Here is a 60,948-nt window from a genome sequence, read left to right on the forward strand (position 1 = left end):
TAATTCCTTCAAAGTGACCTTTCCCCCCACCTATTTTTGAAAATGCAAGTGTATTTATTGCTGTATTGCAGGTGGTAAGAGTATCTGAAGAGAAGAACAACAGACCATATTCTAAATATCCAGAAATAAATAAGCTGGATCAATATACTGTAACAGATTGTTTTGCTCATTAGAAGGTAAAAATAAAAAGGAAACTTGTCAATCTACCAAAAATCTAGCCTTTCAATAAGGATATAATTGGAACAAGCTGTCAAAAACAACTTTGAAATTAAATTCACAGCAGCTGGTACTCAATACATTTCATGACAGGTCATAAAAGATAAAAATTTACCTCTACATGTTGCTTCTTTCATCTCTGTCAGATATTTCAAAATGTCCAGGATTTTTAAAGCAATATTAACTATTTCATGTTAGAATAACACACAAATTGTGCCTTTACCTTAATTGGAGGCTTTTCCTTTACAGGAAAACTTCACTGTAACCTTTGTTACTGTTAGTATTAATAATTTTCTAACCTATCCCTTACAGCCTTGACTAGTCCTTAGTTTTGTTGTAGCTTTATCTCTGTAGCAATAGATGATTTACTCCCTCCTCTGTAAATATTACCCAATATTTTCTCTCAATCAACAGACTGTGGATACCATCTTACGTGTGAATATTTCTTAGGCACCCAAACATGCAAATCCAGAGGTATTTAGAAAGACAGAGGATAGTCTTAACAGTTAAATCTGATCAAGATCGCTGCACTTCTGCTCTGCAGCTCACTATTAAAACAACCCAACTCACCTTTTTCATAATACCCTCATTGTAAAGGAACAATGAATGATTGTTTCTTTTCTACATTGAAAAGTGTCTGTTAGTTCCTATGCTTTCAGAAGCCCTCCCCTCCCTTCCAATTAGGATAAACTCCCTGGGTAACTAGTTTTCTGATTCAAGATAATCCATACATTCAGACAAAATCCTGTCCCAAGTGTGATATGTCTGCACTGCAAGGAACTATCAGTGATGATTGTAAAGCAGAGTGTCACCTCTGGCAGTGATTGCACATTCCTAGGCCATTGCTTGAACTTGGGAAGCTGGAGCTATAGAACAAAGAAGCCTTGCTCTCCGTGGGTAGTTGCCATGCACCTGTTAGAAGGTTCCTAGGAATCCAGATGATTAGTTGGTTTTCACACATTCCATTCTTCTGTCATCAAGACTGGTGAAAGATTAAAGCTTGCTGGTTACCTATTTTTGTATTCATTGTGTTTTGTATCCATCTCCACCTTGCCCTGCATCACCTTTACTGATACTTTTTGTCATTTGCAAAAAACTATAGTGGTGGGGATGATGTTTACAAAAGTAAAGGGATGAGAGCAAGCATCTGGGGACTGAGCTAGACCTCAAGAGATCCCTTTTAGCAAAACTTTTCCTACAATTTTAGGGAAATGTGCAAAACTATTTCAAGGACCAAACTCAGGTCCAGGGCTCCAGACTGAACTTGCTGCAAGCTGGCACTCACAATAGTTAGAGCTGTGTACTTTTAGGGCTGGCATGCTGCTGCCTTTTGTGTTTTCTTTAACTCCAGAATATGTTGACTCGTTGCTCCTCTCACTGCTTCCCTCATGTGTGAAAGAGAGAGAAGGAATGGGTAGGGTTGAAAAAATTCATTGCACCTGCACCCCTGCACTGCACTCTATTCTGTAGCCATGCCTAGGCATTCAGGTTCATAAGGGAAGGTGTAATCTCCAAGAATTGCTGTAGACCTGTAAGCCTTCAGTAAAATAGAATTCTTTCCAAGGGAACTGGGGTCCCACCATTCAAGATGGTTTTAAGAGCAAAATAGCAGAACCACAGTGCTGTTGGAAGTTTGAGGTCAATACAGCAAATATAATCTTGTGAAGTCACCATCGAGCTCTCTTAGCAGGATTAGTTTCACTAATAAAGGATCCTGAATTGATTAAATTAGCATTTTTTTTTCAAAATACAGAATACTCAAGAATTAAACAAATCTTTAGTCTTTATATTATGTTACAAGAATAAGACTGCATTTTATGGAATCAGAATTATTTAGGTTGGAAAGGACCTCTAACATCATGAAGTCCATGATTATCATAATTATCACACGATTCATCTAGCAGCTGGGTAACATTTTATGGGAAGGTCTGTTGCCTCAGTATTGAAAGTGAAATATGTTTTTCAGAGAACAAGTGCAATATTTAATTTTGGCCAGTTTCAGTTTATTAAATCTCTGTGCAACAGAATAAGATTTCCTCTTAGTTTTCCCCATAAGTCTCTTTAGAGCATTTTGCAGACTGACTTAGATATACGAAATTAAATACAAAGCTGTGTTCTTTTGACCTGAAATCTTTGACCTGTGAGATAAAGTGACATTGTTTCTGCTTGAGGACCAGTTCAGCTAATTGCTGAGTGATGGCTGTGACACAGCTGCTCCACGATTTTGTTCCCAAGGTAACTCTGCCATACAAAGTGATTCAGAATCAATCATTTGTTTTATAGGGAGACAGCAGGTGTTACGTGCTGCATATGGGGAAAATAGGCATCTTTACTGAGAGGGTCATCCTTTTATTAAAATATCCTTTCATCTCCCTTTGTGATGTAGAAGACACATTTTCAGTGTTACAGCTGAAAGAAACATAATGTTTTCAATAGGAAGCATACTCAGGAATTTCTCCTTTGCTTAACATGAGTTCCTTGGGACTAACATCAACATAAAAAGCTGTAATAATACAGCAAAGAAATACTTTTACATCTTCTCTCTTCAGCAAAACTACAGAGCCTTTCCCTGTGCCCCTCACCTAAAAGCATTGGTTCACAGCAGCAGTCAATAAGCTCCTTTATATTCACAACACACAGCAGAGACCATCTCATTAAATAGCAACGTTTGGCAGTAAGGACTGAGTTCATCCCCCAGCAAAGTCTGATGGATTTCTGTGTTTACAGTCAGAGATGCTGGACTGCATTTGCAGTGCTGGAATTGTTGCTGGGGAAAGCAAAAACTTCTACACAAGCAGTTACATATGTTTTCTTGTTCTTGAGACAACATCAGAAAAATAAAATGTAGAATTTGTTCCACTCCCTCTGAGTGAAAGAGGCCTAATTTTTCATGTGTTCAAAAAAGAAACAGCTTTAACAGAAACCCTAGTCCAGATCAGAATTTATTAGAATAAAATAAAGAAATACTACTGTCTGCAATGCATTGAAGTATCTGTAAAACTGAAACAAGGACATGGGTTTTGAATTGCTGATCACTTTTTGTAGTTGCACAAAACAATCTTTGATTTCCATCAGGTTCTACCTGGAGGCAAAGCCCCAGAATCTGCCCTGTTATTTCTAAGGAAAAACATAAAATTTTGAAGATGACACAAAAGAAGCTTTTCTGAGTTCGGTGAAAAGTGCATTTTTAAGAGCAGCACAAAGAGGTAATATTTTCTCATTTTCTAAATATTTTTTGGGTTTTGTTTCTTTGTTTAAGAATATAACAAAAGGTTTCTTCAATTGTATTAAACCAAGTTTTCTTAGCTAAGAGCTGTGAAGAAAATCTGTGATTGAATTCCAATAAATTGACTTTTCTATTAATGCTGGTTTCTTTTTAATCCAACCACAGACCAGCATTAGCATAAATTCTTGTGAAACAAGAGAAGATCCTGTCAGATTAATTTAAAGCTATGGGAAATCCCTTTTCAAGTTTATTATAATTTTACAAGTTTAAAACTCAGTGATTTTTTTTTTACTGTTGTATTGCTTGGAAATATTTTAATTTCAATAGCTTCCTTAACATTATTTTTTTCTTGAAGGGGTGTGGTGGATTACCCTTGGCCAACAGCCAAACTCCTTTTTTGCAAAAAACCTGCCTTAAACCAAAAGACTAAAGCATATACCTCTCCTCTATTCTGGACAGAGTTGTATGTTCAATTACTTTAGTCAATTTTTGTCTTGTTTTACTCACTTAGAGGCTTGCGTAAGAATTAAATAGTTGTTTTCTAGTCTCTTTTTTTTGTTTGTTTGGGTTTTCTTTGTTTTGTTGAGTTTTCTTGTTTGTTTGTTTTTTGGGTTTTGTGGGGTTTGTTTTTTTTTGTTTTGTTTTGGGTTTTTTTGTTTTGTTTTGTTTTTTTTAGTGTTGTCTGTATGATCCTGACTATATTTTGGTTATGGTGCAGAGGTCTGAAGATGCATTGCATCTGTCTTTTGAACTATTAGAACATGAAGCATAGGCAAATCAAAGATGTGGGTTAAGTGAAATTCAGTAAAGAACTGCATTTCTATGATAAATCAACAGCCTGGATGGAAAAATGAAACAATTTTTTGATTGGAAAAATAAGTGGTGGCTGACTTTTGCCCTCTTGCCATTATAGGGCTCATCACATAGAGATTAAACCTCTTATTCTGCAAAGCCATTGTATGATTTAAGTATATCAGTTATCAAATCAGGAGTTCAAAGTGCATTCTTTAAAAACATGCCCCTCAGTACAGACTGAAACCTATTGAGCTGCACACATTAGGGATGGCTTAAATAAATCTGTAGAGGTGTTGCTACATAAATGGAACTCTGATTGACTGAGGTTTGTGACGGGGGTAGACAAAGCCTGTTACCATTACACTTCTCCCCACAAAGCAGGCTAAATTTTAAAAATAAGGAAGATGCACTTTTCAGCGCATTTTTATAGCTCCTTATTTCCTATTTCTTGAAAAGGACAACATTTTAATGTAATTTACAAGTTCTAGAATGTATTGATTCCTGAAAATTCAATTTCTTAAAGAAAAAAAACCCACAACAATGCTAGTGGTATAGAAGCATTGATACTGCCATTATAATCTCTTCAGAATCCCTGGTATAAGGAACACATTTTCTAAATGTGCCACTCACAAGAGACATCAATTCTTTGAATCTCCTGATGGTTTAAAATGCCTGACTATAATATTGTGCTGCCTTTTTTATCTCCAAATTACTTGTGTAGGTCCTACTGATAATTTCCATGGCTTTTCTGCATTTAATTTTCCCCTCTCATATGTATTTGCTTTTTTATTTCTAGTAAATCTCACCTGTCCTGATTCTGCATGGCAAGAGCCAGTGGTTCTAGAGATTTCTTAATGACTTCCCTCTGCCTATGCCCTTCTTTACTGATGTTGACAGGATGCTTGTAGGTATTTTAAAAATAAGTTGTTTCTTTTTAAAAATGATTTTTAAATTTTTTTCAGGTAAAATATTTTGTTCTCAAATATTTGTTCTTACAATAAGATCTATTTTCATTCTTTCCTAGAAAAGAATCACAAAGTCAAGCCGTTCTATTAGACATAGTGATAAATTAATGGTAACCTTACATGTTTCAGACATCATAGGTGCACATAATAGTAACTGTAGTAGTAATATTCTCCTAAATAAGATAACAGCCTTGAGAAATTGCTGCTCATGAGCAAGCAATTTGAGCCTTATGTTTTTTTGTGTTTTGCTTTTTTTTCCCCCTTTCATTTATGGAACATATTTCTTTTTACAAAGCTGATGAAAACTGAAATGTGGGCAATTTTCTGTGATGTGCTGAATCTTTTTAAAGATTGATGACCAGATGTGCAAATGGTCATGGATGGCTATAAAAAGCAGGAATAAAACAACAAATGTGTCTGTCTGATCAGCTATGTGGAAATTAAAATGCCATCACCCTATGCAATGTCAATTGCATTATTTTGATCAAGCCATCACTACACCACCAGATTGAAAAAGAAATTACAGTATCTTCAATTAAATTGAATTTCCATATATGCCTGCTGCAAAGACTGCTCCTCTTTTCTTTTCTTTTGCTGCTTCTGGCTTCCTTGCTCCAAAACAAATATCTGATTTCGTGCTTGGCCCTCTCATTTTACCCTTATCTCTTTCTCTGCTCTCTCCTTGTCTTTGTTTAACAAAAAAAGCCAAGCAAATCAATGCATTGATTTTCTGCAAAAGGCTGTGTTTCTACCTGATGCTTCAGATGCTTTTGAAATGAGAACTGTAGTACTTTACTTTTTATGTAAATAAATTTTAGCAGTCTCTGATGGCCTTAACTGTAAGGCAAAGCAAGCAGCATATCCTTTTCTCACTGGGGGATAAGGTTATGTAAGGTCATAGGGATATCCCTTGAGCCAGCAACCTCAGCACCTGTGGGTGCATCCCATCAGGTCACACAGACCCAGTCCAGTTTCTTTAAACAATCCCTAATTTAATAACTCAAATGATGGTGAAGTCTTTCTTGCCCTAGCCTGTTCCACTGCTCCAGGGGCCTGGAGCCCTCCTGGAGGCTGGTCTTGCTGGTAAAATCTGAGCCAAGATGCACTGAGCACTATGCTCTTTCCTGACTTGCCCCATGCAGCACTGGGCCTTGTTTTCCTACCTCTCCTGTTTGTTGGTGGTGCATCAGTAGAAGCTCTTCTTGTTTTCCTACATGTCCCTCACCAGATTTAACATGAGATGGGTTTTGGCTTCCCCAGCCCCACCCTTGTGGGCTCAGACTGTGTCTCCTCTGGTTGATATCTCCCTGCTTACACTTCTTGTACACTTTTTTAGTTGTGCCTTCAGTCAGGAACTCCTTGATCCTGTTTTAGTCAGAAGCTACTGAAAGTTGCTGGCTACTTTTTCTTGAATTTCTACATGTCAGGATGAATTATTCTTGAGCTTGAAGCCAAGAGTTGGTATTCAGCAATTTGTCTTGTTCCTTCTCACAACCCTGAACTCCACCATCTCACAGTCATGGCAGCTAAGGCTGTCCCTGGTCTCCAAATCCACAAGACTGTGAAGCTTTCAAAAGCCTGAAAGGCTCTGACTGCTCCTCCTGTGGAAGAGAAAGGTGTAAATGCTGGTACAAATGGGCCATACACAAGCAAGGGCCTAATGCGTTTTCCAATTACTGTAAATCATGTTTTTACTCTTTATCAGTCTTGAGATGCTATCACTTTTGGGACATGCTAAGTAGATCTAATCTTCAAGAAAATGACAAGTTGTCTTTATTGCAGACAAGTGTTCTGGCTGCCTAATTAGAACCAAAAATCAATTTCATTTATGTACTTGCTATAAGATGTGCTAATATTTTGTTTTTCATTGTGCTGATAAGATGTGCTTGGGTGTGTTAGTGAGAGCTACATTTTGTTCGTCCTCATTTGTGTTTATTTGACCGAGTTCAGAGTTCAGCTTTAAAGCTTATTGCTATTGCATTAAGAATGTTTTGCCCCAAAAGATACAATGACAAAATCATTGTGCCAAATCCAATTAGCAAAGATTTTTTGATGAATTAACCTTGTCACAGCATAATATATACACTGCACCTGCTGTTCTGCTTTAGAGCCAGACTTCAGCCCTCCTACAGTTAAGTCCTTGGTTGTTTTGCTGATCCCTTTCAGCTCACTTTTTTCCTCCTTGTGTTCAGACGTCACTACCTCCAGATGTCCAAGATTTTCTGCCTCATTTATATGTATGATTTCCCTCTTCAGTTTGTTCTTTCATCATTCTCAGTACTCTCTTGTTGCAAAAGTCTGCAGCAGATGTTTGATTTTTTTGCTTGTACCTTGCCTTATCTCCAAGGAGGCTTGCAGACAGGAAGGCAAGGCTGATCACTGGAGTCCATGAATAGCCAAATGAGAAGGTTATTAAACAATCTACCTGGGGAAATAGCATTAACAATTTCTAATTTATGTGCTTAAGGGAATCTGACCCCACGGTAGCATGAACCTCCATTTTGGCAGATGGAAAAGGGGCATTCTGGTTTGATGGGAAGTCATGTTCCCCCCACTTCTGGCAGTTCCCTGTGAAGAGAAAGTGCAGGAGAGGGAAGAAGTTTGCCTTTGCTATGTTTCCCTCCCTGTTTGGAGGGACCCAGTGTGACAGTATGAGGAGTACAGACTGTGAGCCAGTGTCAGGGTTAATTTTAGAGCTCCACAAGGGGCTCCAGGCAGACTGGGGACCTGAATGGCTGATCCAGTGTAACCAGTCATGGCTGACCCCACTCTGCTAATCACAGAATATTTGGCTGTGACATTGTACCCTGCCTCTGGGAACTGAGACCCTACAAAACCTCCTACCTTCCTCAGCTTCCATGATCTTTAGCTAGAATCCTGGCCTGCAGCATCACAGGCTGCCTCTTTGGGGCCATTCCTGGATGGTCTATTTTTCCTGCTGGATTAGACACAGACCTCCTGCTTCATCACCACCACCCGCAGCATCTGCCTTGAGAACAGAGGCAGGTATGAGGAGTATCCTTCTCCCTCTGACTGGTAAGGGAAGGAAAATGAAAAAACTTGGACTTTTGCTGGAATCAGATGTTTCATGGTACTGGGCAGCAAACACAGAGATCTGCACTGTGGGCCATCTGTCACCTCTTCAGCTGACAGCCTGACTTGAAAACAAACCAAAGGATCAGCCACTGGAGAGCAGGCTTGCATGGCCAGCATCCCTGTCAGATGGACTGCTGTCTTTCAAGTACAAGGAAGATGGATGCAGCTAGCACAGCTGGGCACACACACTTCCTGACAAGGATCAGCTCTGGAGCAATATTCCTGTGGTGTTCAGAAAGCCCAACTCCTCCTCTTGCTCCCAATGTCTCTCCTCCAGGCACCGACACTGGCTGGCCAGAATTACCTGAGCAGAGCCCAGTGGGCCTGACACACCAATGAGATGAAAGGACAGGGGTAGTACCTCCTCTACCTGCCTGGGAAAGGAAAAAGGAATCATGGCCTTAAATGGCAGGAGGAGAAATCTTTCTACAATAACTAGGGGGGAAAAAATATCACTTTCCAGCATTTTGGGCTTCTCTTGGGGCCCAGCATAATGCCCAGACTCTCCATTGGGATGAGATGAAGAACTCTGATGTTGGAGTCCTAGGGAGGGCAGCCAGTGGCCACCACTGCACCCCTTGCTGGTCCTCTCCTGGGTGTGCCCAGACACCAGCACTGAAGCACTGAATAAACATGCCCACAGCAAATGGGTACCACCTTCCCCCATGTGCATGACACCCTCTATTCTGGCATCCGTGCTGTAAACACTCCTGCTCCCAAGATGTCTCCCTGACTGCAGAGCCCTGCACAGCATGCACCAGGTTTGCTGTGAGGTGGTGGGGGCAGTGCAGCCTGCACAGTGTGCTCAGTGACCAGGAGCATCCCTGACCAGCAGTGGGCAGGCAGGGCTGCTAGAGAGCTGATGAGGGCACTGAATGGTGAAGTGGAAGGTGCTCCATTCCTTGAGGTGGCAAGGGAGGAGGCAGAGGAACCTGCAGTGCAGTCGTGGCTAACAAGGTGTGGGCAGAGAGCTGTTGCCATGACCACTGCTTCACCTCACTGGTATTGTGCAAATCCAGCAGCATTTGTTGCTTTCTAGAGAACCTTTCTGAGGTCAGCAAGTATGATACTCCATCCTCTTCCAGGGCAGGGAAGCAGAATCCTTTGGGTGCTGTGCCTGCAAAGCTTGATCTGTTTGGGAGATGCATGTACCTGACCAAATTGTTCTGTAATAGTAGTGTGCATGCATGAGGAGGGGCTGTGGGACCCTTGGTATGACATAGCTGGTTGCTATGCAGCTGCCTGCCTCTGCAGCTCCTGCTTTTACTGCTGCAGTTGCTATAGGAGACTATCTGATGAAGTGATGAAAGATTTCTCCCCTCACTCTCGATGGCATATTGCCCAGCTTTGTGTACACTGCATACCAAGCACCCGATCCCTGCAAAAATCTATCCCTGTTTTCTTCCTTCTCCCCTGGCTGGAAACCATGGAAACCAAGTTGACTTGATTCTGCCGTGGATAAAGAATAGAGAGGTAACCCAGAGATGAGGGCCTTGTCAGCACCACTGAGCTATCCCCACTCTTTGCCCATAGGAAAGAATTAAGGTTTTATTTAATCAGAGGTGAAACTCAATGACACTAGTGTTTAATTTAAGATACTGCTTTCAAATATTCTTTGACATGTTACTAGTTTCTGTATACTCCCTTCCCTCATATCAGGCATCCCTAGCCATAAGGGAAAAGTACATAGACTAGGAACACTCTGGTTCATTGCATTCCTTGATGTTTTCAAGGTGTTGTTTGTTAAATAGCCAGATGTCAGGCAGAGCCACCCATACATCTCCTGGTTGATCCATCATTTGGCAGGGGGTTGCAACACTGGTGCTTTCTGACTCACAAAATGATTTGTTGAGCTGAAACATTTTCAGGGTTGCAGATGGGCACACACAATTAGTTTTCCTGGCTGAAGGGAGGACCCTACATCCGCCTGGTCAAGAATGAAATAGGGCTCTGTGTGCAATCACTTGCACTCAGGGGAATAGTGCAAGCCCCTCTCATGCACACCCTCTGCAGTGTATACCTTCTGAGGGGTAACAGCCCTTAATGGCATCCTCTGCCTCTTGTTTCCCCTTCCAGCACACTAGGCCAAGAGGCTTAGCTGAAAAATGGGTCCCCAAAAGCAAACCACTGCATTCCAGCCTGAGTTGCCAGTGACCAAAAGCTCTGTCTTATCAAAGAGGTGGGATTCATGCTGAGCTACACCAGAACATGGGCTGCAGTCTTGATCCTTTGTATGCCCTGCCTTAAACATTTATATTTTTTCATGGCTGCTCATCTATGTGTGGCTTATCTGTCCCAGCTGCTGTGTTAACTCTCTTCAAGTGGCAAGAAACACAGCAGCTGTTATCCAAATCTTCTCCAAACCCTCGATCCTATGAGAGATCTTAACACAGAGAGGCAATGGTTGCCATCTCCTCAGTGTACACAGCTATCTGTTGTCCTTTGACTGCAATGAGAACTAAAAACTTCTTCTCCCTTGAGCTGATATTCTAGGAAGGAGGAAAAATAGGTATTTCCCTTGTAGTAGAGAAAGGGCTAGGGCTGTGTTTCATGTGGCCCTAAAGGACAGCCCCAACAGAAGCTGGGGATGAACAGATCAGAGCAGCCCTGCTGAGAAGGACTTGGGGCTGCTGGTGGATGAGAAACTGACATGACCCAGCCATGGGCACTCACAGCTCAGAAAGTCAAACATGGGCTGCATCCAAAGCAGCGTGGCCAGCAGGGGAGGGAGGGGATTCTGCCCCTCTGCTCTGCCATGGTGAGACCCCACCTGCAGGGCTGCATCAGCTCTGGGGCCACAGCCTAGGGAGGGACAGGGAACTGTTGGAGTGAGTCCAGAGGAGGGACATCAAGATGATCAAAGGGATGGAGCACCTCTCCTACTAGCAAAGCCTGAGGGAATTTGGATTGTTCAAAATTCTTCAATTTGAAGAAGAGATGGTTTAGGGATGACCTAATTTCAGCCTTCCAGTACCTGGAGTTGAAGGGAGCCTACAAAAAGGCTTGGAAAGGGACTTTTACAAGGGCATGCAGTGATGGGACAAAGGGGAAAGGATTCAAATTGAAAGAAACTAGGTTTAGATTAGATATGAAAATTATTTAATTTGAGTGTGGTGAGGCTCTGGAACAGGTTTTCCAGAGAAGCTGTGGATGCTCCATTCCTGAAGGTGCTCCAGACTATGTTGGATGGAGCTCTGAGCAACTTGGTCTAATGAAGGGTCTGCCTTTCAGGGGGATTGGAACTTCAAGGTCCCCTCCCTTCTCACCGAAGTCATTCTGTGATTCTCTGATTCTATGAAGTATAAACATGGAAGAGGGGTTACTGTGTCAAGGTCAGCTGGGATAGGGCTCCAAGACTGCCAGAGTGAGCATGGCAGAGGGCATGATATTGTCCATACTGCCTGCTGGGATTGTTGCCTCTTCCAGACCATGCCCAGGCACAGCTGACGAGTGTGCCAGTTGGAGAGGCTGAACACTTGCCACTGGGGCTTATTAAATGTTAATCAGCCTGGAGAATCCTGTATCACTATTAGATTATGTGCTTGGCACAGTTTGACTCGTGTTGTGTCAATAGACATAACCCCAGACTCCATGGACTATGTTAACATGGGCCAGGAGATTACAGAACAGACAGAAGAGGGGATCTGCTAAGCTAACAGATTGTCATGCAGAGACAGAATGAAAATGCTGTGCAATTATCCTACATAACACAAATTGACTGACTTCATAAATGGTATAAAATCACTTGCCTTGTTGAAGCAAAACCACACAGCAGCAGGGTCCTATTCCTGGTCTCAGTAATCCTAATAGCAAGAAACAATTATTCTTTTGAAAAGGAGTCAGATTTGGCACATCAAAGAGCAGCAATGGGTTGCTTCTCCCTAAAGGACGGAGAGACAAGAATCAAGAGCAATAACTCAGATGACAGGGCAGGGGTCTCAGCCAGAGCCCAGTCCCACAGCCCCTCTGCAAGGTGAGTAGGGCAGCACCAGGGACAGTGATTGGCTTCAGCCAAGGGTCCAGACCCCCAGACATGTTCATGCTATTGTGGCAGGTCCCAGGCCAAGCCAGAAATTTAGTCTGCAGGACAGGGACTGGGTCAGTGGGGACTACAGCTGAACTGGAGAGCAATACTCCAGTGACTGGGCTCGGGGAGAAACAGAACATTCAGAGCTGAGCTTAAACAGAGCGCATGTCCTGGGGACAGGGTGTTAGGTGGAGGTCCTAGGTGGGTAAGGGCTGTTGAGGATTATTTCTGCCCTCAGAACTTAGGGCAGATGGTGCCTGCACAAAAAATACACAGCCAGAGAGCAGGCAGAGCCAGGCAGTCTGCACAAAGGCAGATCATCCATGGTCAAAAGGACTTCACCAAAAAATCACAGAAGGAACAGCAGCAAGAGTTCTCTGTAGAAATTATTAGAAAGACAGCATGGGAAAGTAATATTACACCGAACCCTAACAAGTGTTTCTACCAGCAAACTGAATATGCCTGGTAGCAAACATACCCTGGCACTGAGGCCAGCTGGCATGAAGAGGCCTGTGCCTGTGCTTGTAAGCTGCCTTGGCTTTTTGAGTATTAAACTACATCCAGCTCAGGAAATTCCCCATGGAGCATACAGAAGGCAGGGCAATACTCTGGGCATTTTTGGAGCTTTGGCTCTCTGGCAAGAGGAGAGCTATTCTTCCAGTCCCCAAGGTGTCAAGTGTGAAGAAGGGAGCTGGTTGATAGGACATGAGACAGTAAATGCGTGTGACAAAATGATGCTCAGATCTGCCCAGGCAAGTGCCTGCTCACCAGAGCGAGTTCCCTTCTGCATTCCAGCAGTGGGGCATGTTAGGAGTTATGGGAGCATCCAGAGCTTGCTCCTGCTCTGCCTCAGCTCTGGCAAAAGCCTGGGCAGCACATGTGCTGATAAACTCTGATAATTTCTGCTGATAAGCTCTGGGCCATCCCAGGCTGATGGCAGAGGTCGTTCAGGGACACCCTCAGCCTCCACTTTGTTACTATTCAAACTGAGTCTTTGGGCTGTGGAGGGCTGCCAGCCAGGCTGTGATTGCTTTAGGGCTGAGGAGAGACCTCCAAAATGAGAACAAACACAAAAGACATAATGATATTTCACTCATTTGAGACCACTTGGGATTTTCCATTTTCTGATTTTCTGGTTTTATGGTCACTGTTGTTTATCCCTCCGTACCTTTAAGCTGTGACTCATCCTTTAAAGACTGTGCAGCCAAACCGGCAAACAGGAATCTGGAATAGACTGTGGAAGTGCACAGTAAAATATTATTTTGGTTCTCTAATTCCTAATTTACCTTTTTTTTCCTTCCTTGGGTACTAGTGTTCACCAGGAATGACTGTCAACAGCTCCAAGATTCCTGTCAGGGGCACTAATGGCTCATTGCTGTACCTGGGCAGCCAGGGCTGTTTCCTGCTGCCCTTCCCACAGCTCTGTCATTAGCAGCACTGAATTCCCTCTGCCATTTGATCTGATGGCCTTTTAAAGTTCTAAGACGTTTTTCAAATCTTTGAGATCAGTTTCAGTTTTGTCAACTTTTAATAATTTTGATTTCTCATTATTCAATGGCATTTCTAGGTAATTTGTGAATATATTGAGCCTACGTCTTAGGGTATATTCCTGTTAGTGTAAGAGAACTGTGGTCAGATCTGGCTATTTAGCCTCATCCTTTATTTCTTTCCTTTAATGAGTGGTTTTTCTTTTCTTTTATTCTTTCTATTTTTCCTTTTATTTTTTTGAGGAGACAACTGGATTTTTTTTCTTTTTTAAATACAAATATACTTATCCATTTCCTTGTTCACTGCCTAAAAGAACAATTCATCAATTTGGAGGGATAACTTCTCTCTACAAAATCCGTGTTGACTTTTGCTTGCTTAATCATTGATCACAGATCTATTAATTTTCTCTTACATTCCACTTTCACACAATTTTCCTTACACCAAAGACAGACTTCCTGACTTGTACACCTAGGGGCAGTTTTCAAAATTTTCCATGACATTTACTTTCTATTTTATTGGTAGCAAAATAGATTTAAGCAATAGATTACACACTTGGCTGGTTGGAAATCTGTTTTACAATCTGGCCAAATAAAAACCACTGATTTTGAAATAGTTTTACTATTTTTCACTTCTTATTTGTGTTTTCCAAGATGTTTTTCTTCCTTCACCTTTTCAAGTAATACTGTACTTGAGTTCCCAGTTTCTAAAGCCCTTTGTGCTTGTTGAAAGTGATAAAGAAGGGTTATTAAGAACGACCTTGAAAATTCATAGTTCATAAAAATCTGTGTGAAGAGCATTCCAGAGGGAGTTTGAACCACCTCTTCCATTTAATTTTGTTTTGATCCACATATGTATAACCTTTCTACCAGCTACTGATGATAACCAAAAAACTGGGTTCAGTATTCAATGAATGATATTAGATAGTCTATCCCTGGATAGTCTATGCCTTTCCAGGCAGATTTTTTAAAACTAATAAAGACATATGGCTTTTCTGTCAGAGCTTTCTTAAAATTTAAATATAGATGCAAGGGTAGGTGACATATAAGAGTGTGTATATATATATATAAATGTATGTATAAAGATATTTTTCTACATATACATATATATATTTATAGCTGATCAGGAAGCTAGTTTTGCTATAACATTAACCAAGTGTTTATCCCTGGTTTTTGGCTCTGTTGTCTGGTACATTAAAAAGTATTTAGCTAACAAAAGAATTACTCGAGATACCTTGATCCTTGAAAAGGTCTATCTTGAACAAAATAAAGACATGTTGTAAATTTGGATTAATCTAGATCACACAGGCCTCATTAAATTACTTTATGTGTGGGCTTGATAAAACCTAATGTAAGCAGAGAAGTTTCAATCAAGGACCTTCCCTCCCCTACATTACTAAGAGGAGCAAAACTTTACAAATTTACTACATCCTGTGATTCAAGAGCAGCCTACTTGGGGATTTTTTTGAGAAATCTAGATAAGTCTAGTATTATGAAATGCTTTTTCAGCATTCATAAGGTGGACTTTGGCAAGTTTGAATTCCTTCATTAAAAGTCATGTTGCTTGATCACATTGTTATGCTGATCACTCTGGGTTTGGTTTATCTTTCAGGTGGACAATAGTATACAGTATTCTATAAAACACTCATTGCAAAAAATGCTTAATTGCTATGAGAACTGTAGGTTTTCAAGGACAAATATACAGAGTTTTTTCCTGGTCATAGATTCAAAGTAGGGTGTGGGTTTGAAGGGACATCCTAAAGTCTGAAGGGACATCCCAAAGTCACCTAGTTTAGTGCCTCAATTGAAATCAGGACTAACTCCAAAATTAATTATCTGTTCCTACCAGTGTACAGAAAACTTAGGAATAAATGACAACCAGAAAATAGGGTAGAGATGAGTAATCCTGGAGCCTAAGCTGTAAACAGGCTGCTCACTACTCAGATGTAACTTCAATAACATGGGTTTGTTTGGGATGTAGTAAGCAGTGAACTGTGAAAGCTCCAGGGCCCAGAATCAGTGGGACATGAGATGTGCACCACACCACAGGGGAGTAGTGGGAGCCCTTTTCCCAGCTGAAGTGTTTCAGCTTTGCAAAACTGTGAGTGGAGAATACGTAGGCCTGAGAACTGAGTTGCATTTATTAACAGGTAGGTTAATAAATAGAGCACTCTCTTAAATGGAAAGGTCACAGTGACCTTGTTTATTGGAGAAAAAGAAGAGATTTTATATTTTTGTTACAGTGAAGCTGTTCTTTGGCTGGCAGTGACATGCTGGCTAAATTATAATAATAATGTAACCATGGTAATGCGGGCTTAGCGAAAGTGATTTGGTTAACTAATTTCATTGAATGTATTAACTAAGGGCTCATGGAAACTTTGAGTGCAAGTCTTTCTGTCTTTTCCTAATACAGTGATTCCAGAGGGCACACTCCTCTGCTTCCACTGGTGTAGGACATGATGAAGGAGGCTGGCTGCTGCTCTGGCACTCTGCCATGAAACTAAACTGGAAGGTGTGTGTCAACAGCCCACCTAATCTGCTCCAGCTCCACATGACCCCTCAATACATGAGATCAGGCCAAGGCTTGATAAAAATAAAGCTCCCAGAAGCATATCTATGTGCAGCATATCTGGACATTGCTTCCTCAGCAGTAGGTGTTTCATTCTGCCTATGTGTATTATTATTATTTAAAGCAGACACACTCAAAAGATGTTAACTCTGTTTCTTGATACCTATTAAAGTGAGCCTTTGACTTCCTGCAAGAATTTGAATCTTTGAAAGGATCAGCAGCTGAACCCAGAAAGAGTCATGTTAGTTAGTGCCACCCCTTTACAACAAACTCTGATGGTTGGCAGCCACAGGGGTCTTTAATATAATCTTGATTGTTTTTCATTCTCTACTCCCTGAGATTTCCTGCCTGTATATCTTTGAAGTCCGTTGTTGGTATTTTACACCTCTCAGCCTTGCACAGCTTTTCCTGTATGGATTGTATGGTAGAAAAGTTGTCCATGGTCTGTGGAAAAGAGTACAAAGCAGGACTACAGACTAAAATACCATGGTGTACTTCTTTGACATTGCTTATACAGAAGGTAAGGAAGTGAAAAAAGGCCTTGTAGAGAGAAGAGAATGTGTTTAGTGCAGAAAACAGGAACAAACATAATTCAGGATGTGCTTGCTCCAGTGTAGTTTGAGCACAGACACCTCATACTGATGAGCTAAAATGATTCCATGGTTTGCAGGAATGGGAACACAGGGTATCCACAATCTTATTGTATCAACATTGCATCAAATTTAAAGAGGTTTATCTGCGTTATACCTCCTGCAGAAGCTCAAACCCAGGAAAGTGCCAAAACACCGAAGGCAAAGAAAACAGCAGAAATAATGCATTCATTAGTGGCATGTCTGAGTTTGTAAAGCATTGGGCTGGGTGTTCACCGTTTGATTTGAAATGACAGAATTTGGACAGTATCCACAGCTGCTGTAATGCTGTGTAATCTGATGAATCATTTCTACATTTGAGCATTGAGTACTTGCTGATTAAGACTGATTGCAGAATTATAAGTTAAAATCGTTTTATCAGATAATGTAAATGAAAGGTTTTGCTCTTTTTAATCTTCAGCTATTAAATACTATGTGACCATTCACATGGAATATAGTGATATGACTGAAGGACTGGTACAAGCCCATAATTTTTTCCTGATCTTAGAAGTCATTAAGCCATAGCATTTCCTCCCTTATGAATGCAAATGGTCTTTATTGATCCTATTATCATAAAACATTTACCTCTTTATGCTGTGGTGTGAGATTTTTCTGAGATGAAGAGCTCAAATCATTAAATAATTCATTGTATCATCTTCCTCACGTTCTCAGGAGAAACACAGACAAAGAGGTATGACAAAGAGTATTGATTAATATTAAAGCTAATAATGTATTTTTTTACATCTGTGTTTTATGCCCATCTATCATCTTCTTTTACACTGTTGCCTCATTTTAAATGTACCAATTTCTCTATCCACACTCCATTTTTCATGTTTGTTTTCCCTTACTCTTTTGCTCCAGAGTTCTGAACACATTACTCACGTGGAGCAGTCGGGTAGGACAGGGGCTCTCACAGCCTTGTTGTGTCATGCTTTGCCCTTCCAGGTCACTTCCTAATGCTTACACCTGCTGTGAACCAGTGTGGGAACAAGGATTGTACTCAGATCCTTAAAGAAGCATGTGTCACTAACTGTAGCCCACTCTGCAGACACACAAACGTCAGAGGTGTCCTCTTTCCATTGTATGTCAAAAGCCAAATACCACAGGGGAGAAGAAGAAAAAAAGAAAAAGTCTCATGAGGAGCTGAAGAAATCACTGATATTTCAGGATCTGGAAACAAAAGAATTTAGTAAAGGGGAGAATGGATAGTAACTGTGGGATCTCAGCACCTCAGGACTGAGGTGCAGAGGCACCGAGACCACTCTTGGGGGGCTCGGGAGTCCTGGAATGTTGCCAGAAGTGTCTGGTGGCTGGACTTTGATCCTGCACGGGAGACGACACCTGTATGAGGATGGGAGGATTTCACTGGGGTAAATGGTGAAGGGATAAGTTAATTAGAGTGTGAAACACAGGGTTTAGGATTTCTGTACAGGGGGGTCTAAAGAAGTAAGATGGAGGAATTGGGGCGTGTCCTGTTCTTCTTCTTCTTCTTCTTGGCCTCCATCTTCTGTGGTGATGTTGGCACTTTGGGATTGGTTATTACTAAAAGTGCACCGGTTAATAAGGGTAAAAGGCATTGGGGAAAATTGATAAATATTGTATACGTAACTTTGAGTATAAAGATAGGTGACCGCCCAGGGGCTCGCAGTGTGCTCATGGCTGGCTTGCTGTGCAGACCTCTGTCGGGCCGAGAGAAAATCTTTTAGATAAACAATTAATAAACACTGAGACCGAGAAAAGATCTGGAGCCTCTTCTCGTCCTTTGAAGCGCGGGTTGTCCAAGGCCACCCTGGGCCTTTCCAGGTCACCTAAACAGAAAAAACCCGGCAAGTAACTAGTTGGGTACTGCACTGATAAAGGTGGGTAGCACATATCAGTAAAGCATTTTAAAAAGCACATATTTAAAATGAAAGGACATAAACACAGGGCTGAAAGGAGAACAAAATCTATTTTCAAATGTTAAAACCATTTTCTATCTCCTTTCATTTGGAGAGAAATTCAGTAATAGCATAGTGAAGTAGATTCAGGCTTCCAATAGGCATTTTAATAATTAAGATAAAAGGAAAAAGTTAGATATAACTGAAGAGATGAGGAAGAGAAAACTTTAAAAATCTAAAGGGGCTTTAAGAAAATTTGAAGTTAAATATAGCTTAAACAATAGCTCTTTACAAACTTACTAGCTGATGGACTGGGGAACTAAAATGGGACTCCCTGGAGAATATTGAAAAGTAATTCCCCACAGCATCTTTTGTGTGAGAAAGAAAGTTCACAGAAAAAACAAAGAGCAAAAATGTGATACAGCATTGCTTTAAGGTCTTATGGGGCCACAAGACAGAAACTTGAGACAAACAGAGCCAAAACTGTATTAGTCTGGACAATGAGTCATGATCCAGAGTCATGCTCCTTGAGTCATGATCCAAGATTGGCAGGAGAAGAAAGGAGAAAAAAGAAAAATGAAAGGAGAAAGAAGAAGAAGAAGAAGAAGAAGAAGAAGAAGAAGAAGAAGAAGAAGAAGAAGAAGAAGAAGAAGAAGAAGAAGAAGAATGACTCTTGACACCCAAAATGAGGAAACAGAAGGAAAAAGGCAACTTAAGATTTACAAAGGATGAAGCAGGCTTTCTTAGGAGGTAAAAGATGATGCCTTTTTGAGAAAACCGTAACCAAGAGCTTCTGCATGGTGGGGGTGGAGGGCACGGATTACACACACTTGGTATTCAAACTAGATTTGAATGTTTTTCCTTGGTAGAAGAAAACTTGGGCTGCCTGCATGACATCAAGACTCCTGTGATCCTCAGATTCCATTCCTTCCACGTTTACTCATCACTTTTCATCTTCTCATTTGCTAGCAGATTGTATCAAATTATCTAAAAATAACCATGCTTTCTGGTATCTGGAAATTAGCCAAAGGATATCCTTCCAACAGAAAAAAAATGAACAAGAGAATCAGCCAAGCAATCCTTTGTACAGAGGTTGCAAGTAACTAGAACACTGTACAGTATTTTTGAGGATGGCAGCACAGCAGACAACATCCACACCATGCTCTTCTTTTCTTTTTTTTTTTTCCTGAAGTTCACTTTTTAAGTTTCAAAAGGTGTTTCTAATATACATTTATTTTCTAAAACAGCTGGTGAGAAATCCTTTTCTATGGTAACCAATTTTTCTGGTTAGATATTTAGGGATTATTTTAATAATTTTCCCCTGTTTTTATGTTTTTATTCTGCATTTATATATATATATATATACACACAAATAGATATTTTATATATATATACATAGTATAATATATATTATATGTATATTCTTATGCATATATATGTGTTGCATCTCTTTTTTAAGATTATTTTTCCCAGTCACAGTACAGCTGGGGACAACCAGCTCTTTTTATATAGTCAAAACAGATTTATTTACCCCACTGGTTTGTAGCATTTCAAATAATCCCTTTGACTGTTATGCAGGCCTCTCACCCCTCCACCAAGCTGGAATTTCTTGGGCATGTAAACACAAGCATGATGTGCTGGGGGCACCAGGAGCTACCATAGGGGTGCCCCCTAAAGCACCTTCTGAGGAAGGTTCTGCTAACCCCCTGCATCAGAAATGCCACAGAAGCTGAGCCATGTTTGTATCATCCTAAACAAATAAAAGGACTGGGAAATAGCCTCCTAAAACATGCATGTTTCTGACAGATGTATTATAGTCTTTAGCATACATCCAAAGACTACAATAGCTGCCATTTCACTGCTGATTAAGTCAGAGGATGAAACCAGTTGTTCTGTAAGGAAAGGTGACAGCAAAAAAAAAAAAAAAAAGTTCAGGCCTTCTCAGGGTACTGAGATGGTAAAGATTTGTTCTTTGAATAAGTTTGCCACACAGATTTATCAACGTTTTTCCTTAGGCAAAGTTCTTTCAGTACTATGTGCTACAATGAGGGCAAGCATGGGATTGTTCCTTTTACTATATGCTACTGTTCTGTGCGTATTTTGTGCCATAGAAATGCACACCTCACTTTTGGTGGAGTTTCTCTTGTCCCCTACCATCCCAAGCACTGTATCATACAGGAAATTCCAAACCCTCTTTCTCTTGCCTGAGATGTAATTTCATCCAGTCATAAAAAGGAAGAAGTGCTTTATCTCCCAGCAGTGCTGACCATGCTCACACTCCTCCCCTGTTACACCCATCATGATCTGGGCCTGAAGGCAATGAATGTTTTCAGGCAGTGTGGCTGTGCATTCCCTCCTGATGGATTTTCCCACCTGAGGGGTGCAGAAGGAGAGCTGAAATGCATTCAAGGAAAGCTCTCCACCCAGCTCCAGCACTGCCTTTTTCTCGTATTCCCAACAGGTCCTTCAGTGAACTTGCATCTAATTAAGATCTCCAATCTTGTTATATATCTGGTAATAAAGAAAACAGTATTTTTTTCTTATTAGACACTCCCCTGTGTTTTCACAATAGCAAAAATCTTGGAAAAACAGTCTATATTCAAGGTGTTCTGCCAACAACTGTGTAACTTCAAAAAAAGAGCCCTCTTTTAATTCCACTCCCATGATCTATAGCAAATCTTAAGGTTTCTTTTTCAAGATATCTGTCCACCACTGTATCAATAAGTCTGCCTGGAGGTAGAAATCCTGTGCCTTGTGCCTTAATTACACAAACCTCTATACAGCCAAGCAGCTGGCAGTTTACTTGAAAAGATCTGTGCACCCTTTTTCTTTCTCACTTCTATTCCCTTTTCATGAAAGTGGCCTGCTCTGCCTTCTCTTTCTCACAGAGAGTTCAGGTTGACCTCAAAATTTTAGCATCTAACAGCAATAAGTGCAAACATTTCTTCTGAAGGGTAAAAATCTCAGTCCTGTTCTGATGTTTTTTTTTAAAACTCCAGCTTGTTACTGGACTTCATTCTATCATTGTCTTTGGAATGGTTATAAAAATTTATATTTTTAAGCATATTATAAATAAAAGAACAAAAGAAACCCCAAGCTCTTTAGGGACTTTAAACCCTATAGTGGTGAAATTTGTTAAAGTAAACAAAAATGTGAGGAAACAGTCAGTCCAGAAGCTTTAATTTTACCCACATCAGATCATGAGTGATCAGATTTTCCCTTTCCTTCAGCAGCTAGATGTTATAAAATGGCCTTTTCAACCTGTAAAAATGTTTCCTGCATCCCCACATTTTGTGCCCACACATCTCCTAACAGGCTCTTTACTTTTAAATTCTTAAGATTTCTCCAGCTCCAGGCTCATGCCAGAGCTGCATTTGGTTATAAGCCTTCCTGTCTCAAACATGCACTCAGAATTATTGCAAAAGTTATTTTCTTGAGTCTTCCAGGTCTGTAATTTGGAGACTGACATGCAAAAGACCTTTCATGACAAAAAGCAGAAAATAACACTCATTGCACTGCTTTATTTTACCTCTGTGATTCCTGCCCACGCCAGAGTGGCACTAGCACACACACCTCATTTGAAGCTGGCCCTCAGCACAGCTCTCACTGGCACACAGCTGCCTGTGTGTTTAAGTGCTTTTCTGAACAAATATACTGCAATTAGGCCAATTCAAAGACCACTCACCCGAAGTTGTCTGCACATATTGCACTCAAATAAACAACAGTGGGGCCAGCAAGAGAGCTATGACCACCTGATGTCTAGCCAGAAATTTCACTCTCTGGCAAGCTATTCACATTTCAAACACCATGGCAACACCAACTTGTAGCATTGCAAAATACATTGGAATACATTGGAGCGTCATTAATTTTGAACACATCCCAGGTTTTGCTCACTGCTTGGAAGCCCCTTAGTAATAATCAGCAAAAGTTTTTTGAAAACCATTTGGTCAGACCATCTCATATCTTGAATTTTGGCCCTGCAAGTAGTTTTGTATCTGTGCCGTTCCCAGTGAGTATGAAGGCAACTACAGAACAGGTTGTTGCTTACATCGTATACACCTAAAATTAACTCTGCATGACCACAGCCCATCTACTTCAACTGCATGCCCACTGTATCTGTGTGTTTGCTACAGGAACCAGAGAGAAAAAAAAATTAATTCTGGAGATAAGAAAGTTGTGGAGGGACTTTTTAAAGGCCATGTATTGACAGGCCAAGGGCAACTGGCTTTAAACTGAAGATGGTAGGTTTAAATTAGATATTAGGAAGAAATTCTTCGCTGTGAACGTAGTGAGACACTGGAACAGGTTGCCCACAGAGGCTGTGGAAGCCCCATCCCTGGAAGTTCAAGGACAAGCTGGATGGGCTTTGAGCAACCTTGTCAAAGAGCAGCCTAGTGGAAGATATCCATGGCAAGGAGCCTGGGACTAGATGATGTTCAAGGTTCTTTCCACAACAAACCATTCTGTGATTCTGTGATAGGGGATGCAGAGCAATTCTCCTTCCTGCCTAGTGAGGGCTGGGACCCTGGGTATTTCTCCAGCCCTGAGTGGCAGTGCTCAGTGGGGGTGATTCAATCTTTATGTGGAGCTCACAGCAAGGCTGGGTGCAAGTTCTCATTACAGACAGAGACTGAGCCCACAGACCCCAAACCTTTCACAGAACTCCCCTCACGTGCCCTGCTCCTCACAGAGATATCGGCAACTTTTGACCACTTCTCACTCAGATACTTATTAAGTCCATGAATTTTTCATGTCACATTCAGCTGTTTAACATGTTCAATTCAGCTACTTTGTGTTCAGGCCAGGGCTCTGACACTTGCACGTACATCAGGAGGAATGGTACAGGTAACTGAACTGACTGAAAATGTAGTCACAGGCAGTCAGATAATCCCAATTTATTTGTTTGAAAGGCAAAGTATCAACCACATCACAGTCCTGCACACTCTCCCATATATCCTTCCACGCACCACTTTCACCATGCCCACGGTCTAGCAAGGACTCCTGAAAAAGCTGACACATCCTAATGGATATTCTCCCTTCTTAAGGTACAGAACATCTTGAATTCATCACATTCATATCACACATGTACCAGGAAGAGCCTTTTTTAGTCTTAGGTTTACTAATCAAACAGAAACTTCCCCAACCATTATTCTACAGACTCAGCCCAGGGTATAAATACTAATGAGCGGGAATGGAAAGCATAGAACAGATATCAAAATCATGTGAACATAGACTGAAAATCTGAAGTTAATGCCTAGATGACTCGATTCTGCAAACAAGAAATGGAAATTATGATGGATTGAAAAAAAAAATAAGTTTTGAACCAGAGAAGTTCCAGATAGAGAGAAAACTTCCAGTAAGGATGGCCATTTCTACACCTCCATAGGCAGGCTGATCTTAGACAAAACAAACGAACAAACAAAAAAACCCAACAAAACTCCCCCCCCAAAAAAAGAGAAAAAAGAAAGAAAGTGAAGTAGAGAAAGAATATATCCATAATATTTTAAATATAAGGTCCATGATTCCACCATGATTCCACCAGAAGCTAGAGTTTCATCTGAATCTGAGTTCAGTTTTCTGTCTACAAGCTCTATAGACTATTCTTTGGTGAAGGAATGTCCCATTCAAATATTAAAGATTAATGGTTCTACCTGTGCTCTGGAGAATACAGATATCAGTTATTTTATGACTAAATCAAAGCATGAAAAAGTCTTCACTGCAGAAGTCAGGATGTTCGAATACATGTGCTATGGTGAACATACTCTATTGAAGTGTTGAACTGAAATATATTGACAGAAACACTGTGGGAAAATTTAGAACCCCAAATGGTCACCCATAAAAACTACTTGTGCTCATTTTCAAGCTATTGGCAACCATGAAAGTATCTCAGTAAACAAGCATTTTGTGGCGCTCTGAAAGTAATTAAGATATAGAATACAAAAGTTTACTAATGACTGAAGATGCAAATTTCAAAAGCTTAAATTTTCTGGAGTGGTATTAAATTAGTGCTGTAGATGAGAAGAAAGAAATGCTAGTTATATGCACAATCACTCCTTTTGGCAAGGATTTTATGAAATCAGAGGAAGCAAAACAATCAATCTTTAGAAACCCTTGAGAAGTGTGATCATGTAAAGCCTCAAAATGTTCTCTGGTACAATTATCATTGAAAGGAAAGGAGACCTATCAAACTGTGAAACACCTTATGTTGGTCTGGCAAAATTGTTCTAATAAATGTTAATCAGAAAACATAATGAAATTCTGCACAGCACTGCCTAATTGTATTGCAAAGCATCGATGTAGGCATCAGTTCAGCTACTGGCCAGTCAAAGACTATGAAGTGATGACAGTCCATGCTAATAATAACACAGAGATCATTAAAAGGCAGCATGGTTTTAATACAAATGAGAGAAGACTATTATACTTGCCTATAGCATGTTTTCCAATGGATTCTGTCATGATGTGTATGTTCTCCTCTCCTTCAGATGTTTCCCAACACCTGACCATGAATGTACACAATGAATGTACCCAACAGACAGTCTCTTTAAGCTACACAAAAAGTAAACTTAGTCGGGGCTTAGGTTGTAGTCTTGGTCCAAAATTACTTATGACCTGTTCAGATTAATGTATTCTTTTGGCATCATTACACTTTTTCCTTTTTTCCCTTCCCATCTCCTCCTATGTAATAACCAGTTCTTCTGATGTGTTTTGGAAGAGCCTCTGTACCCAGTTACCAATCTAAACAAATGAACCCTGATCAGCTACTATCTGTTCCCTGATTTATGGGACATCATGTGTGGGAATATCACTTTGGTATTTTATAATGAAATTTGGTAGATAAAGTTTTCCCAGTTCCACTGGGAATTCAGAATTTGGAGTGGATGAATCCAGCATGTATTTCCAGCAAGACTGTGCACACATACTTACACACAGAGAGTACTTCTGTACCTACATACAAGGGAAACATACTGTTTTCCCCCACCTATTATTATTTAAAAACAAGCCTTTGTGTGCATTCCTGGGCACAAGAAGCAGCACAGACAGGCACACTCAGCACACACACAAACATAAATGGCACCAAGAGCCTCATCCTGCCCCCCTCTCTGGCTGAGCATGAGGAAGGTCTCAGTGGGACAATGACCATGTGTGATTGAATCCAAACTTCACAATTAGATTTTAACTTTTACTTCTGCTTATTCATAGTTGCATCATCATAACAAGATGGCTTGACTCTGATATCTGCTTTAGGCAGAGTGAGGAGACAAGAGTTGTGGGAGGCTTTTGTTTCTTTATGTACGTGACATTGCAGAGATCAGATAGAGAAGTCAAAGTATTGTGCAGGTTTTGGTTCTCACTAAACAAAGGAGGTGGAAGAACCTCCTTTGTTTAGTGAGCCTCTCCATGCTAAGTCTGCATGAACAATGGGAGCTAAGTAATGGCATGGAGTAATGATTGAATAAGCTTTGCAATAAATCTGCAATTTATAAAGCAATTTTTAATATCGTATATTTCCAATTATAAATTGAAACAGAAATGTCAGGTGAGATTTAGAAGGAATCTGCTTAGCACCTGGTTCATAAATCAATTTTTTGATGTAATATTGGTCCAAAGTGACTTTTTGTTAGCTTATTTTATTCTTTAGAACAGGGAGAAAAAATAATCACACAGTGTACTGTACAAAAAGTCTTCATATCAGGTTATCTGGCAATATCTCAGACTTTTTCCTTGCAGTATTTTATTTTCTCTGAGCAGCCTTGAATGCTCAGAACACCGGGTAGGAGAGATTTGCTTAGAACTGAGAGGCTACTAAAACCATAGTAGTTAAATTCCTGCTTGCAATCTGAATGAGACAGTAGGGACTGTCTTTTGGGAATGACAGGATGCAGTAGGAACTGACAGAGGATAAATAGCCTCACTGCAGTTTCTAAAATGCTGAGGGCAGAATATTCTGTTCCTGGTGGATAGTTGACTTTATTGCAAAAATACATTGCTTAAAATTTGAATCTATCAGAGAGATTTTTTAAAATGGAATGGGCTTCCAATTTCCCCATATTCATTATAAAACCCTATTGAAGTCTGAAATCTAGACTACTTTCTGACAATAGGTGCAGCATCTATAAGGCATGTGCAGTGCTCAGGCAAAATCCGGCATAAGCTGCTCCTACATGTAGCTTGTTACAGGAGAGTGAACACTGGGAGAACAGCAACATCAAAGCACTTGGTCAAAGCACATAGGGCAAGAAAAAAGAGCCTGAAGGGAAAATGCAGTTTCCCGTCTTGCATATTACCTGAATACTAATTTTTCACAGGAAAAATCAGGTAGGCTATTTACAAACAACAGAATTGCTTTGAAGTGCTAGAAAAAATGCTTCCTCTCCTGTGCTTGTCCCACTCGTCCTCCACTGTGAGCCACAGCCACCCCTTCCACTTTCCAGTTTCCAAGAGGCCAGGATGTATTTGGGATCTACCATAATGCCATAAGTCACTGAAGATTCCAGCCTGGAACTTGTTGACTTCTTGGTCTTGCTGTGCTCAGGGATCAGGAAGCATTTAGCACAGTTTACCTCTCACTCATCCAGAATTTTTCAGTACTTCAGGACAAATGAACATTTAATGACATCAAGTAAAAAGGGCAGATGACAGAAGAACACAGCAAACACATTTGTGAAGCCATTTAACTGGTTATGTTTCCAGAATGTAGCCAACTGTACTTTTTAAGCAAGCCAAGGTTAAAGAACAATTTTGCAGCTAGAAAGACAAACTGTGAGCTATTTCTGTAACCTTTCAGAAAATAAAAGTCTGAGAGCTTGAGCCTTTAAGGAAAGGCAGTCAAAGCATTTGACATCTTGTTTATCCTACTAGATGATCTTTAATATTTTCTGTCTTTACTGCCAAAACCTACCCAATATAAGTGATGTAAAGAATTGACAGAAATACTGTTTCCCCCCACCTATTATTATTTTAAAACAAAGCTCTATGCAGAAGTTTACAGTACCTGGTTGGGGGAAAATTGTCCCTTAAGACGAATGCACTGAAGTTGGCACACATTAATATAACTTTGTACTTTTTCCATATTCTTAACCCAGAGCACAAAATTGTTAACAGCACAAAAATGAACTGAAGAGGGCAGTCCAGTCTCAATCTTCATAGCTTCCAATGTCATCAGTTCAGCTATTCAGAATGTCAATGGAGAAAAGAAGAAGAGGGAATGTTATTCCTCTCTTTGCCTTTCAATTTTTTTTTACAGTTGAAATAAAAATGTAGTGGCTCAAATAAAAAAAAGTTTGCATGTGTGACTAGTCCAGTGATCATTTAAGAGCATATATGGGCAACTGGGTTCTAGTCCTTGACCCAGTGGATGACTTCACGTTTCATTACAAAATATCTAGGTGGCTATGATGTGCTGCTGCTGAGGACTTACAGAGCTCTGTCCCAAATTTAAAAAAAGAAAAACCAAACAAAACCCAAAAAACCCCCCAAACATCTAAAACCATGTCTTCAGTAACCAAGCCAAGTTCTTTCAAGAGCAGAGTATTGCAGACTGACAGCTACCACCCTCAGACTGGTTTTCAGGAAGGTGGGAGGCTTTGGCACTACCTCTGAACCAATTGTCTTGTGTTGAGTCACCTGTATGAATTAACGGGATGGATCCTGAAGGAGACTTGGCATTCCTCCAGCTCCTCACAGCCCACACAGAAGTGATCCTGCACATGCCTGCCAACAAACCTATAGAGACAGTGAGGAAGATTCACTTGTTTTATTTGAATACCTACTAAGGTAGGCAGGAATACAAATCCTCCTAGTGAACCCATACTTCCCTTCACTTCCAGAAACATTCACTTAGAACCTGTCATTTAGTGCTTGTTTCATGAACTTGAGAGAAAGAGATTTCACTGACATGATGTTAAGTATCTCTGATGGATTTGCTCCAAGGTAGCTTTATTTAAGAATAATTCACTGGAATAGGGCACTCACTCATGTCTTATATCTTCCTGAAGTACTTTATTCAAGTAGAGGCTTGGCTGTGTAAGCTATTTTAATTAACACTTAAAGATAAGCCTTCACCATCTGCTCTCCTTTATAATTACCAATGTAAAGGGAATCTCATTCTCAGTAGTATCATTAAAATACAAGATAATAAAGAAAATACATAAATGCATGCCATTTTTTTTCATTCCAAGGGCACTCATTTGCTGTGTTCCTTTTTACTGGTTTTGTCTCATCTAGGACTCAAAGGACAGAGCAGCACTAAATGGTGCCCAAATATTTCCTTGACTGAGCCCTTGGGACTGCCTTTGAAATAATGCATGACTCATATGAGCTTCTGAATCACAGAAGAGAAAATTGTATTATACCAATATCATTCTGGACCAATGAAACTTTGCATTAAAGAAATTTCATGGAATTTTTCCTTATTAAATTCCCCAACTTTATCTGTTATGAGGGGAAAGGGTATTCATCAATAACATAAAAGTAAAAACAGGAATCATACCATAAAAGGTGCAAAAAATTAATGAGTGAAGTAAATAAGTTCCTTGAAGTACTGTAGTACCCAAAGCTATAATTTCCATACTCCAGGTTACTCAAGACCCCTTTTAGTCATGGTTTCATGTGTCCTGCAATGACCTCACCACGTGCAGAGCAATCTAACCATCCTTTCTGTCAGCATGGCCAGCAGGGAGAATGCTCACAAGTGTCCCACTGCCTCCTGCAGCACCAGCCAGCCATAAACACTTGCTATCAGCTGTACACCAAGGACAAAGCTGAGTAAACAGCCAGCAAAGCACTCAAACTGAGGGGAATGAGCCCTCCAAGCAGCACTGACGGACAAGATTTTGTGTCATAAACAAGGAAACTCCTAGCAGTTAGTTCCCAGTATACTTGGGAAAAGTTTATCTTTTAACTGCCTTTACTGAAAAAGACAAGTGTGTGAAGGAAGGGATCCTTCTATTTTCCTACCAGTTTCTTTTGCTAGTGGAAGGGAGACCAAACACAGGACTCTTTGTACATGTCAAAGGGAGTCTCTTGGCTCCCCAAAGGCCCTCTGGAAGACCCTTTTCCTGTCTCCCTACACCCAAAGAAACCATCTATGTAGTTTTTCTATTGTTCAAGTAGAGAGACAGATGAGGTTCCTTTGCAGAAAGGGCATCAGTGATATTTTGAATGAAAATAGTTATACTTGCTATTAGATTACTAGTACTATTTTTAGATGTAAACAAAGAAGATGTCATTCTATAAATTATTCAACAGCTGTCAGATAGAAACACTAGGACTCACAGAGATTTTAACTTGCCCAGAACTGGAGTCTGGTTTGTTCCCAACTGCAGATTTTTCCCAAAGAAAAAACAATGTTTTTGAAATTAATCCAGATACAAAATTATTCAAGAAATATATTAATCTTAGATTTATAGCTCATAATTCCATTAGTTTCTTCATTACTTCAACATTTCATTTTTAGCTTTACCTTTTTTCTGCAGTTTTTGATAGTTAATACTAAATAGTCCTAATTCATAAATGTTTTTAATACTTGAACTTATGGAAAGATGAATGCCAGCCTCATAAATTTTCAGCTTCTTTCCACATTTCCATCAGAGTTGATCATTACTGATATAAGTGCATTTCATTAATCAAACTAAAAATGAGATCTATCAAATGTCAGCAATAACTTAGATATGATCTGTTATCTCTTTAGTCACAGCAAGTTATTTCTAGTCTGTTATTCAATATTTATTTGTATTTTTTCATTTCAGTGTGCTAAGGTAAATAACAAAATATGTGAAGCCATTCTAAATTTCCTTGCAACACTGAAAGATGAGAGGTGAATACCATTTCTGATTTTCTTTTAACTTGAGGAGCCTTCATATCAGACATGTTGAAGTTACATGAAACTCAACTTTGAATGTCTTTCACCCATTGAAGGGCTCGGGACAAGATGATTTTCAGAGCTGCCCTCCAAATGTCTGGATTCACTGTTTACATGGGTGAAATCATTCCTATGTGAACCTCAAGGCTATGCTGATAAAATGCATCAACACCAGCAGGAGCAGACAGACCTCAGATCTTGCACCTGCCCACACAGCTGCCTTGACAGAAACTAGTTCCCATCCAAGAGTGGTATCTTCCTATAGCTTAAAATTATCTAAAAAGAGCTCAGAACCACCACCTTGCTCTCACTGGTGCAAAGTCTCTTTCTCACTGCTCTCCTGCTCTACCAGAGTTTTACACTAATTTGGAAATTCATCAAATAATACATGCTGGAAGGGATGTCAGGAGGTTTCCCCACTACCAGTCTCCCCAAGTTAGGTCAGCTTAGACCAGGTTGTCCAGGATCTTCTCCAGCTATATTGTGAGGGGTTTTTTTGAAGTGGAAATGTCACAACACCTTTGAGCAACCTGTTCCAATTGTGTATCCGTGTCTGACAGATGCAGCTGAGGTACCCCTAGCAGTGCTTTGCACAGAAGGAGGTCGTTTGGTACAACTCTAGTTTGTTGTGAAACACTTGTACAGTGCTAGACATGAATGCCAGCTTCATAAATTTGAGGCCAAATCTTTCAGACTTTGTCATATATATCATGGTCATTCCTTCAAGCCAAGGCAGGAACAGCACTATCTAGATAAGAGCAAAAGAAAGTACATGTTTACTCAACATCTCCCTCCACACAGCCATTGCTTTAGCTCCTGTCCATGAATCTAAACCATGCAGATATACCAGAGACTATTCTTAATCATAGCTCCAGGACTGCATGGAGGAGGTAAAGTAGAGATTTTTGTTTTTTGGAGTCAGTGAAACTGTGTTATTGAAAAGATTGTACTTGAACATGATGAAAGTAAAACAGGATCTGAAGAATTTCTAAAAGCCTTCCTTATTGTGAGTCAGCACAGAGAATTTGCTGGCATCTTTTAATTTTCAGTTTTTATACCAGCTCTTACAGGATGCCATTTTAGAAGCAGTTGTATGTTTTTGCAGTGTGGGTTTTTTCCCTAGAGTTTTGTTTGGTAAAACTTCCTGTTTGCCTGAGAGTACACAGACATTTTGAAGATAATACAGGGATGATGTATACTCAGATCTTTAATGCTACTAAATGATGCATTCCATACTTTGAAGTTTACAGAAGGGCTCTAGAGGCTAGGATTTAAATGCCCACCCCAGAAATATAAGACATCATAGCTACATACTTGTGATTCCTGTGCATTGCATGAGGATGATCAGACACTTCACATAACAGCCTCAAATCCAGCATGTTTACCAAGAAACTAACGTCAGTAACAGAATGAGCAGCCTGTCTTTCTCCTTGAATAGCATAGGGCACCTGAGGGGTTGCAGAAGAGCATTGCATTTTTTCTTTCTATTCCAGAGGATTTGCTGAAAGTTTGCTGCAGACAGAGAATTGATTCAGTGGCTCTGAAATAAGCAAGGCTGAAGGCCTGAAACTTCCTGCCCTAAGTTGTTTGCCCAGTAATGGGACTTCTGGATTCAGATCTCTGCTGGAGCAGAAATACAATTATCTTAGAGATACACAGAGTCCAGGCTGTTGTTACTTCTTGTCCTCTTGGCTCCACAAGTTTGGCATTATCATCTGGTAATACAAAGGCACCTATGGAATTCACCTTCTCCCTGCAGCTCTAGGATTGGGTGAAGCACAGGCTCATGACAGAAGGATGGCCACCGACACCACTGTCCAAGGAAAAACTGGGCATAGCTTGGGATTTCACTGCTGCTCTTTCCAGTTTCAGCCAAGAGATATTTTAGCAGATGCAGAACTTCAGTTGTAGGATATATAGAACCTTGAAACTTCTCTGGGACATGACTAGTGAATTTCAAGTGTTTTCAAGTTTAGCTAGCAACTGAACAGATGTTTTCTCATCTGTAATTTTGAACCATGACACCCTGATATTTATCCATATATTGTAGCTGGCACTGAGAGCCTCTCCTGTTCTCCTTATTACAATTACCACTGAAGCTGATGATGTTTGCCCTTTTTATATCACCAAATTCAATTCCTGCTAGCAGCCTTTTAATTAACTCTGATGTTCAGTAGACCAGTCGTCAGAGAAATGCAAAAGGGGATAATAAAATTTCATTTTGCCCATGCTTACTCCTACTGAAAATTATGACTCAGTGGGAGAAGAGGAGGCTGATATGTAGCAATGAATGATTCATTACAAATTTTCAGAACTCTGACAGCACTTATAGTTACATTTTTTTATAAATGTGTTTCCTGGAGAGAATCCCATGTCCAGATCACTCCTTCAGTGCAGGCAGGCTCAGTTTCACTCAAAACAAAGGTGGCCAGCAGCAGCTTCAAGCAAGCTTTATAAGTCTTTCAAATTTCTAGTTTCCTTTGAGATAATCTCGAGAAATTTTGGATTTATGTCCATTTTCCCCAGGCCTGTAGGGGTGGTAAGTAAAGGCTGTATGTGTTTTGTAGATGCAACCCAAAACTAACTTCCGGGGAACTTGGTAGTTGGGTACTAGCAAAAAAAATGAAAACTTATTGACAACTAGGAGAAGGTAGTTTATTTTTTATTGGACTAACTTGCATAGACAGAAGAAATAGGAAAATGTTAATGTACAGAAACTTTGTGTATTGAGCAGAAGGCACAGATTTTAAAGCTGCACAGAAAGTTTAGTTCTTGCTCTTGTGCAAACCAAAAATAAACATATCCTTGTACCTGATAATTTTTCTATGACTTAAATTTTTCTGCCTGAATCTTTTAACCAAAAGAACAGCAGACCTCACCCAGATGATTTCCTGTTGTTCAGTTAAAATCTGCAGCAGCTGAAACAAAGGAGGGGTTTAGAATCTTCATTTAGAAGGGAAAAAATTAAGCAGAAAATGACTAATCTCGCATCACAAAAAGTGTAGTTGAGGTACAATCTGAATACTGACAAGCATCATCTTGTTCCAGGTGCCATCTGCAATTTCTTTACAAATAAAAAGCTGTGGGTGAAAGCCTTCTTACAAGCACCTGCTGCCAGGGAGCTCACCCTGCAAAAGCTGCCCCTGCTCTGAGTCAGCTTTACTTCAACATCCACACTATTGAACAAAGTTGTGAAAAAAGGGGTCACTTCAGGGGGCTCCCAGGTGTTCAATCCTCTCACTCTGGTCCCTCACAGCTGAGTGTTACCTAATCCCTGATCACCAACACTGTTCAGCCCGAGCTTCCTGCTGCCCAGGTGTGTCTTTGGAGAAAACGAACATGTGGCTAGCATGACATAGTTGTAGATGAGAAACAGGTAGGAGAAAGAGCTGCATCTCTGGCGTTTTAAATCAGATTTGGGGTTACAAATCAGCCCAGCTCTCCAAAAGAGCATGAGGCTGCTCCACCACGGGCCAGGAGTGCCTGAGTGAGTGATATTGCTGTGGCTCCTGTCTGCAGGTCTGTGGCCCTTTCCCAGAGCTGGGCAAGCCTTCACTCAGCTGCCCAGGCAGCACCTCCCCTTGCCTTCCCCAGGCTCCTGTGGCCACGGCCTTGTCTCTGCAAACACCAATATCCACCACATCCACCTGGTTATGGTGGGCTCCCATGGACAAGGGTTTCCACCAGTGCAGGAATCACCCCTTCTTTCCCACTTTTCCTACTCCTTGACTACAGTTTCAGTTTGCAATATAGGAAAAATACTACCTGGGGTGATGAATAGAACAGATCACCTTTTCTCCTGTGTTTTCCATTTCTTGGCATAGCTTGTTGTTCTTCTTGCCCTCACCAGGCTGCTGCCCTGTCCTGCCTTGTCCCACCCTTAATCTCTATTTCAAGGAACTGGGGTGGCCCTTGACTCTATGAAGGCAATGTACTTATCATATTTTAATTTTTTTTCTTTATTTATAATCTTTATTTTATATATATATATATATATATATATATATATATATATATATATATATATATTCTAAAGACCAGCATCAGCCCTCCTGTCCTGTCAGCATTTCCGACTTGTCCAGGATGATCTGAAAAAAGTGTCTGAGCACAATTTTTGCAATGTAAATTTTTTTGCAAATTGCGATTGCTCCTGGCTCAGGGGCAATCACTTCCTGGCATAAACCCCAATGATACTGTAAAATTAATTCTAGGGGTGAAAAAAAAAGCTTGTTGCAAATAATTTGATAAAATACATAATTTCTCTTGGGAAAACTAAGCTGTACAGAAATCTGGCATGCTTTCATTCACCTAACTGTAAAAAAGTTACATTTAAAAAAAATGAGCAACATTAATTATGAATGGCTCAGGCTGTTGCAGGAAAAGAAGAGATACATGTATGGAAAATGAAGTTTAACTATGCTTTTCTGTAGCGTTTCTATTGAAATAAAGTATGTTGTTTAGCACATTACTAACTAATTCTTTTGATAGGAAAAAAACATGTAAAAATTATATACCTTATTACCCTACAATGTGTCTGTGATCGTGACTTCTAAAGTTGGAATCAAAAAGAAAAGAGACCTTTCTTACTCATCACTTGGTGTTAATACAAAAGCACCATAAGGAGCAGATGAAACAAACCATTTAAGTTAATATACGCTTGTCAAGCAAGAGGCAGCATGATGGCACGACTCCAGTCTCTCAGAGGAAGGAATTTTTTTGTTCAGTGAAAGCTGATATCTCAGTGAGCCGCCCAGCACAAAAATAGGAAATGAAGCTAAGAAATGCAAAGCTCTTCCATTCCTCTCATCTTTTCTCTTTTCTCCCTGCACCAATAAATTGCTATCTTTAATTTTATGGGAGTATAGAAAGAAGAAAACAAACCATAGCTTGTCATCAGAGCTTGACAAAACTAGAAAGAAGTTTTCTTTTGTTGTCAACATACAATGACAATTTCCACAGTACTGTTACAGGTATCAGCTCCCTACAAATTTTTCTGTCCCAATATAGCTAAGCAATACTTGGGGGACAGAAAGCACTTGAATGCTTTCAACTGAATGAAAACCTATCCCTTGCTAAAGGAACAAACAGCCAGTGGACTGCCAGCAAAGTCACGTAGCAGATTCTGAATTACACGCATGCCAGAGTTCATTTGGATCTCTCAAATTTAAAGGACAATGCTCTCTTGTGTGCCAATCTGTACTTCATTACCTCATTAGGTAAAAATCAAACAAGGGCCCAATCCTCTTTCAGCAGACTCATCTAGTTGAAAACTCTCTAATTTATATTTTCACTAATTCACAAATTCATTAGCTGACAAAGGCAATAGCTCACAAACTCAGTCTCTCAGCCAGTGACAGTGCTGCTCTCACTTTAGCTTAGTAGTACTGCTCCTGTTGGGCCAAAACCTGGGCAGGAGTCAAGTAATCAGCCACACTCCCCCACTTAAGTATAGGCAAAAATTCTGGTAAGTCCCACGCTGCAGTGGGTGGAGTACTGCTACTCTTCTTGCCCCACTGTGAGTGAGGGTAGGGCAAAGCTTTGAGCCTTGGAAAGTCCATTCCCATTGGAAAGTCTAGCATCACAGTTTATTATTAGATAACATGCTTTCAGCATGATGTTAGCACTAACTCTGGACGCATAAAAAACCAAAATACAGAAAAAAATGCAATGACCCTGAGTTTCAACTTAAGATGCAATATGCCAGTTGCAGATGGTGCACAATCCATAAAAATCTCATACCAATGATATTTAGCAATTTTTTTCAATTCCTGGTACAGTCTTGACAGTCTGGTCAGTATAGAAGCAGTCATTTGCTTTTGATAAGCAATTGTTTTCTTACACTTGTTGATTAAAATTTTTAGTTCTTCGGTTTGAGAATGTACCATGTCCCACATTATTCCTAAGAGTCATGTCCAAGTTGCAAGATAGTATTCCAGCAGCAAAAACAGGAATTAGGTTTTTAGTTTCTATAAAGTCATCCTATAAGGTCATTCTATAAAGCCATTATAGAAAACACCATAAAGCAAACCAAATGCATATACAACCCAATTTTCACTTGAGTACAACCATGCAGTGATCACACACCTAGCCTCAATAGCAGTTACTTGAGGCCATATTATTTGTACAAGGGCCTTGTAGCTCTAAGTGTTCAGGGCAGTACCATTAGTGCCTTCCCCATTTTTCATCCATGAGTATTGACTGGGTTACCTTTGCTATCCATGCATTTGGCCCCTTGAATTCTTGAATTTACAGGCACAGTCTCTCTAATAATAGGGAATAGGGTGTGTAAATGGGTTCATTTTCACCCTCCCTACTTGTGGTGTGGTGCTACACAGATCTACCTAACAGACTGCTTTTGCTTGCTACTCCTAAGCTTTGATAAGTGGAAGTTACGATACTGGCATCAATCCAAATAACTGAGTCCTTGACATCACAAGATTCCCATTATGGATCCAATGGGCTTGCAGTCCAAATTAATTTATAATAAAGGTTTGCATCACAACACAAGCAATGGCACTGCTGAAATTTGAAACAGATTTGGGAACATCAGCATACATTTCCTTGAAAATCTTCTGGAGTTTTCTCCAAGGGTTTAAGCTAATTATCAAGATGTCGGTAGTTGCATCCTTGCCATTTTTATATCCAGGGTCTGTTCAATTATAGCTTGTCTGCATAATAGTCCTAGACTGGATACTTAATTATTAAGGATTTCTGAGCTGATAGAGTTCAATGCTCCTGTGCCCAATCTGACTGTTCCTAATCCTCCAGAAAGATTCCTAACTTTGCAGATGTTCTGGTGGGACAGCAGCATTGTTCACATATAAGTACTATCCACTATGAGCAATGGGATTATACTTGAGCTAATGTTGTCCCATCAAACCCAAATGGAACATCCAAAAACTTCAGAGGTAAAAATTGCAAATCTTTTTGGAAATCCTTGACTAACTACTAGTGCTGTACTAGTGGGAATGGGAACCAGGGAAATTTCAAATTTTTTACTGCCCCCCGTGGGATGCAATCTTGATGGCTAGTTGGCTCACAGACTTAAAATGAATTCTAATGGTTCTGTCTCCCAGCAGGCATCACCATCCTTTGTTGCGTTATCTGTTATTTCACACATGTACAACTGCACAAGAGGAAAAACTTACACAGAAGAGCAGGAGCTTCAATAGTGTTGTGATTGTTTTGGGGGGGTCCTTCATAATGTATTAATTTCTCCACCCAAGCACAGGTTGCCAGATTCTGGGAGAGATCTTTCAACAAATGTAAGGTATAGGCAGTCAGACAGATATCTGATTTTTACTACCTCACTAGTGGGTTTTGAATATACTGGGCCTCAGCTGATATCATGGAAAAGGTGTGCTTGATTATACCACATCCATAGGTCTGCTTGATTGTTGCACTGCGCATCAACATTTCTCTAACAGTATCTGAGAATTCCCAATGGAAGGATCAGGCTTGTTTGATATATGAAGGATAATGACTTTCTAGATGTTGTCAACATTCTCTCTGGTGATAACCTCCCACTACAGGGAGTGTTAATGCAGTTCCAAGGAATAGGTACTGTACTTGCTGGATGGACACTTTCCACAGCAAACAAACACATTTCACTCACGTCCAGGATATCACTGGCTTTTTGGGACTTATGACTCGGACTGTATTTACTCTGTAATGGTAAATTTCACTTCCATTTCCCATGTTCCTTTCCCTCAAACACACTGCAAAGTAACCCAGCATTTTCAGAGTAACAGTGGTGAATTCTTGCCTGATGTCCTGGATGCCACACTGAGGTGTTCAAAGCATCCTGCTCCCGTTGGTTCAGAGCAGGAAATTGTTCAAAACTTTTATAAAGTGACCGCCAGTTGCTGTCTGTCAGGATTTTAAAACTTGCATGGCCTCTGATAAATTTATTTCCTGATTAGTGACACCATTTTTTTAAACAACTGGCTTAATCTTTCTCCTACATCCCTACTCTGAGGTCAACATAGTTACTGCAAAGTCCACTAAACTCCATGCCCAAGACAACATTTCTGTATTAATTTATTTTAAAAGCTACCTGACTGGACCTGTTGTGTCATTGGCAGTGTAGCAAAACTTGATGGCAAAACTCTGTACAGGGGGCCTACATGCTGCACCTAAAGGTAGTGTTTTAACAGCCAGCATAGGTGTACGAATAGGTGTTGGCAATGCAATTTTATGTTCCTTCCCTGGGTCAAGGGTTCAGTCCCTGCCAGTCCTTTGTAAGCTGGTAACAGCTTCTTTCAGAAGTGGAACGACAGTGCTTATCAGCGCCACACGCACACATACACTGCCCAACAGTGACCTCCTGTGGCAATGGGAATGTCTCCAGGTCTTCCGACAAAACAGCAGTGCTCAGACTGATTAAAATGTGAACAAAAGGAGTAAATGTTTATAGTGGAATCTGTGCCAGGTGGAAGCCAATTGCTCCCTATCTGCTTCTGGTACATGTCATAGAATCATAGAACCAGAGAATGACAGGCTGGACGATCCAATCTTTCTTGTCAAAGCATTGTCTAGACAAGATGGCCCAAGCACCTCACCCAGCTGAATCTTAAATGCATCCATTTAAGATGTTGGGGAATCTACTGCTTCCTGGGGGAGATCATTCCAATGACTGATTGTTTTCACTGGGAAAAATGTTCTTCTTGTGGTGAAACAGAATTCCCCCAGGAACAGTTTTACCCATTACCCCTCATCCTTTTCATGGGATTCTTGTAAATATGGAATCTCCATCTTCTTTGTGGCCACCCTTCAAATACTAGAACATGGTAATAAAGTCTCCCATAAGCCTCTTTTTCTCAGAAAAAGAACAAACTGAACAAACCTAACCTCTCTTCATGTGTCAGGCTTTTCAGTCATTGGGTCATCTTCTCTGGACCCACTCCAGCCCATACACATATGGTTTGCATACCAGGGACCAAAACTGAACAGTATTCCAGATGTGGCCTGATGAGCGCTGTACTGAATGGGATAATGACTCCTCTGCCTCTGCTGGTGACATGATTTTTGATGTAGCTCAGCATCCTGTTAACTTTCTCTGCACTGTTCACCCACATTGAACTGCTTGTCTACCAGGCCCCCAAGTTCCTTCCCATGTAGCTGCTCTCCACCCAGGTAGATCCCAGCCTGTGCTGCCCTCCTGGATCATGTTTGCCCAGGTGCAAGACCTTACATTTGTCCTTGTTGAACTTCATAAAGTTCTTGCTAGCCGATTCTTCAAGCCTATCCAGGTCTTCCTGCAGGGCGTCTCTCCTTTCCAAAGAGTCCACTTCCCCACTCAGTGTGGGGTCATTGACAAACTTCAACTGAGTAAAGAAATGCTGCTGGAGAGGAGAAACACAAGCCCTGCTGGCTGTTGAACAGTGAGGGCACTGGGCTGACCCTTCTCTTGAGATGGAGAGAACAGCAACAGCACAGGTACCAATAGTGACAGGAGCAATGGGTGTTCATTATCTCCTTTCCACTTCCAAAGAGCTCCTCTCCACCCCCACAGATGAGAGGTCTGGCCACAGCTTTTGTAGCAGCTCCTTATTCTCCTCTGGAGCCAGAGCCCTTCATCCCTATCAAAATGGTGCCAAACACTGCCTTTCCAGGTGACCTTTGGTGCACTTGGAGACAACTCTACAACTGACTCAGGCTTATGCAGGACCAAGCTGGTCCAAGCCAGGGATGCCAGGTTCAAGACCTGCAGTCCCTACTGCTGCTCTTGAGTCTGCTGCTGAACTGCATGGGTACTGAAGGCTTCAAGGTGCTTTTCCTCCTTGCTGCCCTGCAAGAAAACAACGGCTCTGAAGACGTGACCCTGGTGTTGTGTGTCTGCCTGTCCTTTTTCAACAAGTGTCTCTGCAGCTCACACCTGAGGGTGGTGCTTTAGAATATCTCTAGGGCTCTGTTCTGCCTTGGTCCACTTCCCCTGCTGTGACCAGAGCAGGGGAAGAGCAAAAATCTGCCAACAGGGATGTGCCAATGTCCCCTGCCTCAGAGGAAGTGGGGGCTTAACTTCTGCAGGAGGGCTAAGCCAGTTCTCTGAAGCTGAGGGAGAGGCAGTAGCCAACATCACCTGACCCAGGAGGCTGAGGAGCTTCTGGAGGACCAGGAGCATGTTCTAGAGGAGGGGATGTCCATCTGTTGCAGCCCCTGTAGCGCCATTGTGACCACAGAAAGAGGAGCAGGCACCCTGAGGCATGATCCCATCTTGGACTGAGCTCCAAGCGTAAGGAGAGCTTTGGCATGTGTCTGACAGTGTTTACCATGTGGGACAGCTTGATGGAGAATACCTCTAGAGGAGACAGCACTGTGCCAGGCCTGCATCTCCTTCTGTGTTTGTCTCCTTCAACAGTGGGGGATGTTGGGGTTTCTTTGGGCCAAGGCTGGTTCTGCTGGTGCAATGCCAGAGCACACAGTGCATCTCACTCATGGCCTATGGTCAGGGCTCTGAGTGGCCACCCTCTGGTCACCCACCATGGCCATTCAGGCAAAGGTCAGCTGGACCCAACAGCAGGGTCCCCACAGTCTGTGGCATCACACACAGCTGATAGAGAGTAGTGCTGAGGCAGAGCTGGGCCCGTGAAGGTTTCAGCAAAGCATTGTACTGGCATGAACACTTGAGTCTTTTGGTTCTGATCAGCATTAGAGCCTTGCTGCCCCAACTTTCTGCATGGGACCATTTCAGAAATTTGGCTGTGGGCAGAACTGCTTTGAGCCCCGATGGACAGAGAGGATATTTTGGAGAGTGCCCCAAAGGACTGAGCAGTTCAGGGTTGGTGCAAGGAGAGAGAGTGGGGTAGAGCATACGGTAGGACCAGAGTTCAGGGAGAGAAACAAGCAGAGAAAGAGAGAAAGCAGAGGAGACCACTGTCAGTGATAGGAAACACTTGGCAACAGCAGCAGCTTTCCCTTGCTCTTTGTGCCTTGCAGCATTCTCTGTGTCTGCCCGAGCTCCAGGCACAGCAGGAACTGTGAGTTCAGACTGGGCAGACGTGCACTGGATCAGAATGCTGTGCACCTGTCGGCTGCCTCTGAACTCACAGCAGCCCGACTGCAGACTGCTTTTAAAAGAAAAAAGCTAATCACCTGCGGTTTCCATGGTTGTTTTCTATAGGAACTGCCTTCCCATGCCTCTATTCCTCCCTTTTTCTTGCCCTGCAAGAAAAACATTTAAGAGAGGTGCTGAGTGAAGCTCTGACCTTGAGAGTTGTGCAGTCACTGTCATGCTTGCTACTGAACTTTGTTAACTGGCTTGTGTATCAATAAAATCCACTGTCTCTTCTTTTGAGAGTGAAGTGCAGGACTCCATCCATGATGGCAGCAGGAAGGCTGTTGCCAAGCTTGGACCAGGCTGGGGTCCCAGGCTTTACTGGAGTTGTGAGGAAGGGCACACTGCAGAAGTTTTTTTCCTCCCTCCAGCATGTATTCTCCTCCAGTTACCTGTCAAAGCCAGCCAAAAGTTTGGTGCTGATTAAATAGGCCCTGTTATGGCCACACTTCCTTTTCCTGTTGTCTCAGACTTCCTGATAGAGGAAGAGAGTGCCATGGTGGGAATTAGAGTTGCCTTAGTCGTACCTTCCTCTCCATCCATGTCTTGAGTCCTCCTCAAGGGAGTACTGTAAAGAAAGGCCAGTCTCAGCAGTCTGTGTTTACATGTGCTGCTGCAGTCTGATCTCTGTGGCACTGCTCTGTCACACACCAGAGGAAAAGACCACTCATTTCCCTTTCTCATTTCAGAAGGAGCCCTCTGGGGTTTCTCTCACCTCAGGCTGCAGATGCTGGGCCACTGTGGAACCTGAGCCACAGCTCCTGATTGTCTTGAGTCAGGTCCCACAGGGATCCCGGAGAAGAAGAGGGGCAGGTATTGGGTCAGTTTTATCTGGCAATAGATCCCATTTATTTTCCCCAGACTGAGTGCATGGCCATTGTGCTGGGGATACAAACGGGCAGTGGAGCACGGCTGGGGCGGGTGGGAGGTGGCTCTGCTGGCAGCTGGCAGCCCTTGGCGCACATGGAAGGCAGGATGGCAGATGGGGCAGCACAGAAACAGCTCTGTGTGATGGTCAGGGAACACAAATAGTCGAATGGAATAGATGAGACCACTCTTGGCACTGAGGAAGCACCAGGAAAGGAAGCCCTGTCATTAGGGAGTGGATGGGGGCGGGAGGGGGTTGGAAGCCCAGAGAGGTTTTGTCTGGACGGACACAAAAGGCCAAATTGCCAAAAGAAAAGTCAAGGAAAGCTCTGGCTCTGTCAGTCAGAACCAAGTTCAAGTCAAATCTTGTTCAGCCAAAGGAGAGGCTGTAGCCAACCTCACCTGTCCTTGGAGGATGAGGAGCTTCTGCAAGACCAGGAGCGCATTTCAGGGAGGGAATGTCTGAGAGGGAAATGCCTGAGTGGTACAGTCCTTGGGTTTTGGGGGCCTTGTTCTTGTTCCCAGTCTTCCAGTCTTCCAGTTCAGGGTCCTGGATATGCTGAGAACAAGTGCTCTTACTCTTAAAGACTGAAGCTGAGCAGGCATTGAGTACCTGAGCATTTTCCTCATCCTTGCTGCTATGTTTCCCCCCATATCCAATAAAGTGTTGGAACAAATTAGGTAAAATATGGAGAAAGCAAAATAAGCTATGAAAACATTGGGGAAAATCAGGGGCAATTAGGATGAAATTGAGAAAATTGTGGAAAATGTGAAAACTGTGGAAACTGTCAAATTCAAAGAAATGGGGGAAAATTGGGGGAGATTGCAGCAAAGTAGGATGGAATTAGGGGAAATCTGGAGAAAGTGATAAAAATTAGGAGAAATAAATTAAATATCTTAGGGGAATCAGGGAAAACGTATGGAAATTTAGGGAATTGTAGGGGAAATAAAGAAAAACTTGGGGGTAGTGGAGCAAATTGAGGGAGATTAAGGAAAATACTGGGAGAATAAGGAGAAATTTAGGTGTAAAAGGTCAGAATAAGAAAATTAGGAGACATACAGGGAAATAAGGGAAAATTGAGGGAAACTAGCAAAGTGAGGGAATTAGGAGAAATTGGGGAAAACAAAATTTGGCCATAATTTGGGGAAATCAAGGGGAAAACCAGGAAATTTGGGGCAAACTGCAGTATAAAATAAGGACATTTGGGGAAAAACCTGGAAAATTTGGGAAAATTAGGGGACACCAAGGAAATTCAGGGCAAATTGATGGAAATATAGGGAAAACAGGGGGAAACCAAGGAAATTTGTGGCAAACAGGGGGACATTTAGGAAAATCAGGGGGAAAAGAAATTTGGGGAAAAATTAAAAAACTTTGAGGGGAATAAGGAGAATTAGGTGAAATTCAGACACCTGGTTCTCTGTAGGGCATCTAATGGGATGGATGGGGCCTGAATGCCTGGGTGCCCCTGTCTATTCTTAGGTGAGCTTTGGGGGTCGAGGGGGGGAAGGGGAACCTGTGGGGCCAGCCCCATATATGGTTATGAGGTGAAGGTGCCCCACAGCCCCACTGGCGTCACAAGCTGATCGGATGTCAGGGGTTGTGGGGGGGATGTCCCAAAAATATCCCATTGTGGGGGGAGGGAGAGGGAACAAAGGGATGGGAGGAGGGGCACAGATGCCTGAGTTCCCTTGGAGGGGGAAGGGGGGGGTCACACCTGTCCTTTGTCTGTCTGTCCCCTCCCCCACCCCAGGGGGACCCAGGCATCCAGGCGAGTCTTTTGGCTTGCCTCATCTATCCCATAATAAACTGGGGGGGTGGAGGGCAAGGGGAGTTAGAGGGGGCCCCTATGGGGGCTGAGAGTGGGGTATCCTGTGGGTCTGGGGGAGCCCTGTGGGGATTCTGTGAGGCTAGGAGTGGGTTGTATGGAAGGTCCATAGGGCCAGTAGTGGCCTGTGGTAAGGAGGGAAAACCATGAGGGTCCTAAAGGGAAATATTTAGAGGTCCTATAGGGCTGGATATGGGTCCTATAGGACCATGGGACTGGAGACGGGTGTCTGGGAGTGGATTCTATGGGGCTGTGTGCACTTACAGGGATCCTATAGAAAGGAAGTAATGGGAACCCTGTGGGGCCGACAAGGGTTCTCTGCATGTCCTATAGGGCTGGAGTGATGTCTTATGGGGCTGGGGGAGTCCCATGGAGCTGGAAGTAGGTCCTATGAGGTAGGGGGCAGCTATAGGATCCTTGTGGGTGTGAGATATGGGAGTCCCATGGGACTGGTGGAGCTGTATGGGTCCATAGGGGTCACTGGACCCTATGGGGCGGTGAAGGTCCTGTGGGACTACAGAGCAGAGGGAGGTCCCTGTGGATTTGGGGAGTGTACTGTAGATCCACAGGGGTCACCGTGTCCCTATAGGGCAGTAAGGTGGCCCTGAGGTCACTGTGCATGCCCCCTCCCCCCCTCCTGGTGACGCAGCTGCAGGGGGGAGGGGGGGATATAAGGGGGGTCCCCCAGGCAGCGCCTGCAGACCCAGGGGCAGGTGGGGCAGGGGGCACTCGGAGCACCGTGAGGGTCTGGGAGGGGAGTATGGGGGAACTAGGGGCAACTGGAAGGGACTGGGAAAAAACTGGGAGGAACTGGGAGGAACTGGGAGGGTCTGTGGGTGAACTGGGAGGGACTGGGAGGGTCTATAGGAGAACTGGGAGGGTCTATGGGGGAACTGGGAGGGACTGGGATTATACTGGGAGGGCCTATAGGGGAACTGGGAGGGACTGGGATTATACTGGGAGGGTCTATAGGGGAACTGGGAGGGACTGGGAGGGACTGGGAGGATCTAAGAAGGAACTGGGAGGGTCTTTGCAGGAGACTGGATGATACTGGGAGCATCTGTGGGGAAACAGGGTGGGACTGGGATGATGCTGGGAGAGTTTATGTGGTAACTGGGAGGGACTGGAGTGATACTGGGGGGGGGAGGGAGGGTACTGGATAAATCCTAGGGGGATTCTGGAACTCACTGAGCAGTACTCTGTGTGTGTGTGTGTGTGTGTGTGTGTGTGTGTGTGTGTGTCTGTGTGTCTGTGTGTGTCTGTGTGTCTGTGTGTGTATGTGTCTGTGTGGTGGTGTACTGGAGAAGTACTGGCAGGGCTGGGCAGGTATGCTGGGATGTAATTGGACATATTGGGATATACTGGGACGTACTGGGACATACTGTGGGGGGGTTGTTGTGTCCCTGAGCAGGACTGGAACCGCCCTGAGTCTGCACTGTCACCCCCTGACTCGGAGACCACAGAGAGAGGTGGGGCTGAGTAGTGGAGGGAACTGAGGGGTGTCTGGGGAGACTGGGGGTGACTGGGAGGGTCTGGGATGATACTGGGAGGGTCTGTAGGGAACTGGAAAGGACTGGGAGGGATGCAGGAGTACTGGGGGGTACTGGAAGGCACGGGGGTGGGATAAAGGGCAGGCAGTGTGAGGCACTGCAAGGAACAGGGAGTACTGGGGAGGGCACTGGTACTTCCAAAAAGAAACTTGGGATGGAGATGAGGACTGGCAGGAACTAGGAGCACTGTAAAGGAACTGGGAGCACTGGAGAAGAATGGGAGAAGATGAGATCACCAAGGATGGACTTTGGATGGGGCTGACTGGGAGCACTGGAGAGGAACTGGAAGCATTGAGAGGGAACTCTAGATAATGGAAGCACTGAGGATGGACTTGGGATGGGCCAGCTGGGAGGGGTGGGAGCATTGGAGAGGAACTGGGAGCACTGTGGAGGAATGAAGGAGTTAGGTTGACCAGGAGGAAGTGGTAGATGTGGAGAAGAACAGGGAATGATGGGTTCACCAAGGAAAGAGCTGCAATGGGGTCAGCTGGGAGGAAGTGGCAGCACTTGGAGGGTCTGATCCTTCCTACCCCACCCAGCCCTGTCCAGCGCCACCATGCCTGATGTGGAGATGGCTGAATTTGGGGAGGCCGCCCCCTACCTCCGCAAGTCGGAGAAGGAACGGCTGGCTGCCCAGACCCGCCCCTTTGACCTGAAGAAGGACATCTTCGTCCCTGATGAAAAGGAGGAATATGTCAAGGCCACCATTGTCAGCCGTGAGGGCTCCAAGATCACTGCTGAGACCGAACATGGCAAGGTGGGGGGACCCCAGCCACTCCTGGGACACCAGAATATTCCACATGGGACACAAAGAACCCAACCCACCTTCTATAGAACCCAAGAAACATCTAGATCCCAGCCTTCTCCAGCACCCACTGGATGCTCAGATTCCACAGCATCTTCTCTAGAACCCAGGAAATACCTAGACCCTGCTCCACCTTTCCCAGAACCCACTGGACAGTTAGACCCCATCCAACCTCCTCTATTACCCCAGAGACACACAGACCCCAAAACATCTTCTCTATTACTTGAGGGACACCTAGACCTCCTCTGGCTCTCAAGTGAACACTCAGATGCCCAGCTCCCAGCCCTTTGGGAGGGAACAACTGGGGCAACTGCTTGCCCTGTGTTCCTGCTCCATGGGGTCCTCCTTACCTTGAGCAGACAGTGACGGTCAAGGAGGACCAGATCATGCAGCAGAACCCTCCCAAGTTCGACAAGATTGAGGACATGGCCATGCTGACTTTCCTCCACGAGCCCGCCGTCCTTTACAACCTCAAGGACCGCTACGCATCTTGGATGATCTATGTGAGTTGTGAACCCATGAGGTTCTTCAGACCCCATCCAGAACTCAGATGCCCCTGCTGCAGACCCATTGGGCCACAGAGGTGCAAGATATTCCTTCTCCAGATCTCATGGTTTACCTCTAACTGGGATGATCCTTCTTTACATCCCTTGAGCTACCCAAATCCAAGATATCCCCAACCCTTTGGGTCACTAAAAACCACCATGTCCCTTCTCCAGATCACATGGGCCACCCAGAACTGGGACATACTCTCTCCAGACCTCTTTGGTCCCCCATATCCAATATGTCCCATCTCCAGACCTGAAGGGTCCCATCTCCTGACCACAGGGGTCATCTAAACCCAAGATATTGCCTAGCCACAGGAGGTTACTTCTGCAGACCTCTTGGACCACCTGGTAGGGTGGCACCTTCTGACTCTGACCCACCTGCTCCTTTCTCCAGACCTACTCAGGGCTCTTCTGTGTGACCGTCAACCCCTATAAGTGGTTGCCTGTCTACAATGCCGAGGTGGTGGCTGCCTACCGGGGAAAGAAGCGGAGTGAAGCTCCGCCCCACATCTTCTCCATCTCTGACAATGCCTACCAGAACATGCTAACAGGTAGGGGGTCATGGGGACCCCATGACCATATTCCCTGATCCTTTTTGGGGAGCAGGAGAGGTGGGGCAGAGCCAAGATGAGCTTCAGAACCTCATGTTTCTTCTCTTTATCCCACCAGATCGGGAGAACCAATCCATCCTCATCACGTGAGTAATCTCATATGTAAACACTGTCTTAATCCTGCTCACAGCTAAGACCCCCCCACCTGGCACACAGCCCCTCCCCTTCCCTCTTGAAGTCATGCCCACTGGCCAACCCTGTATCACTACACGGTCCATTATCCATCCCTCCCTCCCCAGTGAGTTCCCACCCCCAGCATCATAGCACCTGTATCCAACCATTGCTCTCCTTGGCTACCTTCAGCGGAGAATCCGGGGCGGGGAAGACTGTGAACACCAAGAGGGTCATTCAGTACTTCGCTGTCATCGCTGCCATCGGTGACCGTGGCAAGAAGGAGGCAGGGGCCCCGGGCAAGGTAAGGGCAGTAGGTGGGGCATGACACCCTGGGGTGTGGCCAACATTCTGCCACCTGTCTGTCCAACCAATGACACAATCGACCACCCAAACAATTACTGAACGAAACACCCAAAAATCCAACCAACCAACCATCTATCCAACCTTCCATTCATCTGTCCTATCCCCATCCAACCAACTAACCGTTTCTCCATCCACCCATGGTATCAACACACATCCCTGTCCACCAACCCGACCACCTGCTAAACCTTCACTGTGTTCTCCCATTCATTTAAACCTCACACCCTTCATTCCCTGCACCTTAGTGTGAGAACCCCCCTGACACTGTCCCACTCCATCCAGGGCACCCTGGAGGACCAAATCATCCAGGCCAACCCTGCCTTGGAAGCCTTCGGCAATGCCAAAACTGTCCGGAATGACAACTCATCCCGATTTGTGAGTGTTGGGGGTGGTGTCTGTAAGGAAGAGTCTAGGGGGTAGAGTCTGTGGGGAAGGGTCTGTGGGTTGGGGTGTCCTGGGAAAAGGTGGCCACCTCCACCTCCTTCCACTATTCTTCCAGGGGAAGTTTATCCGGATCCATTTTGGGGCCACTGGGAAGTTGGCATCAGCTGACATTGAGACCTGTGAGTAGGTTGAGGGCTCCATGAGAGGACATCTTATTGTCCACCATGCCTTCCTCTATCTCTCCATCCACCTGTCCATCCTTCTCCTCATGCCACCATCCATCTACCCTTCCATATCCTCAAGCCTCCCTCCATTCATCCATCTGACCCTCTATCTCCTCATCCCAAATTCCACTCCTCTTCATTCCCATCCCAGACCTCCTGGAGAAGTCCCGTGTGATCTTCCAGCTGAAGGCTGAAAGAAACTACCACATTTACTACCAGATCCTCTCCAATAAGAAGCCAGAGCTGCTGGGTGAGCTATGCTCCCAACCTGATGCCATAAATACCTGATCCCACACCCCTTTTGGGACCTGCCTGTCCCAACCTCTTTTTCTCCTTTCAGACATGATGCTGGTGACCAACAACCCCTATGACTATGCCTTCATCTCCCAAGGAGAGACCACAGTTCCATCCATTGATGATGGGGAGGAGCTCCTGGCCACGGATGTAAGATGGGAGGCCATCAGTCAGTGTGCATGTGTCTCTGTGGGCTGTAGAAGATCTTGAACACATTTTTGTCCCACAGAGTGCCTTTGATGTCCTGGGATTCACTCCAGAGGAGAAGAATTCCATCTATAAACTGACAGGAGCCATCATGCACTTCGGCAACATGAAGTTCAAGCAGAAACAACGCGAAGAGCAGGCAGAACCAGATGGCACAGAAGGTTGGGTCCAACCAAGGTTGAGGTGGAAACTGGGGTGAACTTCATGATCCTTCCAGATTCATATTTTCACTTCTTCATCCTCAGAGGCAGACAAGTCAGCTTACCTAATGGGGCTGAACTCAGCTGATCTTCTCAAGGGGTTGTGCCACCCTCGGGTCAAGGTGGGCAATGAGTATGTCACCAAGGGGCAAAATGTCCAGCAGGTGAGTAGGACATCACAAAATATCTTCCTTTTGGGGCAAAATGGTGCCATCTCCAGCAAGGAGAACACCAAGAGGCCCAATCACTGGTGGAGCATCCTTCTTCCAGGTGATTTATGCTGTTGGAGCCTTGGCCAAAGCCGTGTATGAGAAGATGTTCAACTGGATGGTGACCAGGATCAACAATTCACTGGAGACCAAGCAGCCACGGCAGTACTTCATTGGTGTGCTGGACATTGCTGGCTTTGAAATCTTTGATGTAAGCCCTGATTGACTGTGTTGTGTTGACTCCATTGGAAATAGATTTAATCCTACTGGATGGTCAGATGACTTTGTTTACACATGTGTTGACCCTGCTGGGGCTCAGGTTGATCCCGCTGAACATATTAGTTTTTCTGTTGACCCCATTGGCCATCTCCTCTCTCCTTCCCCAGTTCAACAGCTTTGAGCAGCTCTGCATCAACTTCACCAATGAGAAGCTACAGCAGTTTTTCAACCACCACATGTTCGTGCTGGAGCAGGAGGAGTACAAGAAGGAGGGCATTGAGTGGGAGTTCATTGACTTTGGCATGGACCTCCAGGCCTGCATTGACCTCATTGAGAAGGTACCACCTCCCCCAGGGTCTTATGTGGGCTGGGGAAGAGCCCTTTCTGTTGCAGATTGGCAGGAACCCCAAAGTTCCTTGGCCAGTTGGGTTGTACTTGCTGTTCACTGTAGTCAACAAGGTCTCTTCTTCCTAGCCCATGGGGATCATGTCCATCCTGGAGGAGGAGTGCATGTTTCCCAAGGCCACAGACATGACCTTCAAGGCCAAGCTCTTTGATAATCACCTGGGCAAGTCTGCCAACTTTGGGAAGCCACGCAATGTCAAGGGGAAGCAAGAGGCCCACTTTGCCCTTATCCACTATGCTGGCACAGTGGACTACAACATCATCGGGTGGCTGCAGAAGAACAAGGATCCTCTCAATGAGACGGTTGTGGGGCTCTACCAGAAATCAGCCCTGAAGCTCTTGGCCAACCTCTTTGCCAACTATGCTGGGGCTGATGCACGTAAGAGGAACCCCTTTCCTCAGCATCTGGGGTTCTTTCCACCCTGTCCCTGTCCTATCTCATCCTCTCTTCTTCTCCAACAGCTGTGGAGAAGGGGAAAGGAGCTAAGAAGAAAGGTTCTTCCTTCCAAACTGTCTCTGCCCTGCATCGGGTGAGCGTTCAAGGGTTATTGATGGACCCCAGGGTGTGTGGGCATGAAAAATATGTCCCAGGGCAAGGGATAAACCTTGCTGGGACAGGCTGGGGGGATGTCTTCATTACCTTCATCATCTCCCCCTCCATTTTTCAGGAGAATCTCAACAAGCTGATGACCAACCTGCGGTCTACCCACCCTCATTTCGTCCGCTGCATCATCCCCAATGAGACTAAGTCTCCTGGTGAGTCAGTCCCTGAGGGTTGCTCCAGAGGACCCTGTGGGGCTCTGGCCAAAGGTGGTGGTGGGGAGCAGTGCTCTGGGGCAGGCCTTGACTCACCAGTCTTGATAACCTACCAGGTGTGATGAACAACCCCCTGGTAATGCACCAGCTGCGCTGCAACGGGGTGCTAGAGGGCATCCGCATCTGCCGCAAGGGCTTCCCCAATCGCATCCTCTATGGGGACTTCCGACAGCGGTAGGCACAGAGGAGAAAATGTGGGGATGGGGTGGACAACCCCACTGGGACCGAATTCAGATGTTTCCTGTCCTCTCTGGTCACCAGGTACCGCATCCTGAACCCTGCTGCTATCCCTGAGGGGCAGTTCATTGACAGTCGCAAAGGCGCTGAGAAGCTCCTGGGATCCCTTGATATTGACCACAACCAATACAAATTTGGACACACCAAGGTGAGGTCACTTGATCTCAGTTCTGGTGGTCCCATCATTCACAAGGTTTTCATGGTGGGACCAGATGGACTCTATGGTCCCATCATCTGCTTGTCCACCTGCCCATCTGAGCTCCCTCCATCCACATCACCACCCATCCCTCCATCCTGCCTTCAAATGCCAGCAGCACTTATCTTCTTCATCTTTCCTCAAAGGTCTTCTTCAAGGCTGGGCTGCTGGGGCTGCTGGAGGAGATGAGGGATGAGCGCCTGGCCCGGATCATGACTCGCTTGCAAGCCCAAGTCCGTGGTTTCCTGTCCCGTCAGGAGTTCAAGAAGATCCTAGAGCGCAGGTAGGTGGTGAGATGGAGATGGTGTTGCATCCATGTTGAGTGGAAGCCCTTGGTGACCCACGTCTTGATGTGGCTTCTCCAGAGACTCATTGCTGGTGATCCAGTGGAACATCAGGGCCTTCATGGGGGTGAAGAACTGGCCTTGGATGAAACTCTACTTCAAGATCAAGCCCTTGTTGAAGAGTGCCGAGACAGAGAAAGAGATGCAGGTAGGACAGGGCCATGGGTAGGGAAGGTGGGTGGGTGGATTGAGAGAGGAAATGGTAGGTGGGGACAAAAAGGAAGAAATGAGATTTATGTGGCACCTTTGTGTCTCCCACAGAACATGAAAGAAGAGTTTGGGCGGTTGAAGGAGGCCTTAGAGAAGTCAGAAGCCCGGCGGAAGGAGCTAGAGGAGAAGATGGTCTCCATGCTGCAGGAGAAGAATGACCTTCAGCTCCAAGTGCAGGCTGTGAGTGACCTAGATATCCCAGCCCTATGCTCCTTTTTCATTCATCTCAAACCAAGCTTATCCCTTTCAGGAGCAAGACAATCTGGCTGATGCTGAGGAGCGCTGTGACCAGCTGATCAAGAACAAAATCCAGCTGGAGGCCAAGGTGAAGGAGATGACTGAGCGGATGGAGGATGAGGAGGAGATGAATGCTGAGTTGACAGCAAAGAAAAGAAAGCTGGAGGATGAATGCTCAGAGCTGAAGAAGGACATTGATGACCTGGAATTGTCATTGGCCAAGGTGGAAAAGGAGAAACACGCCACTGAGAACAAGGTGAGGGTGGGGAGACATCTTGACCTCAAACTGTGGAGAACTGAGCTGACTCAAGCCAAAGTGAATAGAGTCTGGTGAAGACCCAAGGCTGGCTGGGTTGGGTTGCCAAGAATCAAGGCTGTTTGGGGTGCCAAATTCAAGCTGGAGGGTCATGAAACCCAAAACTTGGGTTGGATTGTGATAATGCAAGACTGGATGAATTGCATCACCAAGAACCAAAGCTGGTTGTGTTTCCTGCATCCCCTGACTTAGACCCAGCTTCACAAAGAGCAAGAACAACCTCCTGTCTCTTATCCTACCTCTGGTACCAAGCTGGAGGCTGATATTTCTCCTCCTGCAGGTCAAGAACCTCACAGAGGAGATGGCCGGGCTGGATGAAACCATTGTCAAGTTAACAAAGGAAAAGAAGGCCCTGCAAGAATCTCACCAGCAAGCACTGGATGATCTGCAGGCAGAGGAAGACAAGGTCAACACATTGACAAAGGCCAAAGTCAAGCTGGAACAGCAAGTGGATGACGTGAGTATAGTCCACAACAGGCACATAACTGGTCCCTTGGGGTGTGGAAGTCCTTCTGGAGTGTGAGTTTGTGGGGGCTGATGGGTGTGTCTCTTTCTCACTGGAAGCTGGAGAGTTCACTGGAGCAAGAGAAGAAGATCCGGATGGACCTGGAACGGGCCAAAAGGAAGCTGGAAGGTGATTTGAAGTTGGCTCAGGAGAATATCATGGACCTGGAGAATGACAAGCAGCAACTGGATGAGAGGCTGAAAAAGTAAGGGCCTGCACGCTTTCTTGTTCTTTACCTCTTAACACCTCTGCTGAGCACTCAGAAGAATGACTTACTGGTGTTTGTCCCCACACCTAGGAAAGACTTTGAGCTCAATGCCCTCAACGCCAGAATCGAGGATGAGCAAGCAGTTGCAGCCCAGCTTCAGAAGAAGCTCAAAGAACTTCAGGTGAGGTGGGCTTCAGGGGTCAAGCAGAAGGAGGAACTGGTCCTCCCCATTATCTTCTTCATATCTTTTTGAGAAGAACCTAAACCTGTATGCCACCCACCTGAGGTCAGAAGCCCATGGCACATCCCCTGTCCCAGAACCTCTCTGTCATTTATTGCCTTGAAATGAATCATGGGCTCCTGGACAGGTTGGCTCTCATGGGACTGAGCTGAACCGATGGTTTAGGAGTACTCAAAGTATGGGGAGCAGCTTGGATAGAATCATCTGAACTGAGCAGACCACCTGGGTTGAATCACGTTCATTCCAATGTCCTTAGGGAAGTTTGTGCTGAGTTGTCTGTTAGTCCAATTAGAATGGACCAATTGGAATGTCCTCAAGACCAGTTGTGTTCAAGAACCTCAAGGTAATTTGAGGAGGTGGAGTGTCTTCAAATAAGGCCAGGTTGATCTGGAGAGCTCAGATCTTGACTAGGTTGAGAAAACTGGAAGGGATCGAGACTGATTGAGGTGAAGGGTCTACAGCTGGCTGGGTTGAGCTGAAGAGTCTACAGTTGGTTGGTTTGACTTGAATTGACTTGAAGACTCTCCAGTTTGATTGGCTGAGTTGAGTGGAGGAGTTGGGTGAAACCAAGCCTGCTGAAAACATGTTCATCCCCGGAACACAGGCACGGATTGAGGAGCTGGAGGAGGAGCTGGAAGCAGAGCGGACAGGAAGAGCCAAGGTGGAGAAGCTGCGCTCAGACCTGTCACGGGAGCTGGAGGAGATCAGCGAGCGGCTGGAAGAGGCGGGTGGTGCCACATCAGTGCAGATCGAGCTCAACAAGAAGCGGGAGGCAGAGTTCCAGAAGATGCGGCGGGACCTGGAGGAGGCTACGCTGCAGCATGAGGCCACGGCTGCTGCGCTGCGCAAGAAGCACGCCGACAGTGTGGCCGAGCTCAGCGAGCAGATCGACAACTTACAGCGCGTCAAACAGAAGCTGGAGAAGGAGAAGAGTGAGCTCAAGCTTGAGCTGGATGATGTTGGCTCCAATATGGAGCAACTCATAAAGGCCAAGGTAGGAAATAGGCCTCCAGCCATGAAGGTACAACATTTCCACTGCCCTTCCTTTCATCCCAACCTTTTATCTTTCTGCCCTTCCGGCTTGTAGGCCAACCTGGAGAAGATGTGCCGTACCATGGAAGATCAGATGAATGAGCACCGGACCAAGTCCGAAGAGGCTCAACGTATGGTCAATGACCTCACCACTCAACGAGCCAAGCTTCAGACTGAGAATGGTGAGGGTCTTGCTATTCCTAACCCAACTGCCTAAATCTTGCCTAGTGGGGTGGCTTTGGGGTGTGTCCTGCAACTGATTATCCGCCATTCCAACTGACAGGTGAGCTCTCCAGGCAGCTGGAGGAGAAGGAAGCCTTCATCAACCAGATGACACGAGGGAAACTCACCTACACTCAACAGCTGGAGGACCTCAAGAGGCAGCTAGAGGAAGAAGTCAAGGTAGGGCTTTGTTGGGGGGTCAGTGAGGCTGAAAGGCACCTCCAGTGCCAAGGATGTAGTTGGTCTGGGATTGAGAAGTGTATCATAAGCCTGCCCTCACAGCAGGTGAAAATTAATTGAGAGTCCTCAGAAATTCAGTAGTGCTAGTGAGTTACAGGGAGGTTGGATTTGTTGGGTTTGGTTGGATTGGATCGTTGGTAACCAGGTAGCTGGAGTTGGAGAATGCCAGCTCAACTTGATATAGACCCAACCTCTCCTCACCTTGTAACTCTTTCCCCTCCCAGGCCAAGAATGCACTGGCCCATGCCCTGCAGTCAGCCCGGCATGACTGTGACCTTCTGAGGGAGCAGTATGAGGAGGAGACAGAGGCCAAGGCTGAGCTCCAGCGCTCACTCTCCAAGGCCAACTCTGAGGTGGCACAGTGGAGGACCAAGTATGAGACAGATGCCATCCAGCGCACTGAGGAACTGGAGGAGGCCAAGTGAGTCATCTCCTCATGAAGGAAACTTCTGTGGGGCATGGGCGAGTGGAGACTCTTCTACAGTACAAGGATCCAGAGAAAGTATAATAATCTGGAGATGGTAGAGGAGACCCAGAGGAGAGCCTCAGCCAACCAGTGGGTGGAAGAAGGTTTGAGTTGGCCCACTTGGTCCATGGGTCACCACAGCCAGGTTTTCTCCCACATCAGGAAGAAGCTGGCCCAGCGGCTGCAGGAGGCTGAGGAGGCGGTGGAGGCGGTCAATGCCAAGTGTTCCTCCCTGGAGAAGACCAAACACCGGCTGCAAAATGAGATTGAAGATCTCATGGCAGACCTGGAGCGGTCAAATGCAGCAGCAGCTGCATTGGACAAGAAGCAGAGAAACTTTGACAAGGTGAGAGGACCAAGAAATGATGGAAGGAGAAGGGTGGAAGGGGGTAGAGAAATGTGTGAATCAAAAAAAGGCAGGAGAAGTCAAAAAGAAAGCTGAACAGCTTTCAAGGGCCATTCTTTAGCAGAACCTCAAGTCCCTTTCAGGAGAGGATTGGGGAAAGGAGGAAGAGGATGGAAAGAGGGGTCTTCATGGGCAGAGCAGCAGCTGAGCAGGTGATGTCTTCATAGATCTTGTCTGAGTGGAAGCAGAAGTTTGAAGAGTCACAGGTGGAGCTGGAGGCATCGCAGAAAGAGGCCAGGTCCCTCAGCACTGAGCTCTTCAAGCTGAAAAATGCTTATGAGGAGTCACTTGATCACTTAGAGACTTTAAAGAGGGAAAACAAGAATCTCCAAGGTGAGACTGTGGTCTTTCCCTACCCACCTTTTTGTATTCCACCACTTTCCACCAAGTCTGATCGGTTAACATCTGGGCAGAGGAGATCTCAGACCTGACGGAGCAGCTGGGTGGCAGCCACAAGACCATCCACGAATTGGAGAAGGTCCGGAAGCAGCTGGATGCTGAGAAACTGGAGCTCCAAGCTGCACTGGAGGAGGCTGAGGTGGGCCAAATCACATCTCCATGAGTCCCATGTTGTCCAAGTCCTTTCTGTTGCTCACTAATTTCTCTTTGTATCCACCAGGCCTCTCTGGAGCATGAGGAGGGAAAGATCCTGAGGGCCCAACTGGAGTTCAACCAGGTCAAGGCAGACTATGAGCGCAAGCTGGCTGAGAAGGATGAGGAGATGGAGCAGGCCAAGCGCAACCACCTGCGGGTGGTGGACTCACTGCAGACCTCTCTGGATGCTGAGACCCGGAGCCGCAACGAGGCCCTGAGGCTGAAGAAGAAGATGGAGGGTGACCTCAATGAGATGGAGATTCAGCTCAGCCATGCCAACCGTGTGGCTGCTGAAGCTCAGAAGCAAGTCAAGACACTGCAGGGCTGCCTCAAGGTACCCATAAGACTTCTATCCCATAAGCATGTTGACATGTAGTAGGTCCCACCACCCCAGAGGGGAAGAAAAGTAGACCTTGAGTCACTTCCCCACCATTCCCACTCACTCTCTTCCCCCATGCCACCTTGTAGGACACCCAACTGCAGCTGGATGACATGGTACGTGTCAATGAGGACCTGAAGGAGAATATTGCCATTGTGGAGAGGAGAAACAACCTTCTCCAGTCAGAGCTGGAGGAGCTGCGGGCAGTGGTGGAACAGACTGAGAGGGCCCGCAAGTTGGCTGAGCAGGAGCTGATTGAGGCCAGTGAGAGGGTCCAGCTTCTCCACTCACAGGTGAGACATCACATACCTTCAAGGACAGAGGTCACCTCCATCCAATGGATGTGGGCTTCTAATGGGTTGAGTTACCAAGATCTCCAGATCCTTTAAGCCGGCAGAGTTGGAAGGGAGTTGGGGGGCATTAAGTACTGGGGGCTTGAAGAAGGATGGGCCAGCAGATCAAGAGATGCCTCCTGAGATCCTATCCTCTAACTCCAGAACACCAGCCTCATCAACCAGAAGAAGAAGATGGAGGCTGACATCTCCCAGCTGCAGACAGAGGTGGAAGAGGCCATCCAGGAGTGCAGGAATGCTGAGGAGAAGGCCAAGAAGGCCATCACTGATGTGAGTGCCATGGTGGGACCAACATCTAGGACACCTTCCTCTGGAGGGTGATGGAGAGCATGCTTTGGTCCTCCTTCTCTGCTTGCTTCTCTCCTTGTGCAGGCGGCCATGATGGCAGAGGAGCTGAAGAAGGAGCAGGATACCAGCGCCCATCTGGAGCGGATGAAGAAGAACATGGAGCAGACCATCAAGGACCTGCAGATGAGGCTGGATGAGGCTGAGCAGCTGGCCCTGAAAGGGGGCAAGAAGCAGCTGCAGAAGCTGGAGGCTCGTGTGCGGGAGCTGGAGAATGAGCTGGAGGCTGAGCAGAAGCGCCATGCCGAGAGTGTTAAGGGTCTCCGCAAGTCCGAGCGTCGCGTCAAGGAACTCAGCTACCAGGTGGGTAGTCTGAGCTGGTGCTGGAGGTCATCCACTCTCCCTGTGGCCTCAGAGCCTTATGTCCCATGCTGTACATGACCTAGAACATGGCTGACCTGCTGGCCAGAGAGACACTGATAATCTAGACCACCCACTGCGTGTATGCCCGATACTGTAGTGGGATCCAGAATATTGTCTGGGTCATGAGCCACCCAGGCCACCTCTCAGTGTCCCAGCATCCATGGGGTCTCTGCATGATCCAAGACCTCAGGTGGGACCTCATCAGGGCCAAGAAGATACCTTCACAAAGGGAGACAACCCACCTTCTACCCCACAGTTGAGGCCACCCGCAGACCTAGAGAGGCTCCACTCCCCAAGAACATCATTAACTGTCTCCTGACCCTCACTGATCTTGTGGTGATTCAAAGCACAGGTAGTAGGATCATGTCCTGACCCACATGTGTCTCACCCCACAGACGGAAGAGGACCGCAAGAACCTGGTCCGGCTCCAAGACCTTGTGGACAAGCTCCAAATGAAGGTCAAGGCCTACAAGAGACAGGCAGAGGAGGCGGTGAGCACTGGAGGGACATCTGTGGGACCACCCCCCAGGAGGGGACACTTTGGGATTGGGGTGTGGGAGAGGATGTGGGGAGTAGTAGGGGACCCTAGGGTGGTCACGGGGTGGGGTATCAGGGGGTGAGGAGAGTAGGTCAAGAGAAAGTGGGTGGGTGGTGACATGTGGAGATGGTGGTGGGAAGGATGGATGGATGGATGGATGGATGGATGGATGGATGGATGGATGGATGTTGTGTTAAGGAGATGGTTGGGTGGCTGGAAGATGGGATGTCTGGAAGGACAGGTGGGTCCATGGTGGGTCAGATGGAGCAATAAGATAGGATGGAGTGACAGCTGGCAAGGTGGCAGGAGGCCAGACAGAGCTGTATGGGTGCCTCACTGGTGTGCCTGCACCCTCAGGAGGAACAGGCCAACTCCAACCTGGCCAAGTTCCGCAAGGCGCAGCACGAGCTGGATGAGGCAGAGGAGCGTGCCGACATCGCCGAGTCCCAGGTCAACAAGCTGCGGGCCAAGAGCCGCGACATTGGAGCCAAGGTGGGACTTTCCCCTGCCCTACAGCTGCCTCATGGCTGCCCCACAACTTCCTCATGTTCACAGTCACTTTTTCTCATTCTCCATCAGAAGGGACTCAATGAAGAGTGAAGCTCTGGACCCCCAGCAATATCCTCTGGACCACCAAGTGGCCCACCCCCATTCCCAGCCCCCTAACCTTGGTCAGCCAATAAAAAGCATTGAGCAGCATCAGTTTTTGTGGGGCTGTGTTTGTGTGGGGAGGGTGCGGTTTCCCCATGGTATGGCACACAAAAAGATGTCTGTAGCCCACACAAGATCACCAACCAGTGTGCAGCACAGTGTGCCCCACAGCATGATGCAACCAGACCCACAGTGCAATGTGATGTGAACCATGAGCTCGACCTTGAGCTGCTGCCTCACAGTGTGTCCACTGTGGGGCAGATACTCTATCTGCCCCATGGTGTTCTGTAACCTCAACCTGCTCCACAGCAGCCTAGATCCATGTGGGGGGAGACACATCTGGGGACAGATGTGAGAGTGGGGAGGACCCCAGGATGTGGCGGACAGCATCTGGGATCCCCACATGAGGGACAGAGCCTCAGTGGACCCCTCGGGCACGTTCTGGTTCCTGAGGTTGCACCTTCTCCTGCTGCAGGTGCTGAGGTCCCTCTGTCCTGGCCTCAGTGCTCCCCTAGCCACCAGCTGTTCTGTCCCACTGCACCCCATGTCCCACAGCCCCCCATTCCCTACTGACCTGTCCCTCCATTGCTCTGGACTTGCCATCTATCACCCACTACCTCTTTGCCCACCAGCCCTGCGTCCTCCATCTCCCACAGTCCTTCTGCCTTCTTAATGTCCCCCTGGACCCTGCAAGTTCTCTATGTCCCATTGTCCCTCTGTCTCCTGCCTGTCCCTCCCCACCAAATCCTCTGTCCCTCCCCCATTCCCCCTCACCCTCCCTCTCGCCGTCCATCTGTCGCTGCTCCATCCTCCCGGTCCTGGCGGCGCCGCAGGAGGGACCCCAGGGGACCCCGGCTCCCCTCCCCCGGCGAGCTCGGGCAGAGGGAGGGTGGGGAAATGTCTCTGTGGGGCCTTATGGGGACTCTATGGGGCGCTAAAAAGACTCTATGGAGATCTGTGGAGACTCTCTGTGGCTCCATGGAACAATTATGGGGCTCTGTAAGGGCTCTGTGGGGCAGAGGAAGGGGTCTGTGGGGCAGGAGACGGGGATCTGTGGGGCAAAATGGGGAGGTGGGGACCTCCCCGCCCGCGGGAATGTGTCACCTCGCGGGAACACTTGTCACCTCCTTGATGACAAAGTGGACACGGTGTTCGGGGACTGCTGCCAGACCCCCCCGTCCCTCAGACCCCTGGCAGCCCCACGGCGCCTCACTGGAGAGGAGGGGACGAGATAACAATCTTCCCCCCTCTCCGGTCGTGTCCCAATATAGACCTGGCAGGGCAGAGCTGTCACCACCCCACGGGTGACAGGACATTGGCCAGGGACCCAGGCATCCCGGCCCCATAGGCACCCCCTCCACACAGGTCCCTGGAGTCCCAGCCCCATACATCCCCTCCATGCACAAAGAACCCAGGGCGGCATCTG

At 44.8% G+C, this 60,948-nt stretch overlaps 1 protein-coding gene across 2 annotated transcripts; it reads left to right on the forward strand.

Annotated features, from left to right (window-relative positions):
- The first annotated feature begins 46,599 nt into the window (after positions 1-46,599).
- Positions 46,600-59,566, forward strand: LOC131557843 (myosin-7). 2 transcript variants are annotated; one of them, XM_058805314.1, is made up of 39 exons: positions 46,600-46,800; positions 47,208-47,351; positions 47,791-47,947; positions 48,066-48,093; positions 48,311-48,422; positions 48,764-48,856; positions 48,981-49,044; positions 49,241-49,339; positions 49,430-49,533; positions 49,613-49,751; positions 49,836-49,954; positions 50,061-50,210; positions 50,386-50,556; positions 50,693-51,002; positions 51,086-51,153; positions 51,292-51,379; positions 51,496-51,613; positions 51,701-51,824; positions 52,019-52,155; positions 52,238-52,364; positions 52,478-52,606; positions 52,677-52,919; positions 53,260-53,436; positions 53,544-53,689; positions 53,783-53,873; positions 54,538-54,927; positions 55,021-55,147; positions 55,249-55,367; positions 55,652-55,848; positions 56,056-56,239; positions 56,467-56,632; positions 56,713-56,837; positions 56,919-57,227; positions 57,362-57,565; positions 57,770-57,895; positions 57,998-58,273; positions 58,729-58,824; positions 59,229-59,363; positions 59,451-59,566. In XM_058805314.1, the coding sequence occupies exons 1-39, from the start codon at positions 46,600-46,602 to the stop codon at positions 59,469-59,471; spliced, it is 5,814 nt and encodes a 1,937-aa protein (XP_058661297.1). In that variant the 3' UTR covers positions 59,472-59,566. The 2 variants fall into 2 exon arrangements, with proteins under 2 accessions (XP_058661297.1, XP_058661305.1); XM_058805322.1 differs by having other exon boundaries at positions 59,454-59,471.
- Positions 59,567-60,948: the final 1,382 nt, after the last annotated feature.

The sequence above is a fragment of the Ammospiza caudacuta genome, chromosome 1 (genome assembly GCF_027887145.1).
Source record: "Ammospiza caudacuta isolate bAmmCau1 chromosome 1, bAmmCau1.pri, whole genome shotgun sequence".
Taxonomy (NCBI): domain Eukaryota; kingdom Metazoa; phylum Chordata; class Aves; order Passeriformes; family Passerellidae; genus Ammospiza; species Ammospiza caudacuta.

What these genes read in the sequence shown, in the direction of transcription:
- LOC131557843 (XM_058805314.1), top strand. Translation starts at nt 46,600, where the DNA reads ATGCCTGATGTGGAGATGGCTGAATTTGGGGAGGCCGCCCCCTACCTC. An exon ending in GGAAAACAAGAATCTCCAAG is followed by an intron (nt 56,633 to 56,712) that starts GTGAGACTGTGG and finishes ACATCTGGGCAG; the next exon opens with AGGAGATCTCAGACCTGACG. An exon ending in GCCGCGACATTGGAGCCAAG is followed by an intron (nt 59,364 to 59,450) that starts GTGGGACTTTCC and finishes ATTCTCCATCAG; the next exon opens with AAGGGACTCAATGAAGAGTG.